This window comes from Gossypium raimondii, chromosome 3 (genome assembly GCF_025698545.1).
Source record: "Gossypium raimondii isolate GPD5lz chromosome 3, ASM2569854v1, whole genome shotgun sequence".
NCBI classification, from domain to species: Eukaryota; Viridiplantae; Streptophyta; class Magnoliopsida; order Malvales; family Malvaceae; genus Gossypium; species Gossypium raimondii.
The window spans coordinates 38,434,677-38,506,765 of NC_068567.1; the positions used below are offsets into that span (position 1 = coordinate 38,434,677).

Consider the following 72,089-nt stretch of genomic DNA (forward strand, 5'->3'; position numbering starts at 1 on the left):
TTATATATATAAGCCTAGGTACATGCCATTTACATCAACTATAAAATAATCTCTTCACCAACATTGTTTGAACTGAACTTCGGTTCTTCAGATGCTGCTGGAACGATCTAACGAATCTAACTACCTGCGCATGGAAAAATAGACAAACCGTACATTGAGCAATTTTTATGGTCAGTGGTGCTAATATCATATAAATCATTACATAAGTATTGGACACAAATTAATTGATAGAAATAAACTAAAACATGATTAAAAATATCATTACTAACATCACAATAAAAGAAAATTCTAATATAAATAAGCTTTAATATTTTGATATTGACAAATTGAACAAAGAAAATAAGCTTTTTAATTAAATTCAAAATTGCGTAATTAATTTAATTTGCACAATATGGAAATTCAAATAAATTCAAGTTTTGTTTTTGCTTTTCTTTCAATTTAGACCCGGTACTAAAGTTTAGACTCATAACCAGATACACGAATCCACCACCCCGAGTTGTTCGGCAACGATGGCTATCAGAGTAGTCCACGACCCTCTGGGAATTGGGGCTAACAATAATAACAACTGACTGACTTGGCCTATACTCCCTCGACCTTCTAGGAATTGGGGAGATCTAAATTCTCTGACATAAAGACTCTATGCCATGCCAACTATATCTGATTTAATCTAACTTAGTGAAACGGGGTAAAAACCAAATTTCATGATTCATTTCAATTATATTTTCATATAATTCTCATTTCAATTCTGTTTCATATTCAAATCACCTATTGCCTAATGTAAAATAGGCTTTCAATTTGAAACATATTAAATATTTTCTTGCTCAATCATTTAAAATTATAATACTCAAATCCAAATGATAACCATGAATTCACTAATTTAGTCTTATGAAAATATAGTATTCATCTCAAACATAATTTTATAAATATTAACTAAATTATTCAAGCTCATCCAAAACTCATAAAAATAAAATAAAATAAAATAAATATAAATAGTCATATTAAATTAAATATTCTAAAGCTTTATGTAATGAAAATAAGATATTAACACAAACCAAGTTTTAATCAGAAAAATAGAATATCGGTAATGACAATATATCACAAAGAAAATAGAAATAAAAATAAAGAACACAGATTTTACGTGGAAACCCTTTCAGGAAAAAACCACGGGCAAAGGAGAAGAAAATTCACTATGTCGAATTCGAATTAATTACAAGAGGAGTAGACTATGTCTATTTATAAGCTTGTAAAACCATATTCTAATAGGAGTGAAACACCTTATTCTAATCAATATCAAATAGATGGACTTTAATAAGGTTTAAAAGATTTTATTCTAAAATAAAATAAAAGAAGTATAATTCTATAGGGATTTTACTTTTATTTTATTTTACCACAGTATTTTATTTAAATAAGGATTCGGGTCACTTAATTCTAACAATCTTTACCTTGACACGAATTCTTAATGAACAAATTCTTCATCGCAAACTCTCAACGAACAAGTTCTCCACCCCTTCTATAAAACCCCTTAAAGGTTTATCTTCAACAATGAACACCAACCAAGTCTAAGCAATGCTCAAACTTGGTTATAGGAAGTGACTTAGTCATCATTTCTGCAGGATTTTCATGAGTACTAATTTTGCTCACAACAATATCACTACGAGCAATAATATCACGAACAAAATGATACCGAACATCAATGTGTTTTGTTCTCTCATGAAACATTTAATCTTTTCTAAGGAAGATGGCACTCTGACTGTCACGAAATACTGTATTGATTTGAAGGTATTCATTAAGTTCACTAAAGAGTCCATTCAACCAAATAGCTTCGTTACAAGCCTCAGTAATCACCATGTACTCAGCTTCAATGGTAAACAAAGCAATTGTAATTTGCAAAGTGGCTTTCTAACTGATTGCACAACCTCCGATTGTAAAGACATAACCTGTGAGAGATCTTCTTCTATCGATGTCTCCAGCAAAATCAGCATCAACATACCCAATGACTCCATCTCTAGTTCTTCCAAATTGTAAGCAAACATCGGTAGTACCTCGTAAGTATCTTAAAACCCACTGAACTGTCTTCCAATGTTCTTTACCGGGATTCGCCATGTATCTGCTAATTGCACTAACTGCATATGATAAATCTGGACGTGAACAAACCATAGCATATATAAGAGATTCCACTGCACTAGAGTATGGAACATGTGACATGTACTCAATCTCATCATCTGATTATGGAGACAAAGCCGATGAAAGTCTGAAATGGGCTGCTAAAGGAGTACTAACAGTCTTAGCATTCTGCATATTGAATCTGCAAAGAACTTTCTTAATGTACCCCTTCTGACTTAGGTACAATTTACTTGTTTTTCTATCTCTGAGAATCTCTATACCAAGTATCTTCTTTGCTGGTCCCAAATCTTTCATCTCAAATTCTTCACTTAGTTGGGCTTTGACCTTTCTTATCTCTCCTTTATCTTTCGCTGCTATCAACATGTCATCAACATAAAGGAGTAGATATACAAGAGAACAATTACTGTTTTTCTTAAAGTAAACACAACTATCAAAGTTACTTCTTTTAAAATCATGAGAAGTCATGAAGGGATCAAACCTCTTGTACCACTGTCTTGGTGACTGTTTCAAATCGTAAAGGGACTTTTTCAGCAAGCAAACATAGTCCTCTTTTTCTAATACTGTAAAACCCTCCAGTTGTTGCATGCAAATATCCTCCTCATGTTCTCCATGCAAAAATACAAATTTTACATCTAACTGTTCAAGCTCCAAATCATGCATGGCCAGAATATCAAGCAAAGCTCGAATCGAACTATGCTTCACAACTGGAGAGAACACATCTGTGAAGTCCATTCCTGGAATTTCACTGTAACCCTTTGCAACAAGCCTTGCTTTATATCTAGGTTCTTCAACTCTTGGAGTCCCTTCTTTCTTCTTAAACACCCATTTACAACGAACAACCTTTTTACCTTTAGAAAGTTTCACAAGATCCTATGTTTTATTTTTGTGGAGTGATTCCATCTCCTCTTGCATAGCAAACATCCACTTTTCTGAGTCTTCACAACTAAACGCCTCAGAATAATTAGATAGCTCTTGGTTTGCATCTATATCTTCAGCCATATTTAAAGCATAAGCAACTAGATCAGCCTCGACATACTTCTTTGGAGGTTTAATTTCTCTTATAGTTTTGTTTTTAGCGATAGAGTATTGTGGTGAAGAAGTAACTTTATTTTGAATTTTTGTATTGGCTTCAGTAGTCGACTCTGTTGTAGATTCTGTATTTATCTGATGCTCCTCCTGCTTTTGATTTTCTTTATTGGAAGAGTCTTTAAGAGATAAGTTAGGTAGCATAGCAGTTTCATAAAAAACATCTCTACTAATCACAACTTTTCTATTTTCAAGACACCATAACTTATACCCTTTTACACCAACTTTATAACCAAGAAAAACACATTTAATGGATATTGGTTCCAATTTTCCACTATCAACATGAGCATACGTAGGACAACCAAAAATTTTTAAATCAGAATAGTCAGCAGGATTACCAAACCATACCTCTTGTGGAGTATTTTTCTCAATGGTAATGGATGGAGATCGGTTGATCAAAAAACATGTAGTAGATGCTACTTCGGCCCAAAACTACTTTGGTAAGTTGGCATTTGACAACATACATCGAACCTTCTCCATGATCATTCTGTTCATTCGTTCTGTAACGTCATTTTACTGTGGAGTATGACGAACTGTCAAGTGTCTCACGATCCCTTCTGACTTGTACAGTTTACTAAATTCATCAGAACAGAACTCTAAGCCATTGTCTGTGCGGAGGTATTTTATTTGCTTTCCCGTCTGTTTTTCAATCATGGTTTTTCAAGAATTAAATACTGAAAACACATCACTTTTCTGGAAAAATCATCAATAAAAGTTAGCATATAATTAGCTCCACCTCTCGAAGGCACTCTGGATGGCCCCCATAGATCAGAATGAATATACTCTAACGTTCCTTTTATGTTATGGATTCCTCTGGTGAATCGAACTCTCTTTTACTTTCCAAAAATGTAGTGCTCACAGAACTTCAGTTTGCAAATTCCTTACCCATCAAGAAGTCCTCTTTTGCTCAATTCTGCCATGCCATTCTCACTCATATGCCCTAGGCGTATATGCCAAAGTTTAGTAATATCATTATCTAACAAGGAAGAGAATGCGACAACTACATCACCAATAACAGTAGAACCCTGCAAAATATATATAACTTAGCAGTCTTTCTCTACCCTTTCATCACAATGAGGGAACCTTTGGAAATCTTCAAAACCCCACTTTCAGCTGTATATTTGTACCCTTTTGAATCAAGAGTACTCAAATAAATTAAATTTCTCTTTAATTCTGGAACATGTCATACGTCACTAAATGTTCTGACAACTTCATCAAACATCTTAACTTTAATTGTTCCAACACCTGCAATTTTACATGAAGTACTATTTCCCATCAAAACAATACCTTCAGACACTATTTCGTAAGTTGTAAACCAATCTCGATTGGGACTCATGTGGAAGGTGCAACCCGAATCAAGGATCCACTCCTCACTCTTTTTAGAATTGTTGACAGAAGCAACTAGAAGTTCACCATCGCTGTTGTCTTCTACAACATCAGCTTTACTAGAATTTTCTAGTTGTTTTCCATTTTGATTCGCAGCCTTCTTTTTGATCTTGTTCTGTAGCTTATAGCACTCAGATTTAATGTGCTCTTTCTTCTTGCAGAAGTTACAAGTTTTACCTCTGTTTGAAAACTTCGATCTACCCTTAGATTTACTGCGAGGATTCCGTTCCTGTGTCCTTCCACGGTCATCATCAGCATTTCAATCTTATCTCCCATGAACAATAAGACCCTCTCTCTGAAAGTCAGTTTTAACCACAAGATGCTTCATCTTATCATACGAGGTTAAAGAATCATAAACCTCATCAACTGTGAGAGACTCGCGGCTATATAAAATCGTATCTCTAAAGGTTGAATAAGACGAGGGCAACGAACAAAGTAGAACCAACCCTAGATCTTCATTATCATACTAAACCTCCATGGGCTCCAAATTTGAGAGAATTTCTTTAAACACTGTCAAGTGTTAGTGCACAGACGCACATTCCTCCAAACGATGAGCATAAAGACGCTGCTTCATATGCAACTTACTAGTTAGAGTTTTCGACATACATATTTGTTCCAACCTCTTCCATAATCCAGTGGCGGTCTTCTCCTTCATCACATCCTGCAAAATTTCGTTAGACAAATGTAGATGTAACTGTGTTAACGCCTTTCGATCCTTGCGCTTCTTCTCTTCCTCCGTTAATGTTGAAGGCATCTTATCTACCCCTAGCAGGGCTTCCTCTAAGTCCATCTGTGCAATAATTGTCTGTATTTTTATCTGCCACAACGTGAATCTGGTGTTGCGATCCAAGAGCAGAATTTCATACTTCAAATACGTCATTACCGTAATTGAGATGAACAACCCAGAAGCTCGGATACCAATTTGTAAAAATAGAATATCGGTAATGACAATATATCACAAAGAAAATAGAAATTGAAATAAAAATAAAAATAAATAACACACAGATTTTACGTGGAAACTCTTTTGGGAAAAAACCACGGGTAGAGGAGAAGAAAATTCACTATGTCGAATTCGAATTAATTACAAGAGGAGTAGACTATGTCTATTTATAAGCTTGTAAAACCATATTCTAATCAATATCAAATAGATGGAATTTAATAAGGTTTAAAAAATCTTATTCTAAAATAAAATAAAAGAAGTATAATTCTATAGGGATTTTACTTTTTTTTTTTACCACAGTATTTTATTTAAATAAGGATTTGGGTCACTTAATTCTAACATAATCGCTTTACTCCTTTTCTTCTCCTTTCTCCTTCAAGATGTTCGCTTCGTTTTTAGCTTAAGTTTGAAATTTAAAAAAAATGATGAAAGGGGTTTTCTTTTTCCCAATCTTTCGTGAACTTATCTTTCTCTCTTTATATATATATTATAATATTTAATAAATTACTATTATTTTAAATAAAATGTTAAATAATAATTATTTAATGAAAATATCATTTAAAGCCATCATGAAACTTTTGATTTTTTAAGTAATGGAAAAATTGCTATTAAGTCCTTTCCATCAAAATAAAAATAGGATAATTGCATTTTAGTCTCTATACTTTTCTAGCTTATTCAATTTAATCTCTAAACTTGATACTTGAATTTTAACTTAACCATATACTCCTACTAATAATCCTCTGTGTTTTCATGTCCGATAGTTTTCTCTAAAAGCGATCACAATTTCTTATACTACTATTTATTTATAGATCACTTATTCAAGGACTTCTACCATAAATATTCTTCTTCTCTTTTTTTTTTAAAGTGAGGATGTTACAAATTCCATGGTCACTAACTTCAAAAACCACCGCTTAGGGGTCGAGCCAGAAAATTTTTTAAAGGGGGCTGAAATAAAGTTGTATATTTTTATTATAGCAAAAGTGAAATTTCACTATTTTAATAGTCTATATCTTTATAAGTTTTAAAGGATTAAATCATTTTTTTCTTATTTTTAGGGAAGCAAAGTGTAATTTTACCATATACTATTTTAAAATTTTTAAAATTATAGAAGGACTAAAGGTGAAAATTTTCATTTTAGGGGGGGTCGGGGCCCCTATCAGCCCCTATTGGCTCTGCCCCTGCCACCACTCATTACAAAAGATGAAAATAAAATCATAAATAGACATTATTTTTGAAAGTTTTTTGGTACCTCAGAACAAAGGAGAAGGACGATGGTGGAAGGAAAGGGAAGGAGTATTTTTTATTTTATTTAATATTAATATTATGTTTATACATGGTATCAAGGATGATGGAGAAAGAAAAGAAAGGGTGGTGTTGAGGAAAATCGGTTTACCCATGCCGAAGTCGAGAGTTGAAAAAGTCAAAGAATAGAGAGAAGAATGGAAAGCTAGGGCTATTAAGATTTGTAAAGAATGAAGGAAAGAGTCCCTTCTATGTTGTGTTTTGAGATATTTATAAGTAGGTCATAGCTAGTGGAAAGAGTCCAATAGGGCGGCTAAAGATGGATGGCCCCTCCTGTAGATGGTATGAAGCATGCGGAAGGTTGGTCACTGTGCAACCATCCAAAAAGTATAAAGCGGGGGATATCTGTGGTCTTTCGGTTGGTTATCGTATTTCCACGTGTTCCAATTAGGGCAAAGGTATAACAATTAATATAAAAATTTTATTTTATTATATTTTAATGATGTGGTAATGTGATGCTTTTTAATTGGGTCGAGGAAGTATTTCTTTTTACGAAAAGCAATACATTTTGTAACAATCAAACAATATTATATAGAAAAATTGAGTTAATCACAAAAGATATCCTTTCCTTGTCTACAATACCAAACAAAACATCATTACCCCATATTGCACCAATTCACCATTCATCATTAATCCAAACATCTTTCAATCTTCTAATCTTCATGCCATTTCCGAAATATCACCTCATGTCTTCTTTGTCTTAAAAGACTCTTCAAAATAAAGAAGGGATTGGACCCCTCTTATGCAGCCTCATGCAAGTGTTTAGCTTTAAAATTCCTACCTTGTTTTATGTTATGGGTAAACTATCAAAGTAATTACACTTTTATTTTCCTCAGATTACATTTTAGTCATTAATGTTAACGTGTCGTAATATTTTAGTCATTGAGCTGTTAATTATCGTTAACGATGTAACAGTAAGCTGATGTGGCACGTTAAATTATCATTTTAAACAAAAAAAAAATTATGTTAAATCATACAATCGATCCCCATATTTTTTCGTTTTGAGCAATTTAATTTTTTTCTTTTATGTTCTTTTAACTTTCCTTTTTTTTTCTTTCTCTTTTGCTTTTCCCTCCCTTCTCCATCTCTTTTAACGTAAAAAAAAATTGCTCAAAACGAAAAAAATATAGGGATCAATTGTATAATTTAACCTAAAATTTTCGTTTGAAATGATAATTTAACGTTTCACATCAGCTTACAGTTACACCATTAATGGCTATTAACGGCTGACTAAAAAATGTTACAACACGATAACATAAGTGACTAAAACGTAACATTTCAAACATAAATGACTAAAATGTAACCTGAGACAAACAAAAGTGACTATTTTGATAGTTTACCCTTATTTTATTTATTTATATATATAATATATGATTAGATAATATGTAAAAGATAACAAAAATAAATTATTAGGAGGAAATTTAAGGATGACAAAAGGTTAATTTTAAATGTCAAAACTACATTTTTAAGTAGTTAATCATAATATAATGAATATCAAGGTTTAAATTTTGGTTCATGGGTGAACCTTACTCACTTCTTCAAGAGGATACTGAATTATTTTAAAAAAATCAAATCATAATCAAATATTATTTTTTTAAAAATATTTTACTCCTTCATAGAAATCTTTTAGTAGAAGTTAAAATCTAGATAAACAACTCAAATTTAAAATTTAAATAGGTATAATCTTGTAAATTTAAAATAAGAAATAAATAAATTATTTAATTTATAGCTTTTTGATAAAAAATTAAGAATTATCTAATATAGGTGATATGGTTTCATTTTATTTTTCCTTAAAAAAAAACACCTAAGAAACTCGGTGCATAATTGTGAGTACCGTAGTTGGAGTTGAGGCGTTGGCTATGATGATGATAGGATGGATGGTATTGGTAGTGGGGGTGTTGTTGGTCCCTTCATCCCAATCATTACGGTTCGACATACAATCGGGAAAGATTAAATGCATCTCGGAAGACATGAAAAGCAATTCAATGACGGTGGGGAAGTACCAAGTTATCAATCCCAACCAGGACCGTCATCAACTATTGCCTGATTCTCACAAGTTGAACGTCAAGGTAACGTCGTCGCATGGCCATATTTTTCAGTGGGCGGAGAAAGTAGAGAAAGGGCAGTTTGTATTTACGGCGATGGAGCAGGGAAATTACATGGCTTGCTTTTCGGCACCGGAGCATTGGCCTCTGATTAACTTGACCATTGATTTTGATTGGAGGACAGGTGTTCAGTTTAAGGACTGGTTTAATGTTGCCAAGAAAGGCCATGTCGATGTAAGTCTCTTCATTTATTCATGATATTAGGAAACAACAAAACCGGCACAAACATAAGCCTGCGTGCTATATATATTTGTTCATGCTTTTTATAATGCACCCAAGGCTTTGTGGTTGTTTTGTGAATAGCAGGCCATGAAAGTGGAGCTGGAGCAGTTGTACCACACTATTAATTCCATTCATGAAGAAATGTTTTATTTCCGGGCAAGGTAGGGTAACGTCTTTCTCACTTTTTTCCCCTCTTTAATGAATCTTAATTTCTTTGCCCACCCTATTTGGCTTCCCTTCAGAGAAAAAGAAATGCAGCAGCTAAATCAAGAGACTATCTCCAAAATGATGTGGTTGTCCTTCGTCTCACTTTGTTTTGGCTTCTCAGTTGCAGGATTACAATTTTGGTACCTAAAATCCTTCTTCCAAGAAAATAAGCTTATTTGATTTGACTGTGTTACCCAACATCCCTATTTTTTCCTTCTAATTATTATTAGCTACTTTGTTTGACAATGTAATTTCTAGGTCTCATGTTAATAATCTAAAATGCTCTCCCTCGATGATAACTTTGGGACAGGGTACTGAAACACGCAATCTAATACTTATACAAGTAATATATGTATCATGCTCATAGTTGACACCTAAGAGCTATAAAAGAAGTGGCAATGATTCAAAAGTTATCCCTTGCAAAACAAGTAATGAAATTCACCATATACAAAGAATAAAACAATATCAGTAAAAAGACTAAAAGGGATGCAATTGAAGGATGCAAAATACAACCCTGTTAAGATGATGAAACATTTTATGTACTGTCAATGCTGGAGACCTCCTTGGTTCACTTGCTTCACAGACCTACTTTCGTGATTGAATTGGAAAGGACAGAGGTAATCCAGTCATGGAAAAATCTACTTTATAATACCATTATCTACACAAATGGGCGAGCTGGAAAGGGGATTTTATCATGAACCGAATATATTCCAATGACTATCGCTGGGTGCATTTCCCTTTATCTTTTCAAGCCTCTTGAGAATTTCCAAGAAAGAAGGTCTTTGGTTCATGTCAGAAGCCCAGCACTTACCTGTTAAGCTATAACAAATGTTCAACAATCAACAACCACCCCATTCTCCAAGCCCATCACTCCAATTGTTTGTTTTTATATAAAATCAAATTCAGTTAAGAAACTTTATTAACATTAACTAATAAACATCTTTGAAAATAGATGGCTTACTCTCTCAGCTCAGGGAGAAATGACTTTGAACGAAAATTAGGCCGGTGACCCTCTGCCACTAACTTTGCTGCTTCATAAGGCTCATGATTTGAGAATGGTGGTTCTCCTTCAATCATCTGCTCCAAGTAGGAATTATCATGTATCGGAAGTAGACTCGAACATTGCATTGCATGATCAACACCATTTTGAGAGAGGAAGAAGATTACCTCATAAAGTATCATCGCAAAAGAGAAAACATCAACCTTTTTGTCATATTTCCGGTGCTTGAAAACTTCAGGAGCCATATAACGATCTATTCCAGTTCCAAGTCAAGAAAGTTAAGTATCTGAGAATCATATTATATCCAAAGGAAATCTTTAAGAGACTCACAACTCCCTGTTTCGCCTGTCATTTTGTAGACATCATGAGAATTTTGAACCTTGATGAGCTTGCTCAGTCCAAAGTCTCCAACTTTCAAATGGTCTGCGCTGGAGTTTACCAGAAGCACGTTCCTGATAAAAAGAAGTAAATTTTAACACGAAAAAAAGAACGTATTTTAAACATTAATCGTGGAAGCGAAAAGGAAACAAAGCAACTAGAGAATTAGGGAAAATAGTTTGTGCTTTCAGAAAAAGGGCCAAACTTCTTTAAGCATTCAAAATTCGAAAAGGAATTTCCACAACATAAGCTCGCAGTCAATCAAATCTTAGATATTTGAACCAATAGGTAGTCATAGTAGAACAAAAACAGAAGAGTTCCAGAGCAGAACTGAAAGAGAAACCGACTCACCTTGGTTTTAGATCTCGATGAATTATGACATTTGGCTCATTGTGAAGATAAGCCATACCCCTTCAGAAAAAAAATTATAAATCCAGATTAGTAAAGTAGGCATACAAATGTGAGAAAATTAATCCAGCCAGTCACATAGCAAACACATATTCTGTACATCAAAAGGAAGGGAAGTCGTTCAAAACCAAAGAAAATAAATGATTTTATCTTAATTAAGAAATGAAACAAGATTTATGCTACGCTATTACATATTATCTCATTTTTTCCCTCAAGTTTTACTTAGATGTCAAGAACATCACATATAGAGCTGCACGGACCATATATCTTCACAAGCTTTCCTACAAACCTAGCAATGTCCAATGCGAAGTTGATGGCTGCTGATGAATTGAGTCCATTCTTTTCCTTGAGATACTGATGAAGATCACCCTGTAATAGCATGGAATATGATAAGTAATTAAAGTAAAACTTAGATTTCTATTTAGAATTTCTACAGAGAGAACTAAACTATTTAGAACGAGAACATAAATGCATTCGCGTACCCCTCTTAAATATTCAGTAATTAACATAAGAGGCTTCTTGTCAGTGACAGCTCCGAGGAATTGAACTACATTTGGATGGCGGAGCTTTACGAGCAAATTCACTTCATGCCGGAAATCCTGACTGCACTAGCACAGCAGAAACACACAACGAGTTGCAGAATCAATAAAAGAATAAAGGATAGAGAGGGAATTGATCACAGCAATAACAAGCATCAGATAAACCAGTAGAAATGTGGAAGCAGCTTTCAAAATTGAAGCTAATTACCACGAGGAGAGGCATGAATCATTAAAGAAAATGTTTCATGACATTTTGGGTGAATTCATGTCAGTTCTGTTTTTTCTCTTAGGTCAACATTCATTGTCAGTCAATAAGCACATAATTTTCTGCATATGACAACATCAAAGAAAGAAAACATTCGTGGGAAAGATCCTTGGAAGAAAACTATAGAGATACATTCAAAACATTGTGGGCTTACATCACCAGTCTGTCATCTGAAAGTGATGGAAGAATGCGTTTGACAGCTACAGGTGTTCCTCGCCAACTGGCCCTTAAAATCTCACCAAATGACCCCTGAAAGTGTGAGATATAATTAGTGAAAGCACACATTGTATTAGGAAAATAGACGAGGTACTTGCATGCTGAATTGCTGATAACCAGAACTTGAGCAGCTTATATATGAATTCAAGTTCAAAACTGATAGATTGAAAGTTAGAAATGTTTAAAAATTGAGATCACACCTTCCCTATGATATTTGAATTTGAAAAGTCCAGCTCAGAAGGGTCAACTTCCCAGTCACACTTGTTAGGTAGAGGAGGTGGAACTGGCTTTGGCTCAAAATGGCTTCCATTTTGTCCCTGAAACAAAGAGAACTTCAACTTTTAACCCAAAAGCAGTTAAAATACAAGTTAACATGTCTAAAAGGTTTTCCATCAATTAAACTTGTTTATCTAGCTCCCGCGTCAATCAGATCACATGAGATGATGAGCAAGCCATAAGAGCCTATAATTAGTGAGCATTTGACATCTTAAGGAAATTGTTCATGAATTACTGCACGAGAGAGAGAGAGGGACGCATAGTTACATCATCAATGCGTATGGAAAGGGAAACACACAACATTCGGATCAAGCAGCCATCTCTAATATGATAAAGCTTTGACAACATTAGCAAAATGAAATCAATGGAAAATTATAGGCCATCCACAGTTTTGACTTTTGAGTCAGCATATCCAAGCATGAAAAAGGAAAACACATTACTTGTTTATGTTAGTAATCTGTAGAGGTCTGGCCTAGGGATGGTAATAAAAACCAAAAACCAACGAATTCCGAGCCGATCAGACTCAATAGGGTCGGGTTTTTTTTTTCTCTTGAAATCAGGTTTTGAGGCAAGGCAGGTAAAGTTAGCTTTAGAGGATGGTCAGACTGTGATCAGGTTTAGCGTGAATTCGTCTGACTCGATATATTTACGAAATTACCTTATATATATTTAATATTAATTAAGTTAAAAAAACTTTAAATTTGATCACTACCAACATCATTTTATCACCTTTACTTCCATTTCACACTAATTTTTTTTCTTCTCATTTTAGTTTATTTTTTCAAGTCTCCGTCTCCTTTTCGGTTTTTTTCTATGATGTAATATATATATATCTTTTTACTTATTCATCCTAAGCATAATTTTTAAAAATATATATTTTTTAATTTAATTAATAACAATTTTAAATTAAAAAATTTAAACTTAAGTATGATTGGATCGAGTTGGAGTCAGATATACAATTAATTATCGGGGTTCGAATTTGGGACGGATTGAATTTTTATAAGTCAGCATTGAGTCGTAACCGGAGCATGACGATAGAGTATCGGGTCAGAGTCGGGCTGGGGGAAAAAATCCAACTCGCCCAGCCCGTTGCATCACTAGTCTGGCCAAATATGATCACGGAAAGCTTGCATTCAAGTTCCATTTCCCACAACTATGTATACATCGTACTGTTATAGCTGACTATTATTACAAAGAAGAAAAGCAATTAAAAGAATAGGCATTTTAAGAATTCCTCTCATTTTAGATCAACTATTGAAAGCATAGTTAAAAACACCTCGAACAAAGGAAAAATGTGGCAAGTAAAAGGCTAAACTTACATAAGATAATCCACCATATGATTTTAATAGTTCGATCATTTTATGTTTCTTAGCTCCTTCTGCATCGGCTAATGGCTTCAATCACCAAAAAGAAAAACAAATTTAAAGTTAAATCCAAAGAAAGAAAAAGAAAGAGTGAAAGCGAAGACGAAAGAAGAGGCAGGCACCGTATTCCTCCACCGATCTTGGGAGTTGACGTCGGCGCCAAACTCGAGGAGGCAAGTGGCGACGTCGATCCAACCATGGAGCGAAGCGACGTGGAGAGGCGTACGGTTGTCGTAGTCCCTAGCATTGACCAAAGACCGATCCTCCTGGAGAAGCTTGCGTACAGCGGAGGCGTCATTCTGATGAGCATGCCATAAGATCTGCGAAGTCCGGCTCAGTCTGGCCTTCTCCTTTTGCCTGTCCGAAGAGGTCGATCCCCGCGCCGACGGTTCTCCGCCGGATTTGCTTGAGCTCATCGCTTTTGTTTCTTCTTTTTCTGTATGAAGGGAGGAGTGTTCGTCGGATTCCAAATGAAATGCAAAATTAAAATATTTGTTTCATCCGTTATTCCGTTTTACTTTTTCAACCGAAAAGATTCTTTCTCTCTCCATATTCTCTCCTTCAATTTATTCCGAAGAACATGTATTTCCAGTCCTTTTTTATTTTAGAAAATAAAGTAAGAAGTAACGTTTTCGCGCATTTTCAGTAAAGGTAAATTATAAAAGCATCAATTTTATTTGCTTTAAATTATATTTTAGTTATTTATGTTTAAAATATTTCGTTTTAGTCACTTACGTTATCGTTTTGTTACGAAATGGTCATTTTACCATTAAGTTCCATTACCTTCCTAACGGCGGTCCTACGTGTCAATTCAAATTAAATTTATTTAATTAAAACTTATTTTCATTCTAGCAACTGGACATCCAAGTTAGTATTTAAAACCTATTTGAACTGCCATGTAAGACTGCCGTTAGAGAGGTAACAGAGTTTAACGGTAGAGTTACCACTTCGTAACAAAATAATAACATAATTGACTAAAACCTAACATTACTATTTTTATAGTTTACATGCTGAAATGCAACTTTATCTTTAGCCCTCGTTATTGATTGGTTGCAGCGACAAATACTTAAGAGAAAAGATATTTATAACATCAACAAAAAGTAGGAGTGTTGTCTAACTGTATACATAAGGTGTAGTAAATTGGTATGTTGCTCATACATATGTATAAACTTTATCTGGTATTCATAAGCTGACAAAATACAGCACAACTAAAACTGATTCCCTGAAGATCAGCAGCTGAGTCGAACCACTGGAACCCTGCGTCTTCCTGCTGATAATAATATCTCATTCATTTCACCGATCTGAAACAACAGCTGCTTCATCTTCTGCAACATCAAATTAATATCATAAGCATCATATATATGTAGTTTAAGCCAATTTGAGAAACTTTTGAGTTTTGAAGAAGAAATTAAGCAGATGTAATCAAGACCTGGTCTTTCTCTTGAATCATACGTATCAATGGATCCTTCTTCACCTCCTTCACTCTGCCACCCCACACCCTAGCTTTGGCATACAAAAATGACAGCAACATAGTTGCCACGACTATATTACCTGACCAAACCCCCCATCCGAATCCCACATAATATCCAACTCTAGCAGCAAGTTTTAAAGCCCCATTAGTCAGGATTTTACCGATGGCACTTGTATTCTTCAAAGGCCATGAATTTTCTCCATCCCCTTGGATCATCGACCAAGAGGTCGCCGAAGAATTCACTTCTTCTTCTTCTTCTTCTTCTTCTTCTTCTTCTTCTTCTAAGCCATCATGGCGACTTGGGGGTAAGACAGATAAGTGATGTTGATGTTGGGGGCTGTTGTCTTTGGTGGTAGCAGTAGCTACCATGTGTTGTTCCGCTAATGGTGTGATGAGAGGAGTTGAATATGGTGGGGCCTGGATTAGCTCCCACTCACTTAACCCATCCGATGACTCGCCTTCATCCATGTTATCTCTCGGGATTGGTATCAAAGGGAGCACAACTTTAGGTTCTCTTCGTATATTCACACATGGTCTGTAGCGTTGAGCTATGGGTAAATATCTGGCTTTGCGAAGGAGTAGATGTAAGTTAGAAACTTAAAAAAGAAAGAAATATCTGGAGGTTTGACAATGTCAGAATGGATTGGATTATTGTATTTCATGTCCACTCCACTTCAATCAATGTATAAAGGAGGTGCGTTTTGGGTCTTTCATTTGCTTCGAGTTTCAGGATATTGTGGGCCAAATCTCCTTTCATCAATCACCCTTTATGAATCTGATCATTTTAACATGATTATAACCAAATATATGTATTACCGGATTATTATACTCTAGAGAGCTACTTTTTGGTATAAAAAACACATCTCCAATATCATCTCACAAACTACGCGTTTAATATTTTGATTACTATAATAATAAATTTTAACTTTAGATGTCACATATTTTGTCTTAAGTCCTAATTTTAAAAATTCAATAAATTTAACCTCACCATTTATACAATCTGTTAATTTTGTAGAGAGTAAATCTTTGTTTATTAAAATTCAAAAATATCATATTTACATAGCTTGAGTACTATACTGTTGGGTTTAAGCATGCATTTAAAAATGTGGAGATCTGACATCTACTTTGATGAATCTATTACTTTTACAATCAATGAAAATAAAAATGTGGTTGAGATATGAAAGCCACACCAACTTCATTGATCTTTTATGACCATATATTGTTTTGCTTTTTCTTGCTCAAATAATTGATTTTTGGTTTTGGGTAGGAAAGGAGAAGTAAAAAATGAAAGATTTGAATCGACAATTGAAACTTTGAAAAGAAATAAACTATTTCAGAAATGAATTTAATAAAATATTGGTTGTAAAATGAAGAAATTGAGATTTGAATTGAAAGGACTTTTGAGTTCTTGAAAATGGGGAGCAAAAATAAATCAATGAAATGAAAATTTGGAAAAAAATTTAAATTGAATTTAAACGATAGTCTTTCGTATCAATTTTCTAAATTTTTATAGTTATATATGTGTTTGAGCTTAATTTATATATATATATTTAATATTTAATAATTTTTAGAATTAGGACTAAATTGACATGTATAAATCTTGTGAGCTAAATTTGTTAAATCAAGATTAAATTGATAAAGTACGTAAACATTGAGGGTTAAATTTCTTAATATCATAACTGTATATGTAGCTAAGGATGACTGGGGGGGGGAGGAGTTTTGGCCTATTGTGCACAATTCACTGATATTTTCTCTTGTTCTTATGCATGCTGTTGCAGTGGCACTCTTTACACTGAAGAAGCTCTAAGCTCTATCCACCATTCGTTTTCCTGCAAATGCGGGTATTAATAGCCCTTCTATTACCTGTTGAATTCCAGATTAAGGCGTGATTGTTTTCAGACATTGGTTCTTTTCGCATGTGTGCTGGGGATATACATGTTATTTGTGTATACTAGGATGTAAATGAAGTAATGAACCATGATCAAGCCTGAAACCCACTAAGCTTGCTTCAAAAACAAGTGCCAGCCTCCTTATGTCATTAAACATTTCTTTGAATTTTAGTGAAAGGTCACACAATTCCAGGAAATAACAACAGGATTTGTGGAGGTTAAGAGTTGGAATCTAATGTTGACTAGATTGGTTAAGTGCAATTATCAATGACAGATTCATAAGTATGATTCTGGATTCATATGATTCTTCTGCAAACAAAAGAATTAAAAACACCATATGTTAATGCTTTCCTCATCAGTCAACAAACATGCTTTTCCACACCATTTCATTCTCAAGATCAATTAATATTTCTCATCATGCTACGACTATAGGAGTGATCTTCATCAATACCCCAATTTATCAACAGCCAAGAGCTTAAGCCTTGCTTAGTAGAGTGATAAAAAATTAGAAAGATGGAAAGCATAATGTTTTTTTCATAGGTATACTTGGTAAGAGAGATGGAACATTTTCTTTCCATCAATTGCTTGGTAGAGTTAAAAATTGAAAGGAAAGAAAATAAAATATTTGAAAAATACATAATTTTGAACTAGCATACAGACTTTTCTTATTTTCTCTCCTTTCATCGTTCCAATTTGAAAGAAATGATTTTTATGCATTAGGATGAAAATTGGTCATCCCTTCTATTTTCTTTACTCTCACTTGTTTTCTCAATCAAGCATGCTCAAAATTTATTTTCTTTTCACTTTTTCACTCCCTCTTCTCATCTCTCCAATTTTTCACCCAACCAAGCACACCCTTAATGAATACAAAAGGAATACAAAAGGAAGTACGAGGATAGAATCAAATTGTTTCATGTCTGTTCTTAGAATACAAGAAACTTTATGCACCTGAGCCATGAATGTCTTTGGAAGGGTTGAGAGGATCATCTTTAGCACTCATGAGCTGAAAACCCTGCTTGTTGGAGTTCTACCGAACCAACCACAACAACTCTCCTTTAGTACTCCAAGAATGGAACTGGCAACCATATCCGAATCTACACGTAGCAATGTACATGATATCATTTAACACCCATAAATTCAGAACAACATTGATTGATGGTCATCGGAAGTGTACGATTTGCAACTGAAATAGAAAACTGTATTCATCATGGAATGAACAAGCACCACAAACGAATACATTATCACCAACAAAGGCCCCTCCCAGATCCTAGAAGACCCGTCTCCATAACTCAACGTCTGTACCCTATGTTTAAACAACCCCTCCACAAATGTCAATCCAATTGTAGATACAAGAAATATCAACAGACCAACCTGAGTCTGCCCCTTGATTAGGACACCGGCTCGAACCAATGCTTGTACTCCCCAAACTTCCTCCAAAACACACATTACAATCCCCATATCGCAGACAACAACAACGTTGGCGAAAACAATTGCAAAAACGAGCCCAACCATTATCATCGCAAAGACAATTATATCAGGTGAAAACCCAAGAACAGAGAGTACACTACATGCCACAAGAAGAAAAATGATGAAAGTTGTCACACAACCAACAATTACCATACACATCCACAAATAGGAAGAAACAAGCTGCCTCCAAAGCGTTCGAATTATCACAAAGAATTTGGAAACATCAGCTGATTCCTTCAAATAAGTAGAATGTACACAATAAACCACAGCAGCCTTTGATAACAAACTAAATGTAATGAGCAAAGGGAAGCATGTTACTGAGGAAACAGCCGTCTCAACTAAATGTTGGCACGACTGTTTGATGAAAGGTCTGAATGGAACTCCACTAGTTTTAGCAACTAACAAAAGTCTAACAGTTAGAGTGTTCACAATGGATTCACCAACTAACAAATTAGAAGACATAAGGACTGCAGATACAGGGCAAATTAACAAAGCTAAAATGATCATAAAACCAGAACAATTGTACCGTAAAATCCTAACAGTTTCTCTTAAGATCTCTAAAACACTCGTCGAATGGAATCGGTGGTTAGGATGAGTAGCATCATGGGATGATTGTAGCTCAAAACTTTGACCATGATGGGTTTCCTTCAATCGTTCCTTTTCTAGATGATCTGACCTCATTCGTGGAGAAGTAACGGTAGAAATTTCCATTATATCCAATACCCAGAAAATATCAAACCGAGAAGCTACATGAACATTGGAAATGATAGACAAGCGCAGATCAAATCTGAAAGAGCTAGATCCAACTCTTTCACTGCTGAGCAGTCCCCAAAACACAAAATTGAAGGTAAAAGCTTGAATATTAGATTGTGAAATAGGAGGGAGATCCTCGAGTGTCAAATAAAAGAAGAGAAGGATTATACAAAATTAGCTACCATTTTTCGCATGCAATGGCGCCGAAGATCCTTAGTCTGTAACAGCTTGTAATGAGCCTTTCTGATTTTTCAAGATTTGGAAATATTTGTCGACAGGATTTGGATTTGGACGGTTACAGCCAGGAAGGGACCTCAGTTTGGCAAGCGACAAAAGGCACAAGATAGGCATTAATTAATTTTAAATTGACTGTAAATTTCTAAAAGCACCGTCAAAGAAACAATATTATATCAGGCTGTGATGCCAACCGGACGGATTCTTTTTTAATCAAAGCCGACAGGAAGCACTAAAACTTTTTTTAAAAATATAAATAAATAAATCACTCCCTTATTAAAATAATTTTCAAAAAAATTAAGTTTTTAATTATTTTTTTATTCAATTAGGTATTTCAACTTTTAAAATATATAAAAAAGATTCTTAAAATTTTCAAAAAGCAATTAAGCCCTGCACTTATTAAAAATTATAGAAAAACAATAAATTTAGAAAATGTATTAAATTTTAATAAAATATAAAAATTAAAATTTATTAAAAATCAAATATTTTTATAAAATTGTAAAATTTTATAAAAATCATACAAATTTTAATGACCTCTAATTTTTTCCATTAAAGTCATCACATATCACAACACAAAGATGACATATGGTGAAAAATGATAAAGAATAAAATCAATAAAAGTTATAGAAAAATTATAAAATGCTTCTTTTGGTACGATAATTTTTATAAAATTTTTTATGAAATTTATGTTTCTTTACATTTTGTATAATTTTCTTACGACTTTATAAAATTTTATAAATTTTTTATATTTCTATATATTTTATAATTTTTTAAGATTTTATAAAATTTTATAACTTTTTTTATATTTTTACGATTTTATATTTTTCTAATTTTTAATTTTTAATATTTTATTTTTTATTAAAATTTAATAAAATTTATAGATTTTATAGATTTTTTTTAATTTTTTTTCTAATTTTTAATAAAAGCAGGGGCTTAATTGTTTTTCTTAAAAAAGTTTGAGGGTCTTTTTGAGGCATTTTGATAGTTCAAGTTAGAGGTGCTCATGGGCCGGGCCCAGAAAAAATTTTTGACCCGCGTCCTAGGCCTGGGCCCGGCCAGGCCTGAAATATGGGCCTGAAATTTTGTCCAGGCTCGGCCCGAGAAAAATTCCTAAGCCCGAGCCCGGCCCGGTCCATTTTTTTAATAAACACCAAAAATTTATTTTAAAAATAAAAAAATAAAAAAAGTATTTTAAAAATATTTTAAAATTTAAAAATTTAAAATATATATTTATTATATTCGGGCCGGGCCGGGCCCGGGACAAAAAAGTGGTGTCCGAGGCCCGGCCCGTTCTCTAAACGGGCTTCGTTTTTTGCCCAAACTCATATTTCGGGCCTATATTTTTACCTGAACCCTCCCATATTTCGGGCGGGCCGTCGGGCCGGGCCTTTTGTCGCTTGCCAAACTTGAGTGCAACAAAATTAAACCCAATTTTTTTTGAAAAGGTTTGAGGGCCTTTTTGATGCATTTTGAAAGTTCAAGTACCCAAATGAGTGCAAAAAAAAAAAGCAAGGGCCAAATAAGTTCAAGAACCTTATCCTCAGTCTCCCTGACCAACAATCTTCCTCTCATTAAGTTTTGTCCAACACAAAGGAGTAATGCACTTACGACCATATAATGCCTCAAAAGGAGCCATCTGAATGCTAGACTGATAACTATTGTTGTATGCGAACTCGACCAAGGGAAGGTGCTCCTTCCAACCTCCATGAAACTCAATGATACAACAATGAAGCATATCCTCGAAAATTTGAATGACTCGCTCTAACTGACCATCAGTTTGCGGATGAAAAGCTGTATTGAAGTGCAAGCAGGTACCCAATGCCTCATGAAGGGCTCTCCAAAATCTTGAAGTGAAACGCAGATATCTGTTTGAAATAATCGAAGCCAGCACCTCGTGAAGCCTCACTATCTCACCAATATACAATTTGGCCAACTTCTCGAGAGTGAAGTCCATGCGCACTGGTAGGAAATGTGCAGTCTTCATCAATCTGTCCACGATTACCCAAATTGCGTTGTCTGCACCAAGACATAGGTAGCCTAGTCACAAAATCCATAGCGACTCTGTCTCATTTCCACTGCGAAATCTGGATAGGTTGAAGAAGACCTGAGGAACTTGATGCTCTGCCTTCACCTGCTGACAAGCTAATCATCGAGTCACAAACTCTGAAACATCTCTCTTCATCCTTGGCCACCAATAAAATGGACGAAGCTCCTGATACATCTTGTTACTACCTGGGTGCATAGTAAATGGACTACTATGTGCCTCACGAAGGATCTTATCCCTTAGTTCACTTGTTGGAACACAAAGTCGCCCTCTAAAATACAATACATTACCATCTTGTAATTTGAAGCCTGATGCTTCTCCTAGCCTCACCCTATCTGCTCTAGCAACCAAACTATCATCGGACTTCTGCGCCCCTTTTACCTCTAGCACCAACATCGGTTCAACTTGAAGCTCAACTAATAAACCACCGTGCTCTAACAAGCTCAAATTCGCAAACATCTCTCGCAACACTGCCACTAATTTACGACTCAATGCATCTGCCACCACATTAGCTTTACTCGGATGGTAGTCAATAACGCAATCATAGTCCTTAAGCAGCTCGATCCATCTACGTTGCCTCAAATTTAGCTCCTTTTGGGTGAGAAGATACTTAAGACTCTTGTGGTCGGTATAGATATAACACTTCTCCCCAAAGAGATAGTTCCTCCAAATCTTCAATGCGAAAACCACTACTGCTAACTCCAAATCATGGGTAGAGTAGTTATGCTCATGCGACTTAAGCTGCCTAAATGCATAAGCGACTACTTTACCTTCCTGCATGAGAATGCAACCAAGTCCATTCAAGGACGCATCATTGAACACTAGATAGTCCTTACCTGACTCTAGCTTGGTCAAAATGGTGCCTCTATCAGAATTGTCTTAAGCTGATCAAAACTCTATCGGTGCTTTGCATTCCACTCAAATGGAACTCTCTTATGCAACAACTTGGTCGACGGAGCAGCGATCATCTAAATATGTTTTTGCCTAGTTTTAAGTATGCCCTGTTTCATTGCAAATTCTATTAGGAAAGCACTATATTTAAATTTTATATAATATTTAAATTATCAATATTATATAAAATCTTATGGTAAAATTTTCTAGTTTTCAAATATTATAAATGGTAAGGTCTCAATTTTTAAGGAAAAAATATTATAATTAAAATATAAATAAATTATTTAATATTATAATATGAAAATATAGAATTATGTTTGTGATACCTAAATTTTACCCGGCCCTTAATAAGCAAAAATAATAATGAAAAGTCTAGTGTTCTTTACAAGTCCAGAACAAAACAAGTTGGCCCAGAATACAAGTCCCAAAATACAAAAACAGAGGCCCAAATCCAGTAGCCCAAAGCAGTGGCAGAAACCCTAGGGTTTCTGAGGTAAGCTTCAGCCGCCGCAACCCAAATCTTCCACACAAGCAGAATCTCCACGCGATCTTCACCTGCACAGCAAGAAACAACAAAAAATGGCAAGAAAATCAAGATTGCAAATCAAATAGATATCAAGTGAGATATTAGAAGATTTCTTAACTTTTCTTATTTCATGTTTGCTATAAAAGCAAACTCGAAACATTGTAACCGGGGGATTTGAAGTCAATAAGAAAAACAATTATTTTCACAGCAAATAAAAAACAGAGAGCTCAATACTGAGAAAGCAGAAAATCGATCCAAAGGTCTATATTTTTTCTTTCTGTTTTACTTTAGTTTACTGTTTTTTTTTGTTTTTTTATTTGCATATAAATAAATATAAATACAAAAGGAAGTAAAACAACCTGTATTCGAGTCCCAACCACCGCGGACGGGCGAAGAAGTCATCTCTTAGGATAGACGGTCGGAAACCGAAAGGTTTCTTGAGATTTGGGCCCTTTCCATCAATATTTTGGCAATTTCGGGACTAGATAGGTTTTAGAGGTTTTGAAAGGGCCGGATCTGAGGTTTTCGGCTTTTCGGCCACCGCATACGGCGGCGCCGTCGCCGGTGGCCGGCGCGATGGTTCCCTCGCCGGATTTTGGACCGGCGTCCGGAGGAAAAGGGGAAGGGTTGAGAGTGTTTTGGTTTTTTTAAAAAAGAGGAGAAAAATGAAATTTTGAAGGTTTTTTTGGCTTAAATAAGCCTAGTGAAATGACGCCGTTTCACTTGGCCTCCCCAGGTGCCAAAACGGCGTCGTTTTGGGGAGGCTGACCCGACCCAGCCTAGGGTCCGCGTGTTTTTGAGCGGAGGGGTAAATTGAGCTTTTAGCCCCTCCTTTACCCCTCCGCCTTTTAATATTTTTACAATCAAGTTTATTTTATTTTAAAATTCACCTTTAATCTATTTTTAATTTCAATTTGGTCCCTATGGAACGACGTCGTTTAGAGGAAAAGGGGAAATTGCCCTTGCAGTCCCTCCATGATTATTCGCGCATTTGATACGGTCCTTTAGGCTTTATTTATTTACGGATTTACCCCAGATTTTTTTAATTGCAGTTCAATTTAGGTTTTTTTATATATTTTTTCTTAAAATTAATTAATTCTAATAATGTAATTATTTTTATTTTTATTTTTGTAACTTTTATATGTAATTATTTTTTAAAAATCTATATATATGTATTTTTTATGTACATTTTATTTTTTTAAAACTAATATTTTCTCATATTTATATATATACTCATATTTTTTAAATTAATTTTGATAATGTAGTTATTATTTAATTATTTTAATATATTTTATGTGTATATGCATATATATTTTTGAATATTCCATTATATTTATATATATACATACGTATACATCTATGGTTTTTATTTTATTTTCAAAATGATTAACTACCTACTTATATTTTTAACACATATTTTATAATTTATGTATATATGCATATGCATATATTTATATTTTTTTGTTTTCATAAATGCATATATAAGTTTTATAACCCAAAATTTTATTTGTAAATCATATGTATATTTTTAATCTTCATAATTTCTATGTGAATATTATATACCTTCTTTTCTTTATTTATTTTGCTTGCTTTCTTTATTCGCTACTTAATTGTGTTTACATTTATATTTTTTATTCATTTGATATTTTGCATGTCATGGATTATTGTTTTTTTATATATTCATTTCATTTATTTATTTGTTTATATTATTTCTATGCCATTGTTGTATTTGTTATTGTGACATTTATACATACATTCAATATAACATTACGTCATCTTTTTACTCGAATTTAAAAATAAAACTTTTCAAAATAGAGATAATACTCGTATTTAAAATTTTCAAGAAAATTGAGCCCTAAAGTATTAGGTTCCAATTTTCTTCGTTAAATCTAACAATCGAGAATTGCTCTTTGATCAAAAATAAAATGAAAAAGCTTGTTGTTGGGAATTTAATATGTTGTGTCCTAACACATTGATGTGACGTATTGATTTCTCAAGACAAAGATTTTAAAAAAATATATATATATATATTAATAAAGGAAATATTCAATGTTTGGGATGTTGAGAAATTGTGCCCTAACGTATTGGGCTGCGGTTTCGTCATAAATCTTAAACAATTGAATATTCTTTTAAATTTTATCACACAAATCTTTGGGACAAACTCATCTTGAAGAAATAAAATATTGTGCCCTAACGCATTGGGTGTGATGTTTTCTGTTTCAAAATGAGAGAATCTTAATAAATAATTTAATTTAATTAAGGATCGTATTTTTTAACTCTCGACGTTAAGATATTAATTAATCAATTTAGTACCAATTTTTGGGCGTTACGAGGGTGCTAATCCTTTCTCGAACGTAACTGACTCCCGAACCCGTTTTTCTAAAAACTCGTAGGCCAAAGTCGTTTTAGGTGATCCAATCACACCTTAATAAAAGATTGGTGGCGACTCCAAAATTTCATCGACAACTAATTTTTGTTTTTTAAAAAAAAAAATGGTTTCGACAATATTAATATAGAAGATGGAAACCAAGTATTAGAATACATAAAAAGTAAATATTTTAACACAAATTCAATAGTATTAAAATACAAGTTTATTACCACTCCACCTATATTCATTTATGAATAAACTTTAAATGTAAATATTTTTACATAAAATATTTTCTTGATAATGTCATCAATTGAGTTTGTGCCAAGTCAACTCAACATTGAGTTTTTATAATTATTTTTTATATTGAATTTTCTTGTCACCATTATAACATTTTAACTTGATATAGTAAAATGGCAATATCATGATAAACTATTGAGGTGCATTAATTTAATACATTTACCTATTTAAATTTCCTTTTACTCCTAATTGAAATTGTTTTTATTTTAATTTCGTAGCTATTATTATTAGTTTCAAACCCCACATTTCATTATTTATTATATGTTACTTTTAACGTACACTTGTGTTCTAAATACACAATCATGTGATAAAATTTTTAATATGAGTTTATTAACAATTAATTTAAATAGGAAAATCTAATTAACACAGAGAACTCAATTAATCTATACTATTATTAAATTTCTGTTTGAGTTGGTGTCACGAGTCAATCGGGCACCAACTCGATCAGAAAAACTACTAAAATATCCTTTTATATTTTAAATAAGTTATATTATTTGAAGACACTTTAATGTTTTCAAATTTAGAACAAAACATGAATATTTTGGGATTTAGGTCCATACTAATTATATTAATAAAACTTTAAATTTATCTTTTAATCAAAACTTTATTTTATTTTTTATTATATACACATTATTATTGAGTAATTAATTTTAAATCTTATTTCTTGATAAAATTTGTGGTTTATAAGAAAATAAATTAGATAGTTACAACTTACAATATGCAATTTAACACAAATTATATTTAAATAATGGATGCATTGATATGATAATTTGTAACGTAATAGTAGCATTGGCTTTTGAATAATGTCCACTTGCAATATCCGTTGTTATATCCTTCACGGCGTTACCCCTTGTGGATCAAAACCTTCCATCTTTATCCTCTCCTCCTCCTTCCGCCATGACAACGCGGCCAACACCTCCGCCCGTCCACATCGACCTCTGGCCCATCCTTTCCGAATCTAAACGCATAATCAACGCCCACTCCCGCCACTTCCTTGCTCTCTCCGTCCTCTTCCTCCTCCCTCTTTCCTTCTCCTTCTCCGCCTTCCCCTTCATCAATCAACTCTTTTCCCAATCCTCCACCCCCACCATCGAAACCCACCTCAGTTTCCTCCACACCCCTTTTCAACTGCAAAAACCCCCAACAATTCCCATCAAATACCTGCTCTTCACTCTCCTTTACACCCTCTTCATCTTCATCTTCTCTCTCTTCGCCTCCGGTTCCATCACTTACAGCGTTTTCCACGGCTTTTATGGCCGACCCGTCAAGCTCCTATCCGCTATCAAGTCAGCTTTCACTTCCTTCTTCCCCCTCGTCTCCACTTGCCTTGTAACGGAGCTTATCATTTCTGGGATCCTTTTAATTCTTGCTTTGATCTTCCTTGGATTACTCCAACTAACCCAACTGTTAGGCTTCCATGTTGATTACACTTCGCCTTATTTCATTTCCCTCTGTCTTGTTTTCGTAATTACTTTCTTGTTTATTGTACTCTATTTGCAAGTTAAGTGGGTATTTGCTTATGTTGTTGTTGTAGTTGAATCAAGCTGGGGGCTTGAACCATTAAAACGAAGTAAAAATTTAGTTCACGGACTGAAAAGAATTGCTTTCTCTATGCTTCTGTTTTACGGGTTCTTCAGTGGGATTTTAATCTGGGTCTCAGCTGCAGATTGGGGTTATGCAGCTGCTGATAAATGGAAAAGTTGGGCATTTGTTATACATATTGTGAGCACTTCCACTTTGTTCATGTTGATTATGCTTTCTTATTTGGCTGCAACTACAGTTTTTTATATGTATTCCAAGGCTATACATGGAGAGCTTGCTGGGGAGATTGCTGAAGAGTTTGCAAGAGAGTATGTCAGTTTGCCTTTTGATGATGGGAAAGTTCCTCATGTTGTATCTGTTGTTTATGGTTGATGAAAGTAAGACTAGGGTCCTTTTACTTGTTTACGGTTTGTTTACTTTAACTTGTATATATGAAAACAAAGATGTCTGAACAATGTTATAAAAGAATAGCTTCATATATGTTAGCATAATGAATGTTAAATCTTTTCGTGTTTGTTGGGAATGCTTGCCCTTGAATTTTGGAGAAAAGTGTTTAATCTTATTAGTTTTGTTTAGATTCTTCCTTGTGTTTCAGTGTTTAAACTGTTGAGAAAAGTGCTGGTACTGGAAATGTGATATGTTGCTTGAATGGGATATTAGAGCATAGTATGATTTCTGTATGTTGTTTATCTTTCTTTGGTTGAACATTTGTTGACTGATTCATTTACTTCCTCGGTAATTTCGGTTGTTGGACTGCCAGATCTTCATGCTTGAAGGCTTTGAAAGTATCTAGGATTATGGAACCAATCCACAAATGAAGCTTATAAAACTGACAATGTTCCCACCGAAATAAGCCTTAAACATTATTGCCCTAATCTTTTTAACTTTAAATCTTGAGGCTGAAACATTGAGCAGATTTGTAGTGAAAGGGGAAATATTAGGCTACAAGATTGCTAAAAGCGAAGATGAGCTAGAAAACTCATTGTGCAGGATCTGTGTAAAAGAAGCTTTTGTTTCACTAACAGTTTCATGCTTTGAATCTTGTTTCCTCTGGATTTTGCTATTCGCCTTCTAGTCAAGGAAATTAGGATGAGAGGCCTTATTGGTGAAGTGCATCTGAAGACTAACGGATGCCTTGCTGAGTTCCATTATCAAATGGCTCAGCAGCATCCAGGGCATGGTTGAGTAGTGATTCTTTCGAGCCTTCAAGGTAGCATGGCTATGGGGATGGGAGATTGTGTGCATGAATGTAATCCCACTCTGCTTTCTGAAGATGGCTGGTCTCTGCTTAATTCAATTGTCGTAATTGAACTAGTTGATTAATTCAGTTTCTTCATAGGAACTTAACCATATAGTTTTAGGGAAGATAATATTGGGATGTAAAAACTGGCACACTGTCATGGTCTTAGACAGGACTTATGAATATCACATGACTTCAGCTGTATATTAGAGTTCAACTAGGTATCCAAGTGTTTTCGCTAACACAATTGAGCAGAAGCAGATAATATAGGTTACAGATTTTGTTGCACTGTGACAGAACTTGATTTCTAAATGAAGTGAAGCCTATGCTAGCTGACCCATTTGCATCAACTCTTAATCGTTCTGGAACAATGCATAAGAAAGAACAAGAAGCAGATTAACATGAGAAAGCAATGTAAACAAGCCCTTGAAGGGTTATCTTCTTGTCTCATTTCATTTGCTGCATATTCATAGCTTAGCAGCAATGACCTCACAGCTTCATATGTTCAAAACCCTTATTTTTCAACTTGAAATGAATCAAATCTCAGCGTATGAAGGGAGATAAGAAGATTGCCGAATGGAGCACAGATTGTGAAGGGTAAGAGAGGACATTCAACATGCACTACCTGAAATATTTTCACTTGTTTTTAGAAACGTTCAAGGGAAACCCATGAGGAATCGTCCTCATCCTGTTGAAAACCAAAGAGTACATTGCTTAAGGGACTCCATTATTATCTTCCCCACCAGATGCTTCCTGGAGGATGGAAATCTCTTTTGACCAACTAACCCCAAATGGATGGATGAATATCTGGTAGTAGGGGTGAGCAAAACTCAATTCGACTCGAAAAAATCGAAAAAAATTCGAATTTCGAGTTAAACGAATCGAGTTATTCGAATCAACTCGATTTTTTTTTTCGAATTTCGAGTTCGAATCGAGTTGAGTTTTCGAATTCGAATAATTCGAATATCAAACTATAATATTTTACATTTTACCCTAAACTCCCAAACCTTTTTATTTTTCCCTCAAAACTTTTACTTCTTCTCACTTCCCCCCAAAACTTTTACCCCCCTCCCCTCCCAACCCCCCAATCTACCCAAAATCCATTTCCCACCAAAATTTTACTCTCCCATTTACTTTTTTTCAAAATTTTACTCCCAAAAACCCTCAAAACCTTTTATTTTCCCCCAAAATTTTTACTCCCTCCCACATTTCTCCTAAAACTTTTATTCTCTTCCCATCCCACCTCCTATCTACCCCAAACCCTTCCCCCTCCAATTTTTTTTAAATATTTTCCCTCCAAAATTTTACTCTCCCTATTGACTTTCCCTCAAACTTTTATTCCCTCAAACTTTTATTCCCTAAAACTTTTTATTTAACTTTTACTTCTCACCCTTTACTCTCAAAGAAAAAATCAAAATTATCCAAAAAAAATCACTAAGCATAAATAGTAATAATTTTATTTATATCTACTATTTATATTATTAAATTAAATTTCACATTTTATATTATTTATATTATTGAATTGTTTAGTCATATTGAATATTTATATTAAAATTGAATTATTAATTATGCCATAAAATATTCATGTTAAAATTTTATGGTATCAATTTCACATTTTATTTTTAAAATAAATTTTATTAAAAAATCATATTTTTACATTTAATATATTTTTAATTCCAAAATACATAGTGACAAGAATCAAGATAATTGAAACAACTAAGCAAGCAAAGAAGCTAACCAGTATATAAAAATTAATAAATAAATTATGAGGTGATGAAAGTTAATAAAAAATTTGATTAATGTGGTCAAATTTTATTACGATGGGTGACAATGGTTACAATGACCCAAAATTATTTTTTAAAATTTAACTCGAACAAATATATTCGATTCGATTCAAATTCCATCTCACTCGACTCGATTCGAGAAAACTTCAAATAAAGTTTGGATGATAAAACGAGATTCGAAAACTCGATTAACTCGAAAATTTTCTATTCGATTCGATTCGATTCGATTGAATGCTCACCCCTATCTGGTAGAGCTGCTCTCAAGTGAGGAGGCAGTTTTCCCAACTGAACTTCACATAGCTCCTCGGCACTTTGAGCTACTTGTGTGTGAGATTATTGGTTCCAGTGACAGTTCAGTATTGTAAGAAGAAAATTAAAATCAATGTGGTTTTTATAATGTTCATTCATTATAACATTTTGCTATAATAATCAAGTTTTTAGTATAATTGATTTTTATATTTTATTTTAACATTTTATAATAGCTTTTCACTATTAAAAGCAACATCCATAGTTATGAAGTATAACATATTCTCTAAAATTTAAAGTAAAATTATAACTATTCTATATAAGCAAACCTATTAATTATAATTTATTAAATAAAATATTATTAATTAAAATATTGTTTCGATAAAATTTTAAATCTCACATAAAAATCTATGAATCACATTTTATTAAATGAAAATAAGCTTCAATGAGCGAAACTAAATATTCTACTATGAATTTGGAACATCTTAAACTTATAAATTGATTATTTGAATTTAATAACTCATGATAAATTAATTAATTAAATTTGATAACTCATCTTGATTAACTGAACTTGTTAGATTTATAGATTTCATAATTAATCATTTGAAAAATGTAAAATAAAATATGCATAAAAGCAATAATGCATGTACATGTTATACGTCTTTTAATATTGTAAAATAAAATATGCTTTCTTTTTTGAACATAATTCTTACTTTCTTTATTTGGCTTACAACAATTATCTCTCTATAATAATACGCTATTGTAGATGTATAACAATAACCTCTCTATAACGGTAAAATATTGACAAACAAATTAAAGAAAGTTGACTATATATTTTTTAGATTAAAAGAAAGAAACAAGTAGGTGATACTGAGAACTAATCAACTTCTATATCCAGAGCAGCAAAGCACACATCAGACGTCTGATTTAATAGAACTAAATGGATTTATTAAACTTCAACAAATTGTGACACTCTAGGAGAATTTTTTTTATAAATAAATTTTATATTTCGAGAAAATAATTGTAATAGGCCCAATTTGCCTGGGGCCCATTCAGAATAAGTAGAAGAAAAAAAAACCAAAAATAATTAAATGTCCACAGTCTAAATACATGGGCCCAACGTGGACCAAACCGTTTTAACCTAAACTACCCAAATTTAACCTAACCCCAAGCCCAATCACCAAACCCAATTACAATAACCGCATAACCCACTATCTAAAAAGCCCAATCAGCCCAAAGCTAAGAAAACAAGAAACCCTAGGGTTTCTGCAGCATCCAGCGCCGCAACAATCAGGGCCCCCTCCCGCGCGTGCTATGCCTCCGCGCGTACGTGCTTCTTCTCCTCCAGGTCGTACCTGCACACAAGCAAACAAGAAAAGACGAATAGAAAACAGTAACAAACAAAAAAAGGAGCAAAAACGTGGCTATATAAAAGCCAAAAATGCATTGTAAATTTTTACAAAAACACGCAAGATCAATACGCAAAAAAAACAGAAATAAAATACCAGTTTTGCTCGAAGGTAGTCTCTGATTTATTTTAGATAATTTCTTTTTTTTTCTCCTCTTTTCTTTTTGATTCAAAAGAAAAAGCGAAATAAAGGAGGGAAAGTTTCAAAAGCTTACCTTTTTTGCCATCGCGAGACCGAGGTTCACCGATTCCCATGAAAATCGGCTCCTTTTTGCCTTAGAATCAAAAAACGAGGGAAAACAAAAATTTTCTGGGTTTCTGACCATCGCGTACGGCGGCACCGTCGCCGGCGACCGACGGCCGACGCGGTGGTGTGGCGAGCTGGCCGGCTGGATTCTGGGTTTTGAAGGAGAATGGGAGAGAGGTTTCTCCTATTTTTTTTGGAAAATAAAGGAAGAAATGAATTTTTTAAGAAAAAATTGGTTTTATAGAAACCCTAAACGGCGCCGTTTTGAGCCTCAACCTCAATGGCCAAAAACGACACCGTTTGCCCATAGTGACCTGCGCGGTGACTCGACCCGGGGAAGGATCCGCGTGTTTCTGTAATTCGGGTTATTTGCGCAAATGGTCCTCTCTCTTTCGTGCCGAGTCCAAATCAGTTCTTTACCTTTCTTAAATTTCACCCTTTAATTTGTTTTCGTTTTATTTTAGTCCATGTTGAAACACGACATTTTGGAGCTGAGGATATTTTCTTCTTTAGCCCCCAAGTTATTCGCGCGTGCCCTTTTTAGTCCTCAATTCTGCTTTATTTTCATTTTTTTTCTTTTTATTCCGAATTTAATACAATTTGGTCCATACTTATTTAATTTAATGTACTTGATTTTTTTATGCTGTTACATTTTTTATTTTTTTGATATATTTATTTTAAAATTTAACTCTTTTTTGTTTAAGTTTAATATATTTTAATTTTATTAATACTATTTCAATATTATAATATATTATTATTTTGAATCTATCATTACTATATTATAAATTTACCATGTTTTATTGTTCAAAATTTATTATATATCTTTATTTAAAATTCCACATTTTATATATATTTTCATGTAAATTCAATATGTTTTATATACATATTTTTATATTTTATTCTATAATATATTTCCTCTAAATTCACTCATTACATATTTTTAGATTTGTAAATATTTTTATAATGCTATTATATAATAATATTATATGCGTACATATTTCATATTAAATTATTTTCATTATCCATACATACATAATCTATTGTTAATTTCATATTATTATATAGATATTTTATCTCTTTCAAATATTTTAACATTTTTAATTTATTTCAACTTATTTCAATATTGTTAATTTATTTAAATTTATTTTAACATTTTAATTCATATATTATACTTATTTCTTAAATTATGTTTAAATTTGTATATTTCATTAGTGTTTATGTAAATTTACTTGGTTTCAATTAGTCTTCTATTTACTTGCCAATGTTGGTATTTGTATGATATATGGTTGAGATAATTATTTCTATGCTTGTTTAAATTTATTTATTAATTATTCATTATTCATTAATGTACATTCTAATTTACGAATCACCATTTCACGTTGTACGCTATTATTTTATTGTTTTATTTGTTCAAAAGATTACGTTCAATATCATTCCAATACCAATAGTATTTTTATTCAAGAAGTTTTTAAGATAACGCAAAGTTCGGTATTTGGAATCTTCAAAGAATGGAGCCCTAATGTATTGGGTTTCAATTCTCCTCGTTGAATCTAAATAATCGAGAATATCCCTTTTAATGAAGACATAAATAAAAAGCTTATTCTCGGGAATTCGACACGTTGTGTCCTCAAGTATTGGATATGACATGTTCTCTCGAGACAAGAATTTTTCTAAATAAAAATAAAGGCAATCTTCGATGTTTAGGAATTTTGTGAAATCAAACCCTAACTTACTGGGTTCTGATTTTCTCATTTGACCCAAATAATCAGATATCCTTCTTAAAATGTAAGTTTTTAAAAAATCGAAAGATAAACTTAATTTTGAGGATTTAAAATGTTGCACTCTAACTTATTTATTTCTTCAAAATAAGTGAGTCTCATCATCCAATTCATTTTATTTTTAAAGGATCGTATTTTAAAATCTTTTCAAAGTTTCGACACTAAGACATTAAACAATCGATTCGGTACCAATTTTGGGCGTTACGAGGGTGCTAACCCTTCCTCGTACGTAACCGACTCTCGGACCTATTTTCTCAAATCTCGCAGACCTAAAATTTATTTTTAATGGTGAACCGATCACACCTTAATAAAAGATCGGTGGTGACTCCCATTTTCATTTTTAATAAGTCGATAACAAAATTTTTGATTTTTCAAAAATAGTTTCGACAATAATTATAGTTAAAAGAAAAGTAGAATATTGACAATATTTTGGAACGAGATTAGTGATTGAGTTGGTAAAACCTCCTATTTTTAGTTCAATTAGTTCAAAACAAATAGATGATTAAAAATTTATAAAATTTAAAAGATATATATTTTAGAAAATTATAAAATCTAGTTCCATCGGCTAGTACTGTTTTAAAGGTTAATTGGTTCTTTTGCGTCTTTTTACAATAGTACTCGGATTAGTTTCCAATTCAACAAATTCGATTCAATTCAAAAATTGATTGTTGCTAAAAGTTAAAGAATAATAAATGCGTGTATTTTCAGAAACAAATTATTTTATAAAAAATACATTGTTACAAAATAATAGAATTTTATAATTGTTGGTTTTTAAAAGAAATTGCAATTGAATTGGAAAGAATTAAAATGTAATATAAACTTAGTTAGGGATTTAATATTTGAAATTAAAATTAAAATCTTAACCATCCCAATTTTTTGGAATATGAGGAGACGCCTCTGGGTTTGATTCGGCTATCTCTACATAAAAAATGGGCCAAGAGACCAAACTACTGTTGTTGCGATGGTCAGTTCATACATCACACTTGGTGGCCTTCGCGACTTCTCTCTTTCCACGCTCACTCTCTCGCTTCTGCAATGACCACCCTTTACATGCCATTATTCAGATCATGCACCAATCTCAGATCACTAGCACAACTCCATGCCCACCTCTTAGTTACTGGGTTTCACCATGACCCACTCCCTTCCACCAAGCTCATTGAATCCTATTCCCAAATGGGTTCCTTTCAATCTTCCAAACTTGTTTTCAGATGCTTCCCTAACCCAGATTCTTTCATGTGGGGTGTTCTAATTAAATGCTCTGTTTGGAGCAACTTGTTTCAAGATGCCATTTTTCTCTACCTCACTATGATAAAGAATGACCAACTCCACATCAGTAACTTCATATTTCCTTCTCTTTTGAGGGCTTGTTCTGGTTTTGGTGATCTGGGTATTGGCGAAATGGTCCATGGGACCATTATAAAAAGTGGGTTTGGGAAAGATACTGTTATTCAGTCTTCACTTCTTTCAATGTACGGCGAAATGGGATGTTTAAGTTATGCTAAGAAAATGTTTGATGAAATGACAATGAGAGACTTGGTTTCCTGGAGTTCGATTATTTTGAGTTATGTTGAGAATGGGAAGGCAAATGAAGGCTTGGAGATGTTCCGTTTAATGGTATTGGAAGGTATTAGACCGGACTCCATAACAATGCTTAGTGTAGCTGAGGCTTTTGGTGACTTGGGATTTCTGAAATTAGCAAGGCTAATTCATGGTTATATAGTGAGGAGGAGGATTGAAATTGATGGTTCATTGGCTAGTTCCCTTGTTGCAATGTATAGCAAATGTGGTGACTTGGATAGTGCAGAGAGGATCTTTCTAAATGTAACGAACCGTAGTACTGCATTGTGGACTGCAATGATATCTAGCTATTATAGAACAGGTAGGTTTGCAGAAGCGTTAAAGTCTTTCTTTGATATGTTAGATTCTCGTGTGGAACCGAATTCAGTGACCATGATGAGTGTTTTAGGGTCTTTTGCAGGGCTAGGCTGGCTTAGAGAAGGGAAGTCGGTTCACTGTTACATTATTAGGAAAGAAATGGATCTTGAGTATGATGTTTTAGGGCCTGTTTTCATAGAACTATATATGCAATGTGGAAAGTTGAACTATTGTGATAAGGTTCTTCACGTTGTTGGAGGAAGAAATATCGTGGCATGGAATATGATCATATCAATTTGTACTGAGAAAGGGTTGTTAAAAGAGGCATTGGCACACCTTGTGCAGATGCAGACCTTGGGATTAATGCCTGATTCATTCAGCCTAGCAAGTTCTATCTCAGCTTGTGCTGATGGAGGTTTATTGCTGTTTGGAGATCAGCTGCATGGTCATATCATCAAAAGAGGCCTTTCGGATGAGTTTGTCCAGAATTCACTAATTGATATGTACTCAAAATGTGGCTTAACGGAATTAGCATACACTATCTTTGATGATATCAACGAGAAAAGTGTTGTAACATGGAATTCTATGATTTGCGGATTCCATCAAAATGGAAATTCTGTAGAGGCAATTAGGCTTTTTGATCAAATGTACTTGAACGGTCTTGAGATGAATGATGTTACTTTCTTAAGTGTGCTTCAAGCATGCTCCAATTTGGGTTATCTTGAGAAAGGAAAATGGTTTCACCACAAGCTTCTTACCTATGGTGTAAAGACAGATCTCTATATCGATACAGCTTTAACTGACATGTATGCCAAGTGTGGAGACCTTGTAACAGCCCAAAGGGTTTTTGATAGCATGTCAGAGAAAAGTGTGGTGTCATGGACTGTCATGATTGCTGGATATGGAGCACATGGTAGGGTGAATGCTGCCATCTCACTTTTCAATCAAATGGTAGAGTCAGGCATAAGACCTAATCAAGTTACCTTCATGAACATTCTTTCGGCTTGCAGTCATGCAGGATCTGTGGAAGATGGAAAATCTTATTTTAAGTCGATGAGGGATTTCGGTGTTGAGCCCAACTCAGAACATTACGCCTGTATGGTTGACCTTCTAAGTCGCGGTGGTGATCTCAATGAAGCATATAGAAACATCAAATCGATGCCATATCCTGCAGATGCAAGCATTTGGAGCGCGCTGCTTAATGGTTGTCGAATCCACCAGAGGATGGACATGATCAAATCCATTGAAGAAGACCTTGTAGATATTCATACAGATGACACTGGATACTATACCTTGTTATCTAATATATATGGTGAGGAAGGAAACTGGAAGGAATTTGAGAAGGTGAGATCATTAATGAAAGGCATAGGTCTTAGGAAGGTTCCTGGATATAGCTTAATTGAGCTTGATAAGAGAATTTATAGATTTGGAGTTGGATTTACTTCTCTTTTGCAAACTGAGGAAACTTTTAGTTTTTTGGAAAATTTCCAAATTTTGGCTCAAGAACATGTTTTTTATTTAGAAAACCAATAATTTGATGATTGTTAGTGCCATAACTTCCAACTTCCAAGGATGTTCTATCTGAAATTATAAAATTATAGCATAACAACCAACATAAAAATTATACAAATTTCCAGTGATTTCTATTTTAAAATTATAAAATAATAGTATGATTTTTTTGATAAAAACATGTAATTTATTGAAATAACATATATGTTGTAATTATAATTTATTGTTAAACTATAATTACATTTATTGGTTATTAATAATTGATTGGAAGCTATTGTATCTAATCTCATCATAAAATTAATAATTGGAACTTCTTTTATACAAATAATTGATTGTTTTATGAATATCTTATTAAGTGGATGTCCATCATGATCAAGATAAAGTTTTAATGTACTTTAAATTCTAATAGTTATTAGAATTAGATCTCTACTTCTTTTATCCTTCTTATGCCTATAAATAGAGACTCTCATGAAGCATTGTAATCACTCCTTTTGATCAATAAAGTACATTCTCTATTGCTTTCATATTTTCTTTGTTCTTTATTCTCTCCATCTTTTTTTATTTTATAACACGTTATCAGCACGATGATTCTCTATTTTTTTCAAAATCTTTCGAAGTCGTCCCACAGATGAAATTCTTTTTTACCTTAAACTTTCACCCTTACAATTTCATCTTTGAGATGTTGAAAGATTCAATCTCAGAATGAATTATGATTCTTATTCCCGGTCTTTGATTTATTGTACAAGCATGGGTAAAGTATAGATTTGGCAAGAAACTTTTATATTTTGACCATATTTTCTTTTTCAATTAAGGTATGACTACTATACATTTTTATTTGACATAAATTTCACATTCGATGGTATTTGGTTTTTCCTTTCTAGGTTAATTTTTTATATGTAAAAGACATAATTGTTGAATAGATATGTTTGCTATTAATATGATTTGTTTTCTCTATTATTATTTTTGGTAAATCATTATTTTTGAAGTTTTTTTAATTAAATTATATTATGCATAATATTTAGATGTTTTGATTATTAAATTCTTGTTATTAAATATTCTTGCAATTTTAATTATGGTGGAAAGTGTTAGGTTAAAGGAAATTTAATAGGATCTATTGAGTCTTATTAACTTGCTAATGTTGAATGATTGTATTATATTTTTAAATTGAATTTATAAATATTTTATTAGAGCAATATAAGATTTTATAATATATATGTGGTATTGAAATTTGGTACAATGTGTATCGGATAATTTTCAAGCATCGTACATGAAAATTTTGATTATTTATTAAATGATTTTTACTATTAGATTATAAATGTTATTACGAAAACAAAATTGTTTTACTACTTGTAATAATGCTCGTGATAATAGTCAATGTGATGACGATGATGTTAAAAATCTTCAAGTATATTTTACTATGTTTTATTTATTATATCATGTTTATTATAATTGGAGACTAATCATGACAACATGAATAGATAGATTTTGATTTGAAATCTCACGCATGTTTACGATGGTGATTATGAAATAAAGAATCTATTGGGATGTTTATAAGTCCGTCCTACTATATTTGTTGCATTCCTCAAGTGAATGTAAACATAAAGAAAATAAAAGATATACTTATGGTCCACTAAAAGTGAGAACATAGTAATAAATAAGAGAACAATGAGATTTCTCGAGATAACTTTTCAAAGGGTAAAGATAACTTATGTTATCAATGTGATATGAAAGATTATTGGTCACGTATATGGCATATGCCCAAATATTTTATCTTTGTTAATATTATCTAAGGAATGACATGAGAATGTAGTAATGAATTTTATCATTACAAATATAAAATATTTATCTTATTTGGTACTGAAACAAATAAATATTAGTCCAATATTTGATAGTACAAAATTAGTTGAAAGCTCCGAAGAGCTAATATATAATATCTAAAAAGTATGAAATTTGTGATGGTTAATGCATTACTTTTAAAAGATATTTCTGATGGATCTCATATTGAGATTGTGAATGAGGAAAATATTATATTTTATATGAATAAAAAAAAGGATTGGTGTAGCAACCCATTTTCAGTGAAATCGGAACAGTGGTTTCGGGACCACAAATCCGATTACATGTTTAATTTAATAGAAAGGACCAATTTGCATAAAGTGAAAAGTTGGATTCTAGTAGCTATAAGTATCAAATAGCTATGGAATTCAAAATTTAAGGTCCTTATATGGTAAATAGACCAATCAGTGGAGTTAGTAGATAAGTGTGATGATTCATCATTGAAAATTTAAGAAAAGAAAAAGATTAAATTGGAAAGAGAAATAATTAAAGATGATAAAAATCTAATATAATCTTATTTCATCATCTTTCCCAAATCAAAATATATGAAAACCCTAGCTACGGAATTTGGGTTTTTAGCAAACTTATTTGGCTCAATTAGGTATGTTTTCTTGTCCCGTTTTTAGTAATTTTTATATTTCTGAGATCGTAATAACTTAATCTAGCTATCTCGAGGATTAATTTGTAAAGTTATCAAGTGTTAAGGTTTTTCCATGGATGAGTATGTATGAATTATGATGTTTTACGGTAGAAAATGAAAGGTTGTTGATAGATAAACAACTTTTGTAAAGGAAATTTTGATAAAATTGTGATTTAGGGGCTAAATTGAAAAGATGTAAAATTCATGGAAAAATTTTGAATTTTATGAAATACATGGGCTGCTATTGTTACAAGTAAAAATCGACTAGGCTTGGAATAAGGATTAAATTACATGAATTTCATTTTCCGAGCCTAGGGATTAAATCGTAATTAAATAAAAGTATAGGGGTAAAATGGTAATTTTTTAAAAATATATGACCAAATACGGAGTTAGAACGAAGAAAAGGGAAGGTATCGGATTAGTAGATTACAAATACATGAACACTTGTCGAGGTAAATTCGTGTAACTAAATTGTATAATTATATGTTTGAATTGAATGTTATGTATGTGCATTGTGTAATTGACATGTATGATAATCAGTTACATATCCGACAATGTTCGACAAATATTAAGTCCTGTTTAAATAAACGAAATTTGATGTATACAGAGTTTCTGAATTGGTTGTGGTCCTGCATGTGTTGCGGACACACCATAGCTTGAAAGAGCGTCCCATTAATAGCTCTCATAAGCATCCCGATATTTGGCTCTCACGAGCTTCCCGTTATATGGTTTTTACTAGCTTCCCGTTAATAGCTCTTTGGAGCATCTCGATTAGTTGTGATCCTACCTGTGTTGTGGATACATTGCAGCTCTTGTGGGCATTCTGATATATGGCTCTTCGGAGGTTGCCAACTAAAGGCTCTTTCATGAGCTCCTTGATATTGGCTCGCTTGAACCTTTCCAATATTGGCTCGTATAAGCTTCCCGTTAATGGCTCTCTGAAGCTTCCCATTACATGACTCACATGAACTTCCCGTTATATAGCTTAAAAGAGAGCTTCCCGTTTATGTGCTCATATAAGCATTCCCGAAAATGAATTGACGGAATATAGATTTTGTACACCTAGTGTGTACTACCCGTGTATCCATCAATATTTTAAATGATTCAACGGGTAAAGTTTTAATATGTAATAATATGAATCTGAGATGAATTGTTACGAGTATATACTTGAAATACAAGGATATGATTTGTACATGTTTCATGAATACTTGGTGTGAAAAGTATAAGTATATGGAAATAGATTATTGATGAGCTCATATATATTTCTTGATATTCATGTGAATTACATGACTAACATGCTTGATGAGGATATGTGTTTAGGCAATTGGCCAAATTGCTTTGGATGTATTTTATATGCTTACCCTAAATGTAAACGAATAGTAAGTAATTTCCCATTATACGAACTTACTAAGCTTTAAAGTTTACTCTATTTATTTTCCCTATTTTATAGTAACTCGGAGGCTCTTTAAGGTTGGAAGCTGGTCAAAGACACATCACACTATCCATCGGCCCATTTCGGTACATATAGAAAACTAATTTTTGGTTATAATGGCATGTATAAGGTAAATTGGCCAATATTGGCTTAATAACATTTTTTTGTAAATAGCCATTGGAATGGCTTATGTTGAACATACTTTGGTGGTTATATAAGAGGCTATATCATGTTTGATATATGTTTGAAATGGATGAATGATGAAAAATCATATAGGCATACTGTGATTGATTTGTGATGGAATAATGGTAAAAATATGCCTATATGTATGTATGGTTAATTTTGATAAGTTAGGATAGTTAAACATATGTATAAATATGTCATGCATAAGACTTAGTTTTGACTTGATTTGAATGTTTGTATTACCTTGTGAATGTGTTTAAGTGATTATGTAGGTGGAAGAGACATTGGGTGAGAAATGTGGCTTGGAAAATAGCCTATTTCGTTCACACGGGCAGAGACACCAGTGTGCATCTCAGCCGTGTGTGACACACGACCTAGCACATGGGCGTGTGGTTTGGCCGTGTGTCCCCTGCATTTTTAAAATTTAAAACAGAATGCTCAGAATTGATCACACGGCCTGGCACATGGGCGTGTGGCTTGGCTGTGTGACACCTGCACCTATTTAATGCAAGTTATTATGTTCACAAGGCCTAGCACATGGGCGTGTGACTTGGCCGTGTGACCTAAATCAGAGAGTTACATGCGTAAGGACATAGGTTAGGACACAGTCGTATGCCCTATTTCGAATGCCCACACGGCCTAAGACACGGATGTGTCTTTTGGTCTTGTGAGCCACATGGCCTGACCACACGGGTGTGTGTCCCCTGCATCTTGGAAAAATTTTGAAATTTTGCGAAAAATTCTCTGAGTACCCGGTTTAGTCTCGACTTGTTTCTAATGCATATTTTGGGCTTCGAGGGATCATATAAGGGACAATATGATTGAATATGATTGATTTATGATATAAATGTTAAATGGTATGAAATATCTGTATTTGATTTGTAAATTTTGGTAATGCTCTGTAACCCTGTTTCGACGGCAGATATGGGTTAGGGGTGTTACGATTGGGTTATTAATTTATATTTATTTTATAATCTTTGTGATATTCTTTTGTTATCATCCCTATTAAAGGATTGAAAACAAAATATTTGACTGTGAAAGATCTACTTATGAGTAATAGAATATGATAATTCTATCTAAAGCTTATTATGGTTGGATGCACCTAAAGTTGAAAGTTTTTTAAAAACTGTGAGTATAGCTCTACAGTATTCAGAATAAGTTCTCAATTAAAATTATGTAGTAAAATATTACTGATGAGAACTTGCAAGAGAGAAAACCTATGTATGAAAAGTCATTGGTTATGTACCTGTTGTACACCTAGAAAATAAGATCCACTCTCAAAATTTGCCATTAATATATTTTTGGGCATTTGAAGATTTTGGCATATTCCCTGAAGTGAATACTGCATATAATTATTTGAAATTATATTTATTTATTGACTTAGTGGCATTATAGACTTCACTTTGATTTAGACATTTCCAGTAGTAAATGCCACAATAGTATTTATATGTGGATACAAAATAAAAGAATGACAAAAAATTATCAATTGTCAAAATTTATATTTACATTATTAGTACAATTGAAAAACATGTTAAAGTAAACCGAAGTTTACTAATACAAATATATTTACTATTTGGCATGACCAGTTAGACCATCCTGGATCATATATAATGTGAAAATTAATTAAGAATTTATATGGGCATTCATTAAAGAACCGTAAGATTATTTAATTTAAAGAATTATCATTTGTTGTTTGTTCTCAATGAAAATTGATTCTTAGAAACTCACTAGCTAAAGTTGAGATTTAATGTCTTGCATTTCTGAAATGAATATGGACTCATTCATCAACCATGTGGATATTATATGATTTTGGTAGATGCATCTACAAAATAATCACATATGTGTTATCAATTTGCAACCTGTCGTTTGCAAGATTGCTTGTTTAAATAATTAATTTCAGATCATGCAATTAAGACAATTCATCTTGCTAATACTGATGTGTTTATATCTCAATCTTTTATTGATTGAGTTTGAAAAACTTTTGTAAAGTTTATGCATAATGGTTTAGAGAAATTATTGATTAAACACCTCTAATTAATGTCTAAACCATTACTTATTAGAACTAAACTTTCTATTTTAATATGAGATTATGTTGATTTAAGTGTTGTATGCATCAAGCTATTAAGTTATAAATACTCCCCATTGCGATTAGTTTTTGATCAAGATCTAAATATTTCTCATCTTTGAATTTTTGTATGTGCGTATATGTTCCAATTGCTCCACCACAACACACAAAGACGAATGAATCCTCAAAGAAATTTGGGAATATATATTAACTACAAGTTTCTTTATATTATTAGATGTTTTGAATGTATTCGAGATTCAATTATGACATGATTTGTGATTACAATTTTGATTCGATAGTTTTCCTGACATTATGGGGAGAGAAATAATAACTTGTAATGAGTTAGGGGAAAAATAATTTGAACCAAAAGTTCAATAAGGACAACTCATTACAAGTTAATTGCTACATGTATTTACAAACTTAATGAGAATAACCAAGTGTTATATACCATCTAATATTTTAATTAGAATCATAGTCCCAGTAGGACAATCAATTGGAATAAATAATAGATTGATCGGTTCCAAATATGAAAATTCTTCTAGATGGTCATATAGTGTAGGCGGGTGCTCCAGAAGAGACCTAAGACATAACTAATAAGTAAAACTTCAGAAGAGATTCAGGTACCTTAAATTAAATTTTAAAATAATGAAAATAAGAGATCTCGATAAGTTTTGTCAATTCGAGAAAATGTGGAACCAAATAATAAAAGTGGTCAACAATGATTTTGCATGCAATATTATTATTGAAATAATGAAATAAAAGGAGGATCTTTAATAAATCTATTGAGAAATATAGATATGGAATCAATTAATCAAAATAAAAAGGCACAACTCAAGTACAATTAAATTCGTGGAGTTTTTGGACCAATAGTGCAAATATCTAAAAGTATAAAGTCAGTGAGGGTGCAAATGAAGTAGTTTTGCAAAAGAGGAATAAAAATATGAAGTTTTTCGCTAAGTCCTCGCATTGATTATGAAAATATATAATATTTTTTTGTGGTGGATGCAATAACCTTTAGATATATTATTAAATTGAAAATTCATAAAAGATTTAACTTGCGTCTAATGGTTATTGTTACAACCTTTATGAATCACTATATAGTAAAGTTTATATTAAAATCCTTGAAGGATTTAGGATGCTAGAAGCATATTGAAATTCTTGAGAAATTGTTCATTTATATGAATTGAGATAATTTGAACATATGTAGTAAATTTGACTTAGTGAATAGTAGTTGAAGGGGATTATAAAATGATGCAAAATACCTATTTGTGTTTTTATAAAAGAATCATGATTAAAGTTTGTTATGATTATTGTTGAATCTCTGAAGAGATCAAAATATATTTCTCCAAATTCCCCTCACTCATGACTTTTAAAAGAATGGTAATATAATTGCTTAGCAAATACATTCAAATAGTCATTTGAAAAACTAGTATTCAAGATTGAATACGTAGATTATGAGAAAATATGTGATGTTTTTATAAGGGGGAGTAAATACGCGTTGCACTCTTTTTCTCTTAATCGAGGTTTTGTCCCGTTGAGTTTTCCTGGTAAGGTTTTTAATGAGACAACATATTATGCGTATTATAGATTGTGTTTCCTTCATTAGGTTTTTATCCCATAAGGTTTTTCCTAATAAGGTTTTAACGAGGCACATTATCTACCAATGGACATTCAAGGGGGAGTGTTATGAATATCTTATTAAGTGGATGTCCATGATGATCAAGATAAAGTTTTAATGTACTTTAAATTTTAATAGTTATTAGAATTAGATATCTACTTCTTTTATACTTATTATGCCTATAAATAGAGACTCTCATGAAGTATTGTAATCACCCTTTTGATCAATAAAATACATTCTCTATTGCTTTCATATTTTCTTTGTTCCTTATTCTCTCCATCTTTCTTTATTTTATAATGATTGGAAATTATTGATGGATATGTACATTAACAATTTTATTTAACAAGAAACTTTATTTCCTTAATAAAATATTTTAAAATGATTTAAAAAACTTTTGAATGAAATATACATTTTATTTTAAATATAATATTATTTTTATTTGATATATTTTTCAAAATGAAATGAAATCAATCGTGTTTATCACAACTCTCTATAACAACATTTGGTTATAACAATCAAGTTTATTGTAAAACCAACCTTTTATGTTTTATTTTTTTATCTTTTATAACAAATTTTAATCTATAACATCAATAGCTATAAAATGTAAAGTACGCTCTTTACTAAATTGGTTCTCTATAATAACTTTTATTTTAAATTTGAGTAAAATTAGTTGTATTCTTAAGTGAAATAAAATAATAAATTTCAGTTAAGATATTATTTCAATAAAAATTTAAATTTTATATAAAAATATATTAATCATATTTTTAAATAATAATAATAAATTGAATTACATTAGTAAATTTTATTAAAGATATGATCCGTTTTCAATCTACACTCACCACCGTGATTTCTTCCACAGTGTCCAGAAACTAGTCTATTTGAATTATGAACACTACCTACACTGGCTACTGAGGTAGTCTGAGGTCTCAAATTACTCGCTATTGGTTCGTCTCTCCTAGAAATCCCTGATGGCGTAGAGAATCGAGTATGAACATCCCTCGACCTTTTTGGTGGAGGAGTCGGGAAAGATCTAAACATACTCCGTTTATTGGAATCCCAAAGATTAGATTTAGCTTGCTTCTTTTCACTGTGCATATATTCAATCTTTTGAGCCCGCTCTGATAGACTAACAAATTCTTTAATTTCTAAGGCTCCCACCAGTATTTGAATTTTTTTTATTCAAACCCCATTCAAAATGAGTGCACATCTCAGCCTTAGTGGATACAAGTTCTCGAGCATACCTGCTAAGTTGGGCAAATTCACACTCGTATTCAGCGACAATTATATCACCTTGTTTTAGTGACATAAATTCTCTATTTTTCTTTTCGAGATGCAACTGGTTAACATATTTATTTTTGAAATCGATTTGGAAAAATTTCCAGTTTACCCAGTCTTTAGGAAAACTGATATTAGCATCGTCCAACACTAGTATGCCTCTTCTTTCAGTAATGATACAACACATCTCAAACTATCTTTTAGTGGACACATCATTTCATCAAGCACTCTAATCAATATTCAGCTTTTGCCACATTGTTATCCTTTTTACCTCTGAACTCTTCTGCCCACACTTTCAAATTTTATCAATCGAGGGTCGATGAACATTTACCATATTTTAAGGAAAATGGGGTGCCACAGGAGGCACAATCAGGGGTGGAGGTTGCATTTGGGGTTGCAGAGTTTAAATGGTAGCTCTTATAATCTGGGTGAACTACTAGTTCATCATTTGGAAGAAGACATTTTTCGCCTCACTCTCAGTCCCTTGCGGAATAGGCACACTATTTGCAACTCCCTGATTGGAAGCATGAATGTTACTATCAACTTCGTCTTGTACGACACGATTTGATTCAACCGACATGCTTATATGAAAAAAAAGTCAATTCAGATAAAAATGTATCTCACCATCACAGGTTATTGTGGTATATATTTCTAGACTCAACAAGTGCTACATTTCAGATCTAGAATCGACTAAACCATAGCTTTGATACCATTAAATGTAACACCCTCATTAGACCTGATCGTCAAGTTTGAACTACAGGGTGGTACATCCGTTGCCGGAGGAACTAATGTTGAATAAACAGTAAATAAACCTTTCAAACATAAAATTACTTCATAAACACAATCACCTTATGGTATACAAAATTTTTTGAGTCTCAATCAAGCTTATGAATGTTCTTTTATAGACCCGAGCATGAAATAGGATCAAATTGTAAAGTTTTAAAATTTTATACTGTTGTTGTGTCGTCACCTCCTCAATGTTGCGATGTCGCCAAATAGTTCCTCATGTCACGACGTTAGGCCACTTGACGTCACGACGTCACCTACTATTGATGATCAGTCGTATTTTGATATGTCAAATTAGGCTTCCCGTTATACTTAAGGAGCTTGTTTTTGGGTAATTTCATGTCTTTTACGTAGTTTTAGTAGTTTTTAGGTTGTCAATTGAATAAGTTTAAATTCCTCGTACTCGTTTTTTAGACCCAAATTGGCCAATTGTGCCACTAGGGGCTCTAATGTTCAGTTGAGTGTTGTAGGTACTTGTTGGAATCCCGAAATCGTGCAAAAACATCACCAAAGAAAGAGGTATCATGACAGTGAAGTATGAAAATCATGATATCCCCAATAGGTCCAGAATTAAGGCAACCTACAATGGTATTGTGATATCCTCCTTCGGTATCACGATATCCATGTGGCAAGGAACACTCCATTTCAAAATTGATGATGGTATCGCGATATCCAACCTTGGGTATCACAATATCATTATCGTGATGGGACAAAAAGTGACGTTAGGGGTAATGTTTGTCCAATCGAAGTACCAACCAAAGGAGGCTCGTTCAAGGGCATTTTGGTCAACAAATTGGGTCAAAAATTGTTGCTAAATCAGCCAAAATTGGCTGAGAAGAGAAGATGCCACATTAGTTTTAGTTTTTTTTCGTTAGTTTCTTTAGTTTTCTCTTAGGGTTTTCATTTTCATTTTCTAGGGTTTCTTCTTTTCATCTTCATCTTTAGTGTAGTGTTTATTTTTCCTGCACTTTGTTCTTATTCTTGCCGTTCTTCTTGTTAGTTAAGTTAGTTATTACTATAACTAGGATTTATTTACAGTTTTAGTCCATTTCTTTTCTTGTAATGAAATTTCAACCTTTAGCTTAATGTATTTCAGTTTCTTTTAGTTTAATTTGTTAAAGGTTTTACCTTTTATGTTTCTTAGTCTTCATTTTACCATTGAATGCTCATCATTACTCTTCTTTCAAGTTTTATAGCTTAAAAATCCAATCATTCATCTTTTTCTTAAAGCTTTATGTTCATGGTTGTTATGTTTCTTTCTTTTATGTTGGTTAGCTTAGTTTTTAACATGAGTAACTAAACACTAATTTTTGGTTAATGGGCTAAATTGTAACAAATTGGACTAAATTTAGTGAACATAAAAACATAGGATTGATGCCGTTAAGAGAATATTTAGGCGAGTGAGGCCGAGAGGTAATCTTGTTGAGCACCAATTCTTTAGTCTCGGGTTAGCCTGTAACACCTTTATCCCGTCTCCGTTGTCGAATTAATGTTATAGAGTATTATCGATCAAAACAAAAAATTTCACTTTATTTCAGAACAGCTAAACCATTAATTTATAAACATATAACAACAATATCTATTCATGGTATGAATACAATTATGGGCCCTAAAAATAGATTAGAAACACTTCGAGATTAAATCGAAACAAAACAAAAAATTTGTAAAAGCAGGTGTCACACAACCGTGTGACATAGCTCAGATCATGTGAGCATTTGCAATAGGACACACGGACGTGTCCTAGCCTGTGTGTCTGACCGTGTAACACACTGACTTGACACACACGGTCATGTTGTAGGTCGTGTGTTAGCCCGTGTAACTCACTGACTTGAGACACACGGCTATGTCACAGGCCGTGTGAACCTGCACCTAAACTAATAGAATACACTCGACTGTGTGAGGTGACTATGTGAGGCACAGGCCGTGTGATAGCTCGTATACTCACCATTTAACCCCTAATTCAAGTCAATTCAATACCAAATCTTGCCTAAAAAGGTAAACCAATAGCACATAAATTCCTATGATCAAAACAATCTTAATATAGTCTTAAATGTGTCAAAAAAATCAACTTAAAGTTCTAACCAATGTATCATTTATAGGCACCTCATTTCATAACTAAATATTCAAATAACCTAACAAGATTTTTCTAATACCATTTTCCAATTTAAGCTCCCAAAACAAACTATATTATTATTACCTTATGAACATTCTACAAAGTTTACCAATAAACGTTAGGATTTCATATTCCACCATTACAAAACATATACCAAAGAAGCTAACAAATCTTCTTAACTATCCATTACCATTAACATTAATAACTTACAAACAAAACCTATATACACATGCCACAACCCAAAAAGAGATACAAAAGCTACCAAAAATGACTGGATAGTTTGATCTTTGTGGACGATCCTTCCAAACGGTCAGCAAAGATTATCTACAAAATAACACAAGAAAAACATAAGCTTACATAGCGTAGTAAGGTCATAGTATAACTTTTACTTTAAATTAATTAAACTTAGTTTATACAATAGGTCAGTACTCCATTTTCATGGGCATCAATGATACAACACTGAGGTACTAAAGTGCATTCAGAGCATGAATGTGCACAGGGGCATGTATGTGTATTCAAGGGTATCAAAGTGCAAACAGGTGCACGCATGTGCATTCAGGGGTATCGAAGTACAAACAGGGGCATGTATGTACATTCAGGAGTACCGAAGTACAAACAGGGGCAAATATGCACATTTAGGGACACTAGAGTGCAATGAAAACACTTCGCATTTCCATATTCATATTAGAACTCATTACAATCTCATACAATTCATTTCATATCCAAGGAACACTACTAATAACAACTTCTCAATATAATGTATATGTATATGATACTTGCTTTACTAACAATTATACTCACATGTACATTCAAAGAAGTCGAATAAGAAAGTAATAACCACATAAATTGCAAGTAAAACACATTAAATAGCAAATAACTATGAACTTACCTCTAAAGCACTTCCGGTTTAAACACAGGGACTTCTCTGTAATTTTTCCTTTTTCTCAGTTATTATCTTTTTGAATAAAATCTTGATCTATACATTAATTAAATACAGTATATTAAATTCACATTCAATTCAATACATGTGACTCTTAACTTTTCATTAATTACACATTTTCCTTAAACTTTCACATTTTTTACAATTTAGTCCCTAAACATAAAATCTCAAATTTTAGCAAAATTTGCTATTCAATCATGCTAGTTGAATATCTATCCCCTTGTTCCTAGCCCAAATATATTCTAAATTTAGCACATTTCCCCATGAATTCTAGCATTTACCCAATTTAACCCTTTAATCAAAATCTAACAAAAATCACTTTACAAAACAATCCAAAATCACAAGCAAGACTTCAAACTCGTCATTATCATCAAGAATAATCAATATTAATCAGTGGAAACATTAAAAATTTTTAACATTTTCAAAAACGAAGGTTTAGGTTGGCTGGACCTAGTTGCAACGAGCTCAAAAACATTAAAATTACAAGAAATGGACTAAAAAATTCATACCATGCATGCACCCAATGTTTGGCCGAACTCAAGCACAAAAAATGGTGTTATTTCCTCTCTTACAATTGGTGATGAAGAAACAATAAAGATGATAACATATTTTTGTTATCTTTTGTTTTTAATTTATTTACTAAATTACCATATTACCCTTTAATTAAACACATATTTTAGCTAACTTAAATCCCTAAGCCATCCATATCAAATTAAAATGGAAATATTTCCAATTAAGCCATTCCACTTATAAGATTTACACCATTTAATCATTGTAATTCCATTATTACTAGACTTTTACATCTATTACAATTTAGTCCTTTTTGGTTTGTTAAACAATCAAACATTAAAATTTCTTCACCAAAATTTAATATGACCTAGAGTAACTCTAGAAATGTTAGTTAACTAATAAAACACAATCTCACATATCGAAATTGTGGTCTCGAAACCACTAAAAAATAGGATATTACATATCCGGTGAGATCGAGAGATAAATTAGACTAATTTGTCTAATTTGGAAAAGTTGAGATCGAGAAGTAAAACGGTTCCACTTTAAGAGTTTAAGAAATTTAGATCCTTAATTAAATGATTAGTGAACCACATCAAAGTCAACCAACCACCGTTTTCAGTTATTTGTGAATTTCATAACCTTACACTATTTAGATTTAGTCCTTCAAGTAGTTAATAGATAATTAGATTAATCACTCTTCACTTTATGATTTTTCGTAATATAGATTTTAGCGACTAGTTATTTAGACTCCTTTTACATGCTCGTAGCTAGGAATTGCTAAATCGCCTCCTCTCTTGGGTTCAACCCCTTGGAATACCTCGTATTCCATCAGAGTTATAAATATTACAATTGACACTGCACCTTTGCAGTTAAAACCACTCCTTAAAATATTCTTTTGCAAAATTGTTTATTTTTACGCGCATGCTTAATAGTGATCAAGTTGTTGGCGTAGTTTCCGGAGAGGCCGGTGTTAGATTGAGCGATTTTTTTTTGTTTAGTTGCATGTTTTCTAGGAGATAAGTGAAAGAAGTTAAATCTATAGATACAGATTCTTGCTGTTTTATTTTTATTTTGTTTGAAAGTCTTGTAATTTGTTTACTTTCTTGAGTTTGTAGGGGGTGGTGTATGACTCGAACTGGTAACAGTGTTTTACCGTTTGAGCTGGAACCAGAACGTATCATTACACACACGAGAAGGGCTCAACATCTAAGGGATGCCCAACCTCTACAGAGAGACCAGCTGTTGGAAAACCAAGTAGTAGAAAGACAACCACCATCGATGGAACAAAGAACCTTGCGTGACTATGCTATGCCCAACTTGGAGGCTATTCAGGGAAGCATTAATTGCCCCACAATTAATGCGAAAAATTTTGTAATCATACTGGAAATGATCCAGATGATACGAGCAAATCTCTAATTTTAGGGTTCGATGAATGAGGATCCTAACTAGCATCTCAAGTGATTTTTAACTATTTGCTATACCTTTAAGTACAATGGGTTATCTGATGGCATTATTCGTCTCCAGTTATGTCCTTTCTCTAACTGACGATGCATTTATGTGGTTAGATTCACAACCGGTAGATTCAATCAATATGTGGGATGAGCTAGCAAACAAGTTCTTGGCTAAGTACTTCCCCTTATCAAAATGATGAAGCTCCGTATGGACATAAAGAATTTTCAAAAACCAGAAGGGGAGCCACTTTATGAGGCATGAAAGTCCTTCAAACTCATACTCCATAAGTTTAAGTTTTTTTATATAATAGCCTATCGGATTGGTTACAACTTTAAGTTTTTTTTTATATAATGGGCTAGACGGAAACTTACATTCTAGTCTTGATGGGGTGTCTGCAAGGGCGTTCATCTCAAAGACATTTGCTGAAGTGTGCCAACTTACCAAAGAGATGGAAATGAACTCGTATATCTAGCTAGTTAAGCAATTTACATATAGAGCCAAGCAATTGAACGCGAATGCGGTCGATAGTGAGGACAAGTACCAACAAGTCCTCGGAAGGCTTAATCAACTTGAGATGAGTTCGACAAGAATGCATGCTCTTAATCAACCCCTTTAACCAATTCTCATGTAGGTAATGAAGGTGAAAACAAAAATTGGGGAGGCATGAACGAAAATAACGAGGTTAGCTATATGGGAAATCGAGGGTATAACCCATACTCCAGCACCTACAAATCGAGATGGTGTAACCATCTTAGCCTTAGTTGGGGAGGGAACAAAGGGGGTCCCTCCAATAAAAGAGTCTAGAACTTTAATGCCCTTCGACCTAATCCTCCATACCAAACTCAACAATTTTATAGGCCATCGCAAGAGGCTGAGAGGAAGCCAACTTTTAATGGCAACCTTCTTCTACACATCCGAGTGAATATGTTAGAGGAGAATGTGCACACTTTGCAAGTTGATGTGCATAAAATACATAGTTGACTAGACCAAATGTTCCAATGGATGCAAACCCACACCCCTTCTAGCATTTTGAGTAATACCAAGCCGAATCCAAAATGGAAGGGAAAAAAATATGCCAAGACGATAACCTTTAGGTCGGGTATGTTAGTTAAAGATTTGATTAGGTTGGTGAGTGGTAAAGAAAAATGTAAGAAGGAAGACGGTACCCACAGTCCTAATGTTTGAGATATGGTACAAGAGGAAGTGCAAGAGGAAGTGGAGCCCGAGCCAACCAAAAGTCAGGATAAGCCAATTAGACCCTCTAGTCAAGAATCGATTCCCTTTCCATCTCATTTAGAAGAGCGAAAAAAAGAAAGAAAGTGAGGAGTTTTAGACTTCTTCAAAATGTTTAAAGCCTTGAACATCAACCTCCCTTTACTTGAAGTCCTAGAAAAGATGCCCAAGTATGAAAAATTTCCTAGAGATGTGATATTTGTTGGAAAAAATCCAGTTTGAAAATGGTTTTCTTGTACAACAAAAAATTAAAATTCTAAAAATCGACTTGGTTTGTGATATTTATAGCAATAAACCTTAATTGAATTCATACCTATTTTTCAAATAACGGGTCCTTAATGTTTTTTTACTTTCAACTAAACGATCTTTTCTGCTATTCTCATACCATGAACTGCTTCGAGTAAGCTCGAACCAATTGAATCAAAACAAAGAACTAGAAAATTTTTTCCTTTTGGGGGTGAAAATAGACATTCTCTCTCCTTTAATAGAAACTAGTAATATTATTATTTTGAAAAATATATTTATGAGTTGAGAATAAATTCTTTCTATTTTTGGCAGAATAACACTATCAAAATTTGTGTAAATTGCTCTACTAGTGTCATCTATTTATAGGAAGAAAATGTAAAACCCTTGTAGAGTTGTAGAAGTTTACTTCCACTAGAAAAACAACATCCTACTCAGAGTAAGAGAGGGGTGAACGTCCCACCCTTGTATTTTTACTAGGGTTGCCGCCCCTTTCATGTTATATGAGGGGTTTTGGGTTTCTTTCACATTGAGTCCAATTATGAGTACTTCTTAGTCCCTTTTTGACCCAGTACTCTGTAATGTGATCCAACGCGATTCAAGTTTTCTATTTCCAAAAATGAACTTTAGTATATACATATGAAATAATTTTCTCATCCCAATTTTACTCTAGTAAAATTTTAATGAGTTTACCCCCGATAAAATTTCAAAAAAATTTGTTCAATATGTCACAACTCAACATGTTCACTATGACTGAATGGTTTAGTTTTATTTTCAGGATTCGAAACAATCCAAAAACATAAACTCTTTCTTCCATCATTTTTAAGTAATCTTATATAGGATTGCAAGTTTCCATTTCCATTTTCATTTTTGGAAACCTACATTCATTTCCGAATGATTCTATTTCTCCATTTTAGAGAAAACCATAATCATTCATGAATGTTTCCCATTTCTCTTTTTCTATTTATTCCGTTTATTTCTATTCAAACACGCAATTGATTTTTGGTTTCAATGAGCTAGTGGAGGGATAGATTCGACATATGTAGTTGAGGCTCAAATGATTAATAATTAAGTTCTGGCTTTTTGCCTATTAATTATAAACTCATTTAGTCATGAAGTTATTCCACTATAGTATTGTGACTAAGCTCTCCTCAATGACATACCATTACGAAAGCAACTACTCAGTGCTAGTCCAATGACCTTGTCATAAGTGTGTTACCCTCATAGGATATCTTTGATTTCTTTGGGATAATATCCGTTCTCCCAATATGATCCTATTTTATCTCATAGTAATCATTACATCTTCCTTCATGAAAAGTCAATCACTATCAAATAACGACCAAGTCATCCATCACAAAGACGGACGACCCATGGTCACGTTTACTTTTCATCAACCATGTAATGCCAATGTGAGGATATGATTTACTCATGTTTTGGGCTATGAATTCTACTGTTGTGAATGACGCTACATACTACAGAAGTCGTACACCCAACACACCAGCTTTTGGTTCCTTATCTATTTGAACTAAGTCTTTTACTTATATTAAAGTGCACAAGTCACACATACATAGTTTGCCATCCACTCAAGATTTAGGTATGTTACACTATAAACATTACAAGTGAATAAATCCATAAACGAATTCAGGATCTATTCTGTTTGGGTCTTGTCTAATGTACTGTCAATCCAATTAGTCATATCTATGTCTCTATCTTCTGGGAATCTTTTGCTCCGATGCCCAAGATAGGGCATCTCCCTAATTAGACTGGATAAATGAAATATTTGTCTTTCAATCAATTTTCTCATTTTTGATTAGACTAAGGACATGTTTAGGTTTATCTACTAATACAAGCAGTCTTTTTGTACTATAATCCGACCACGTAATACCGCGTAGTTTTAGTTAAACATTTAGACATCCAATGAGCAACATTTTCTTTCATTTTTCTTTGTGTGCAAAAACCATGTGAGGACAATTACACAAAGTATATTAATGTAATCAATAAATTTGTTTTATTAACCAATCTGTTCGAAAAAAATTACAAGTGTGTATTGACGAAAATACTACACTTAGGGCATCGAATCCAACAATATCTCGAAAGAAGAAAATGGGGAGAGGAGAGAAAATAACTCTCAATGCTTAATATAGTGCAGTGGTGTCCTGTAAGGTACCCTTGGAACTTAAGGATCTCGGTAGCTTCACCATTCCCATATAAATAGGTGGAGTTAACTTCGGAAGAGTCTTTTGCGACTTAGGAGCCAACATCAACCTTATGTCGCTATCTATCTATTTTAGGTTAGGCTTAGGTGACCTTAGGGAGACTTTGGTAACCCTTCAACTTGCTGATAGGTATTTAGTTCACCCTAAAGGAGTCTTAGAGGATGTCTTCGTAAGAGTTCGATAGTTTATCCTCTCCATGAAGTTTTTTGTTTTAAATTTTACGGAGGATTTAGAAATCCCGATTCTCTTAGAAAGACCGTTCCTAGCCTTGTCTAAGGCCATGATAGATGTATGCAAGGGAGAATTTATTATGGAAGTAAGTGGGGGGTAGAAATCTTCAGCTTGTCTGGGTCAATGTCAAGGCATTTGTATGTCGTCTGATAATGCTACTTATGAGAGAAGAGATTTCAAGTGGTGTGTGTTTGCAAGTCCTCGAGCGATGATGCGAGGCACCCAAGTGAAGAAAAAAGTTGTCATAACGAGGCGATCAACGGATCAACTTCTAAGGCTCAAGAAAATGAGGCGCGTGTTGGTGTCCGGAACCTTGTGTAAGTGTCACGGGGCTAGAACTTTTGCTTCGTCTTTTATGCGGCCTTAGGCGATCCTTTTGATGCAAACATGGCTAAGTCAGCCTAGCCACCAAACAATGGATGACTCACAAAGAAATCCTACAAGGCACTAGTTTATATTGTAACAGCCCGATTTTCAGTGATGTCAAAAATAGTGGTTCGAGACCACAAAATCCAAAAAATAAGCTCATAAATTTTTATTATTTAATATTTACGAGCCAAATGTGGTTTTTAAAAGATTTTTGAATTAGTAATTAGTGTTTTATAAGTCTTTATTAGGTTAAGTGATTTAGAAAAGAGGTATCGAGATCTTAGTCCTATAAACCGAGCTGTAAATATTTTTATAAATATTTACGGGTTGTCATTAAGGTCGTATTAAAGTTTCGTTAGAAAATTTTAAAGTTTTGGTAGTTAATTAATTAAAAAGGACTACATTGAAAAAGGTGCAAAACTTGCTAATTAAATAAATAGTGATTAAATAGCCTAAATACTAAATAAAGGAGGACTAAAAGGGCAATTGGACCCACGTGGGATGGCTGAGGCATAAGCATAGCAAAATCAAGGAATTGATGTGAAATAAGGGTAAAATTGTAAATTTTGCCAAATTTAAGTGAAATAAAATGGAAATTGAAATTCTAGACATTTTCATCGTCATTTTTCAGTTCTAAAACAACCATTGAAGACGGTTTAAGCTGGTTTTTCAATATTTGCTTCATGTAAGTTCAATTCTTGCCCTTTCTTTGAAATTTTTATGTTTTGGGACTTTGACAATTAGGTTCAACTAACCATTTCACTAGTTTTTTATTTTATTGAAAGTTTTGGAAGATACCATTGATAAGTTTATACGACTTTAGTTATTAGATGATGGAGTTGAGATGTTGATGGATATTTAAAGGTATTTTATTAAAGGATTTTGGATGAAATCATGATTTAGGGGTTAAGTTGAAAAGTTAATGAATTCAAGGAAAATCCTGAAATTTCATGGAATTAATGGGTTGCTATTGATATATATTAAAATATCTAGGCTTGGAATAAGGATTTAAATTGCATGAATTTCATTTTTCGAGCCTAGGGACGAAATCGTCATTAATTAAAAGTATAGGGGTGAAACGATAATTTTTCCTAAGATGTGACTTGGATTGAATTGAATGTAAATTGTATTAAATTGATGTTAAATTTACTCGTATAGATCTTGATAAAAAAAACGGAGTTAGATAGTGGAAAAGAAAAACTATCGAATTAGGAGTTTACAAGTCACGAACAATTGTCGAAGTAAGTTCATGTAACTTAATTGTGGATATTTATATGCTTGTATTGAGTGTTGAATATGTAAATTGTGTAAATGTCATATATGTGTATGTAATTGATCTCATAACTGAAAATCCTTGATAAATATAGAAGCCCCGTTTGGATAATGAGATTCGATGGATACAAGGTTCTGTTTCCTGAAATGGTAGTGTTCCTGCATATGTTACAGACGTATGTAGCTCGAAGGAGCATCTCGTTACAAGACCTCTCAAGCTTCCCGTTATAGTGTTTTTGCGAACTTCCCGTTAAATGCTCTTCGGAGCATCCCGATCGGTTGTGACCCTACATGTGTTATGGGCATACTGCAGCTCTTATGAGCGTCCCGTTATATGGCTCTTCATGAGCTTCCCGATTAAAGGCTCTTTGTGAGCTTCCCGTTAGTGCTCGCTTGAACTTCCTGTTATATGGCTATCCGGTGCTACCCGTTAATTACTCTTTGGAGCTACTCATTATAGGATATTTGTGAGCTTCCCGTTATATTGCCATGATAAGCTTCCTGTTACAAGGCTCAATAAGCTTCCCATTATAGTGTTTGAGAGAGAGCTTTCTGTTTAAGTGTTCATAAAAGCACTCCCGGATATGAATTGATGGATTTCTATTACTGTACACTTCAGGTGTACTACCCAAGTATCCATCGAGATTTCAAATGATTCAACGGGTGAAATTCTGACATGAGAACATGTGAAATCAAATTGAAACTATTATCTGTATATGCATGAAATAATTGGAAACTCAATACCTGATGAACTCATCCTTGTTCTTGTTATTCACATGAAATACATGGCTAACATGTTTTTTGAGGTTATATGTGTTAGGCTAATTGCCAAATTGCTTTGGATGTATTATGCATGTTTATTATATAAGTAAATGAAGGGTAAGTTAATTTCCCGTTATATTAACTTACTAAGCATGTATAGGTTATATGAACTTTGTCTTATTTCCTCTGTTTTATAGTACTCAGAGGCTTGTAAAGGTTTGAAGTTGGTCGAAGGTACATCACACTATCCCCGGACTTTTCGATATATATAAATAGTAAACTATTTTTGGTAATAATGGCATGTATATGTTAAATGTTACCATTGATGGCAATTTAATGTTGGTTGAAATTAGCCATTGGAATGACTTTTAAATGATATGTTTTGATATGTAAATAGTCTTAATATGCTTGATGAGTACGTTTAAATGGGTGAATGATGAAAATCATGTAAGTATATTTGATATTAGTTTATGATAGTGTATTTGGTAAAACATGTTTATAAGTATTAGGCTATCTTGGTAAGTCGGACATTTGATCATAGGTATTAATATGTCATGCATAAGACTTGAATTTGGCTAGGTTTAAATGTCTTGAATTGGCTCTTAAATGTGTGTAAATGTTTATATAGGTGGAAGGTGAAATTTGGTGAAAAATAAGACTTAGAAATGATCTTATTTTGTCTACACGGGCAGAGACACGGGCGTGTGTCTCAGCCGTGTGTGACACATAGCTTAGCACATCGGCGTGTGTTCTGGCCGTGTGTCCCTTGTATCTTAAAATTTTAAAACAGAATGCTCAGAATTGATCACACGGCCTAGCACACAGACGCGTGGCTTGCTGTGTGACCCCTGCACTTAAATGTATTGCATGTTATAAAGTTACACGGGCTGGGGACACGACCGTGTATCCTACGTCAAATACCATACGGCCTAAGACACGGGTGTGTCACTTAGCCTTATGAGCCACACGGCTTGACCACACGGGTGTGTGTCCCCTGCACCTTGGAAAATATTAAAATTTAGTGAAATTTTTTTTAAGTTTTCGATTTAGTCCCGATTTGATTCTAAAGTGAAATTTGAGCTTCGAGGGCTCTCATAAGAGACTTTATGAATAATATATGACATGAATGTTAAATAATAATATGAAATGTTTGTATTTAATCTATTTATTTCGGTAATACTCTATAAGCCTATTCCAGTGACGGATACAAGTTAGGGGTGTTACATTTATTGGTATCAGAGCTACAGTTTAGCTAATTCTCAGACTAATGTAGCAAGTACGAGTTTGGCTATACATGCCATTATATAATTTGTGATTGTGTGATATCTTCTGACCATTTTAAACATGTTTTTCATATAGTAATGTCGTCCAACCGAGCTGAATCCGAGGAAGCTGAGAGCAATGCTCAAGCTTCAGTTCAAAGAGTTATTTTCAGGAGTAGGAGCCCCGTATCTGAGGGCCGAGGTGAGGAGGCTAAAGAAGCCTTCTTTCAAATAATGAATGAATGCTTCACTGAATTCTTGAGAACAAATCCTACTGTACAATAGCCTCCCCCTCCTGTTCCTCAACCGGTTCTTGATATGCCACAAGGTACAAAACCTGTTAGAATTGGTAAGCCTTCGGTAGATAAAATTCAGAAATATGGGGCAGAATAATTTAGAGCTACTGCTGGAGATGATTCGAAAAGAGCTGAATTCTGGCTAGAAAATACTATCAGGGTTCTGGATGAATTATCTTGCACGCCTGACGAATGTTTGAAATGTGTTGTATCTTTGCTAAAAGATTCGGCTTATTAGTGGTGGGATATTCTGGTTTCTGTTGTATCGAGGGAGAATGTTATATGGGAATTTTTCCAAACGGAATTAAAAAGAGTATATTAGCCAGAGATTCTTGGATCAGAAACGTTATGAATTTTTAGAGCTCAAACAGGGGAATATGACTGTATTTGAATACGAGCTAGAATTTGTCAGATTAAGTAAATATGCCAGAGAGTGTATCTCGACTGAAGTTGCCATGTGTAAATAGTTTGACGAGGGATTAAATGAAGACATTAAGCTATTAGTAGGGATTCTAGGATTAAAAGAATTTTTCGTACTGGTTGATTGGGCACATAAAGCCGAAGAATTACATAAAGAAAAGAGACAAGTAGATATGGAAGCCCGAACCTTGAGTAAAAGATTTATGGGAAAGTCACAACCGTCAGCTTCAAAGAAATCAAAGAAAGATCAAGACCGTTCTGTTACTTCTGCGGGATATTCTGGGAGTGACAGAAGTATTCAACGTTCTAATCCGAGATCTCGGGCTACATCTGTAGCAAGTACATGCAGTGTTGAAAATCCTAAACCCAGGTGTAAACACTATAATAAATTTCATTTTGGTGAGTGCTGTATGAAGAACGGAGCCTACTTTAGATGTGGATCTTATGACCACTATCTCAGAGATTGCCCGGAAAAGCCTGAAAATGACACTATTCAAACGTCGAAGTTGAGTAATCCTGCTACAAAAGGGAGATCGTCTCGTAATCTCGGTATTTTGAGTAGTAGCTGAGGTACAGTAAAAGATTCAACTGTCAAATCTGAATCATGAGCACCGGTAAGAACATATACTATTTGTGCACGTGAGGATGCCTCTGCACCTGATGTGATTACTGATACTTTTTCTCTTCTTGATACTGATATAATTTCTTTAATTGATCCTGATTCAACTCATTCATAAATCTGCATGAATTTAGTGAATAATAAAAATTTATCTGTTGATTCCACTGAATTCGTGGTTAAAGTCTCGAACCCCCTGGGCCAGTATGTAATGGTGGATAAAATCTGGAAAATTTGTTGTTAATGATACGGGGTTATTGTTTTCCAACTGATTTAATCTTATTGCCATTTGATGAATTTGATGTGATTCTGGGTATGGATTGGTTGACTCAGCATGATGCTGTGGTAAATTGTAAACAGAAGTATATTGTATTGAAATGTTAGGATATGAATTACTCTGTATTGAATCTGATAAATTGGATGGTTTGACTAATGTCATATCAGCCATGTCAGCATTGAAAAATATCGAGAAAGGGTGTAATGCTTACCTTGCTTATGTTGTAATGGCCTAAATTCAAGGTTATCGGAACAGTGGTTTTGTAACCACAAATTCGATTTGAAGAGAAATTTATTTTAATATTTTTGCATGAATATTCATATGATAGGAAAATCGTATGAAAATATCGATAGAAAAATTTTACCGATTTAGTGGTTAGTTAGAAAAAGAAATTATTGAAGAAATTAGGTAAAAACAAGGTATCGAGACCTCGATCTTGTAAAACCGAGTCAGAAATATTTTTATAAATATTTATGAAATGTTAGTAATATGGTATTAAAATTTCGTTAGAAAATTTTAATGTTTGGGTAGTCAATTAAGTGAAAAGGACTAAATTGAAAAAGGTGTAAAAGTTACTAGGAGGATTAAATAGCTCAATTGTTAAATGAGGAGGGACATAAATTGTAAATAATCTGAAAAAGAGATTTTTTGGGCGGCATAAGCTGAGAAAAATCAAGAAAATTAGTGAAATGAGGATAAAATTGGAAAATAACAAATTTTTACTAACATAAAAATGAGACCAAATTGGAATATCTAGAATTCTCTTTATTTTTCTGCATTCTCATCAGCCAAAAATGTCCTAAGGGTTTATTCAAGCTGGTTTTTCATAATTTTTGCACCAAGTGAGTTAATCCTTGCCTTTTTCTTGTAATTTTTGTGTTTCTAAGACTTTTACAACTAGGTCTTATTACTAAATTCATTAGTTTTTGATTTTATGAATGAAAGTGAAAGTTGCTATGAATATGTGCTTGAAGTTTATGATGAAATAGCATGAAATTGAAGCTTTAATTTGTTTATGAGATGATTTTATTAGGTAATTTCAATAGAAATTGATTTGTAGGACCTAATTGTGAAAAGGTTTGGAATTAAAGTCTAGTGCTAAAATTCTGATTTCCAAAGGTTATAAAGTAGTTTATAGTGATGTGATAAAGTGTTAATTGAGAAAAATCAGCTCAATTGAGAGGTTAATTGAGCAGGGATGAAATTATCATTTATTGAAAGCTTAGGGAAAAATGGTAATTAACATCATGCACTAAAACAGTTTTGGACAGCAGCAGTAGTCTAACTTTGAAAAATCACCAAAAATTGTAGAGATCAAATTAGAGAATGAATAAAATATAAAATTAAATCTTATTAAGTCTAGTTTCTTATAAAAGAAACGGTGTAAGCAATGAAGTTGTAAATCATGAGATATAATAGATTTTGTGAGATAAGGTCAGAATGAATTCGAGTTCACATGTTCTGACTTTGGAAAATCATTAAAATTGTAAAAAATAATTATGAGTTATAATTTATATTATTAGAATACTTAATGAGTATATCTTCATAAAAAACAAATGGAAACATCATCCAAATTCTGTACAATGAGATAATTAATTTTAGGTAAAAGGGTCAAAACTATCAAATAGTGAAACGAGGGAAACTTTAAAGAATAAACTGTACTTATTGGCTAAACCAAAAATTCTGAAATTTTTATGGTAAGAATATATTTGAGTCTAGTTTTGGGGAAAATTAGCAGATCTTAATTTGGAGTTCTTTAGCTTAATATATAAATAATTTAGTGACTATGACTCGGTGAGACAACTTTGAATGCACTATAAATAATAATGGAATTATTGAGAATGTTACATATGAACATGAAATGTATTAGATTAATGATTAAATTTATTTATTTAGATCCGAAAATTCAAATACAAAGCTAGATCAAGAAAAAGAAAAAGTTTGGGATTAGTGGATTTTTGTTTACGAACAAGTATCGAGGTAAGTTCGTGTAACTTGAATTATATTCTTAAATGCCTGAAATGTTTGTTATTGATGTGAATATGATTTGAATTTTCATTGTATGAAAATTGATGAAACACTGATATATTTGATAAAAAGGGGAAGAAATCCCGGTTGAATGGAAAGAAAATTCGATGGATCTCTGAAAAGGAATTGACGGTAAAAATGATCTAGCCCGAACGAGTGATCCTATCCTGATATAGCCCTCCCGAAGAATATGTGGAAAATGGATTTAGCTCGGACGGGTAATCCGAATTAAGGTTTGAATTTAGCCTGGACTGGTAATTGAAATCCAAGCTCATTAGAGTAATTGTCGTTGCAGGGGATTTAGCCTGGATTGGTAATCCCGACAATACTCTATGAGTTTATATTACAGGGGATTTAGCCTGGACTAGTAATCTCGCTGTAAGGATGAGGTTCCCGGGAGTCTGCTCTCTGAAATGGAAATGTGCGCACATGAATATGAATTGAAGGACTCGGATTTGTACACTTAGGTGTACCCCTGAAAATCCATCAAAATTCCAAGTAGTTCAACGGGAACAAGGAAATGGAGATCATGGAATTGATGAGCTCATCAATCATGGTATAAATTATTGATACATGGAAATTGTTGGACTAATTTGAATGTTGAGTTTGTGCATGATAGGGGAATAATGTATGGAATGGGTGTATGAATGTTTATTGCATTGTATTGAAAATATTAGGTAAGTATAATTCTTGTTACATGAACTTACTAAGCACAAAGTGCTTACCCTGTTTCTTTTTACCCTATTTTGTAGTGTTAAGAGCTCGAAGGTCGGATTCGGTCAAAGATGTATCACACTATCAACCTCAAGATCTCGGTATATAAAGAAAATTTATTTTGGAAATCAGTGGCATGTATAAGCTAGTAAAGTAAATGTTAATGTGAAATGAATGTATGGTTAGCCATTGGTATGGCTAAAAAATTTTGGTTTTGGTATATGATGAGGTTATCTTATGAATACGTTAAATCTATCTTGAAAATATGTTGAAATTGATTGGTTGTGTTGGATTGGTCTCGGTTTAAAATTGAAGGGAAGATTAGATACTTGTAAAAGGGGTTATATTGAATTTAAAAAAAAACTTTGGGATTTTGCGAAAAATTTATTCGGTAAAATTTGGTAATGCCTCATACCCTATTTCGGCGACGAATATGGGTAGGGGGTATTACGTTTGTGTTGGACACTAAAGTATTTGAATCGAAGATTAAATCTGTGTTAGTGGTATGTGAATATCCTGATGTGTTTCTGAAAGAATTACCCGGATTACTACCGGGTAGAGAAGTGGAATTTTCTATAGATCTTGTTCCTGGAACAACACCAATATGAATAGCACCTTATAGAATGGTTCCAACGGAATTGAAAGAGTTGAAAGAACAGTTGTAGGAATTAACTGACAGAGGTTTTGCACGACCTAGTTCTTCACCTTGGGGTGCATCGTTCTATTTGTAAAGAAGAAAGATGGATCGTTGAGATTGTGTGTAGCTTACCGACAGTTAAACAAGGTTACAATCAAGAACAAATATCCATTGCCTCGTATTGATGACTTGTTCGATTAGCTAAAAGGTGTTACAGTGTTTTCGAATATTGATCTTCGTTCTGGTTACTATCAGTTACGAGTGAAAGACTCGGATGTACTAAAAATAGCCTTCAGAACCAGGTACGGGCATTATGAATTTCTTGTAATGCCGTTTGGCTTGACAAATGCACCTGCAGTGTTCATGGATTTGATGAATAGAATTTTCAGACCGTATCTGGATAGATTTGTGGTGGTATTTATTGATGATATTTTGGTATATTCCCAAGATGAAAATGAGCATGCTGATCATTTGAGAATTGTACTGCAAACCCTACGTGAAAAATAGCTGTATGCTAAATTCAGTAAATGTAAATTCTGGCTTTGGGAAGTTGGTTTTCTAGGACATATAGTGTCGGCTGAAGGCATTAGAATTGGTCCAAATAAAATTTCAACAATTGTTAACTGGAAACCTCCAAAAAATGTGTTTGAAGTCAAAAGTTTTCTGGGATCCACGTGTTTTCCACATGTAAAGTAGGATTTTAATTTTTCGTAGTTTAATTTTTGGACTTAGTATAGTAAACTTTTGATAAATGGGAGGAAAGAATGACATTTTTGTGTGTTTTTGGGATGTTTTCCAATGATGTCACGATGTTCAATAGGGGATATCGCGACATTGTCAACAGTTTTTAATTGGGCCAAAAGTCTTTTGGATATTGTGACACCCACCCCTGGATGTGGCAATATCCCTAAAATTTTAAAAAATTAAAAGGTTGGCCAACACATAGTGGTATCGTGGCATCGCCCCATTGGTGTTGCGATATCGTTCACAAACTTGAAAATAGAGGGTATCGCAATATCCACCCATGGGTATCACGATAAGTCGGGTTAGGCAATACCCATTTCGTGTATTGTGATTCACGTGTTTTAAAGGCTTTTATGCCTCTAAACACCTCAAAATACCTTATTTCCCCTTTTTTTTTCAATTTTTATATTTTTCTCTCAATTTCTTCTTAAATCTGTCTCCATTCTTTTCTCAAAATTTGTTATATTTTTCTATTTCGTTTGTTTTCTCTTCATTTTGTAGGTTTTCTCATTTTTTTGGAACAATAGTGCTCCATCAATTGAAACCACTTTATCATTGCCATAAACATACTTTTACGGTTCAAGCTTTCTTTTTCTTTATTTTCATTGCACTTATTATTTTTTTTATATTTTTGTTATTTTTATTTTAGTGTTGATTTGGTTGTGGTTAGTTGGTTAGATTATTTTTGTTGTTAACTGCTTGATTAAATAAGAAGTTAGTAAAATGTCACCCCATCAAAACAAGCGAACTAGGTCCCAACCTGAGGCTCCTTCGCCATCCCCACCGCTAATGGTGGCTAGAAACACAAAAATATATAGACTTTTTCAGCACATTTTGAGCCCGAATTCATGTAGTTTCGTAGTAAATTTGGTCGAAATTCACACTTTAATTATAAAATAATTAATTTGCACTTAACTATTAACATATTAAATTTTAATTATTTTTATAATAAAATTTCACAAATTTGGTTTATTTTCGACAATTTTGCACAAAAGGTGAAAATTTTCTCGACAGACACCTCGAAAGGCTTGAACCGTCAGAGGAACTATTGCATTGAGTGAACCAAGGGCAAGATTAAATATTTTTTCTAGCCAAGTTCAGTCCAAATGATGATCATTTTATATACTTTATATTTAATTTTTCTCTAAAGTTAAATTGGATTAAAAATTAATGTAAAGCCTGAATGAGAAAGTTGCCCAATGTGCTAAGCATTGAAGACTAATCTAATAGTTGTTATGAACATGCCTATGAATATTTGTTGTGTTTTTATTCTAAATTTAATTAACATGGCTTAAATTTAATTCGTGTTAGGTTGATTGAATTTCATCTACTTAAGTTATTAAAATCATGTTTGTGTTGTTATAGGTCTTGGTAAATTGTTTGATTAAGTAAAATCATGATTATGTTATACTTGCATTATAATTGTAAGGTAACGATGGATTAATTATTAATCGTATTTAAATTGTAATTAATTGACACAATACTTAATCGATTGCATGTTTAATCTTCTAAGGTAGTTGATCGTTAAATTAGCAATGGTATTAAACAATACATTAGCCTTGCATAACTTGCTTATTAAAATTGATTAATTGTTTGAATTGGCATAGTAATGTGTTATAGTTAACAAATTACCAAGTTTCCGTGAATTTATTTATAACAACATGAACATTTTTTAGTAATATTAAGTTAAGAAATGTAATTGATCTAGCACAATTATGTCATATTGATTAAACTTATTTTCGAAATCGTGCTTTGAAATTTTTACATTTTAATTTTTCTTAGTTAGTTTACTTAGTCAAAATCTAGTTTAATTACACCCTTTTTCAAAACAAAATATTTTCCTTCACCAAAGTGTTTTTAATTGCATTTCATAAATATTTCTTTACACAGTCCCTGTGGGTACGATAACTCGACATTTTACTTGTCACGTTATTACTTGTTACGATTGTGTACACTTGCACATTTCTATTGTTCCAGTGGCATTGGAGTGTTTTAAAAAAAAAGAGGTGGAAAAATATTTTTTATCCATCCAAGGTTGCACATTCATTCTTGAACATGGGTTTGACCCATCTGCCTCTCTATGCGATGAAGTTTGGGACCTAGTCCGCTATCATAGGTGGTTCATTCTTGAACGTGTATGTGTTCAGGAGCTTCTTTTCGGGTAATTTGTGTCTTTTTCATAGTTTTAGTAGTTTTTAGGTTTTTAATTGAATAAGTGTAAATGTCTCGTTGTACTCGTTTTTGTGATCCAAATTGGCCAATTGTGCCACTAGGGGCCCTAACGTTCGATTGAGTGTTGTAGGTACTTGATGGAGGCCTAAAATCGTACAAAAACATCACCAAAGAAAAATGGCATCACTGAAACACCCCTATACTCAGTCTGACCGTATAGACTAGGTATAAGACTATTACATTTGGTGCCAAAGCGATTTTAGCTAGACACTGTGTAATTTAAAATTTTACCTATAGTGTTTTAACTCATTTAACCCAACAATTATTATTATAAACATCTGGGGTCATTAATGAATGTTCGATTGTGTTTGAAAGTGATTTTAAAATTATTTTTACTCAAAACAGAAGTTAAGTATCGATACTTAAACAAAAAGTATTGATATCTTATAAAAGGTATCTATATCTTTGCACAAAATCGATACCAAAATAACATTATGGAACTCCAAAAATTCAAATTTTGATGAAGGTATCGATACCTTCAACCTAGGTATCGATACCTTGCCTTTGAAATCGATACCAAGTGAGATATCGATATCAAAATTACATTTTTTTTTGAAAATTTAAAGTTTCAAAGCCTAGATATCGATACCTTGGGTAAATTTTGATAAAAATCAGTTGAAAATTTGCTAAAAATCCATGCAAAGTTTTGGATTCTTTACAACACAAAAACCATTGCAAAGTGCTTTAAGGCAATTCAAAACAACTCCAATTCAACCAAATTATCACATTATCAAACAACAATTGCAAGCATGACTATCAATAATTCATTTCATATAGAACCTAAATATTTCAATTTAAAATACCAAAATAGATAAAGTTTTAGGACTTTGCATTTTAGTCCCCAACACTTGGGAACACATTTGGTCCACCTATGTACATGCCATTTTAAATCAAAATATAGTACCTAATCTTGTAGCTCTTGGAGATGTGATAAAACGAGAGATTTCCTAGCTCGACTCTAGCTCTTCAAGTCTAGCAGTACCTACGCGTTGAAATAAATGCGTTAAGCCGATGAATGCTTAGTAAGCACTACAAGGTAATAATTAGGTAAATTAATCATACCATAATGTTTAAATTTATCAATTAATGCATATTTACATACATGCAAATTCTACAACTACACCTTACTTTAACAAAATTTAACTTACCTTTCATAGTTACTAAACTTACCACAACACTTTGATGTCTCACTTTTGTTCACATTTCATATCATTAACCCAAAGTAGACTTTTATAGAACCTACCAGATATATGAAACAAATACAGAGGTGCATTATTATGCACTAATGAACATAGAGCACTAAGGTGCTATACAGAGAGCACAAATATGCTAAATGGAGAGCACGAATATGCTAAATGGAGAGCACGCTAAGGTCCCTTAATGGCATGTCACTAATATCCAAGTAGTTCTAAATTCTGTCTACTTAGGGCATTAAAACAAAATTTAGTACAAATTTCTCATAATAAATATATGTCTCGAAAAATATTTCACATTTTCCCTATTTCACAATTCAGTCCTTAATAAATAAACCACATGTATAATACCTTTTTTCACACATATATTTCTTTCACAACATCATTAGTATTCAAACAATTATATCATCTCACATTCTTCACCTACACTTTTCTTTATATCTTTCATAATTTCACAATTTAATCATTTGTTTAATATTTATATATTTATTTTACATTTCTATCATAAATAATTTCTATACTAAAATTATAAAAATTTAAAGAAAATAAATTTAAATCATTGTAGTACTTACAATAAAATAGTTGAGATGATGTATTTTCTCCTCTTCTCACTCATTGGCCTTTTGTTTCCCTTTTCTTTAATTTGATCTTTTCCTTTTTTTTCTTTTTCTTTTCTTGAATTTCATAACAACATATAAAATTTATAAGTTAAAACTAAAATCAAATAACTTTTCTATGCTAGATTATGAAAATAAACATGTATGACATGATAATTTCTTCATCTCTTACCTTAACTCCTTGAAAACTCAAAACCCTAACTTTTGTTTTTTCTCTCCTTTAACACATATATGGGGGTTCTCTGATGAGATTAAGATGCTCACTAGCATTCTTTATAGTTTTTACAAAAGAAATACCAAAGAAAAAGGAAGGTTTTGAGCTTGGTTTGTTCAACAATGGAGGAAGGATGTAAAGGGAATAAAAACAAAAGATGGGTACAAATAGATATGAAAGTGAAGCTAGGCTTGGTGAAAAGATGATAACTTTTTATTTTTTCTCTCTCACTTTCTACACCATTCCATAAAAATATCTTATCATTTTTTATTAAAAAGGTCAAATTGCTAATAAGTCCTTAAGCCATCCATCTTTTCACTTTTTCCCTAATCATTATGTCTAAAAATACCTACTTGGCTAATTACCATCTTATCATTCTTCATCTTTTATAATTCCTTGGATGACTCATAACTATCTTTAAGAAAAATTTCATCTTAGTCCTCCCTCCCTTTCCACTACTACTATGTGTCTCATAATTTTTTTTTTAGTTTTCCTACTTAAGCCACAACAATTTCTCTACCTTTTCAATTTAGTTAATACATCTATGTAAAATTTTCCTATCTAAGGAGTATTTTCTAATCTAATATCGGGTCTAAATACTTCCTAATTTAATACTCAAAATGTAACACCCCTAACCCGTCTCTGATGTCGGATTAGAGGTACAGAGCATTACTGTATAAATCAAAACAATAATGACAATTAACGATAAATATATAAAAATCATTATGAACTTAACAAAAATATACACTTGGGCCTTAAACAGAGCCTTCGTGGCCCTAAAAATAGTTTAGAAACAAATTAGGACTAATTTGAAATAATTCAGGATATTTGGGAAAGAATTGAAAACTTTGAAAATAAGGGTCACACGGTCGTGTGGCCAGGCCATGTGACATAGCCCAGACTTAATCTAAACAAGGTCATAATGCCACATCTCAAGCATAAAACATACTCAATTTAGCTATTTAATGACATCAATTATACCCATTCACTTTTAATCATAAACATGCCAAGAAGACCATATGTTACAAGTACTTAAAAGAGATCAAAAGACTTAAACTTGCCAAGCACAATATGTCCATCAAACAAAAATATATACCCAAAGGTATATACATACCAAATTGACCATTAACTCATTCAAAAACTACCATAATATAAAATCCTATACATGTCATTTACAACCTTGGCCAAAATAACCCAAAAACTACCGAAGTGACTACTGGATAATGTGATAGATCTCTAACAAGCTTCCAACCAATTGAGCTTCTGATAATCTATAAACAAAACGTCGATCTATTTATATATTCAAGTCAAATTTCAACCAATATAATATAACGAATAATCAATCAAGCTATCAATAATAAAATTATAATTCATATGAACTTACCTTGATAACCATGATCGTGAAAGTAGAGTTGGAGATTGATCAAAGCTTTTGCCTTTCCTCGATTTAAGTCCAGTTGTTGTTTGTCTATCTAAATAGATAATTTCATTTAATTAAGTACTTCAAATAACTTCAAGTATCCAATTCAATCAATAATTCACATTATCATAAAATTACAAATTTACCCCTCATATTTTAACTTTTTCACAAATTAGTCCTTAAGCTCATAACTTGAAATTTAACCATTTTAACCTAAACCCATGTTAATCGATTCTACAAGGGATCTTGCACAGCCCATAATTGCCAACATTTCACATTAAAACCAATGGATTTTGCACTTTCAACAATTTAATCCCTAATCCTAAATTCATCAAAAAGCACTTAACAAAACAAGTTTGTTTAACAACCAAGATTAATAATCCATCAATTTACATCAAAACAAATTCAAACTCAACTAAGTCAAGTCCCTCAACCTTTAACAGTTTTGTAAATTAACCTCTGGGCTAAGTAGATTAAACTAAAACGAGCCAAAAAAACACAAAAATCACTAAAAATAGGACTTGAATACACACCATGCAAGGTAAATCACCATGACCGAAAGCTTCTCCCCTCTCTCTAATGGATAAACGGTTTTGAAGTGGAAAGATGAGGAAGATGATCACATTTACTTAGTTTACTTAGGTTTTAATTATTAATTTACTATTTTATCCCTTTTAAAATTACATAGTTACAATAAAACCTATCCATAAACATCCACTAACGTATAATACGGTATAATTACCATTTAAACCCATTAATTTAGCTTACCATAGCCATTTAACCCTTTTTACAAATAGAAACTGACTTTTGGAAATTTTATGATTTAATCCTTTTTATCTAATTAACCATTTAAACTTCA

General features: G+C 32.9%; 6 protein-coding genes across 8 annotated transcripts; 3 read left to right on the forward strand and 3 right to left on the reverse strand.

The window, feature by feature from the left end:
- The first annotated feature begins 8,451 nt into the window (after positions 1-8,451).
- LOC105794212 (transmembrane emp24 domain-containing protein p24delta9) lies at positions 8,452-9,623 on the forward strand. Of its 2 annotated transcripts, none has more exons than XM_012623264.2 (3): positions 8,452-9,117; positions 9,247-9,326; positions 9,408-9,623. In XM_012623264.2, exons 1-3 carry the CDS (start codon positions 8,698-8,700, stop codon positions 9,550-9,552), a joined length of 645 nt encoding a protein of 214 aa, XP_012478718.1. In that variant the 5' UTR covers positions 8,452-8,697; the 3' UTR covers positions 9,553-9,623. The 2 variants fall into 2 exon arrangements, with proteins under 2 accessions (XP_012478718.1, XP_012478719.1); XM_012623265.2 differs by having other exon boundaries at positions 8,464-9,117; positions 9,250-9,326.
- A 148-nt stretch (positions 9,624-9,771) lies between these two features.
- On the reverse strand, positions 9,772-14,492 carry LOC105794211 (integrin-linked protein kinase 1). Of its 2 annotated transcripts, none has more exons than XM_012623262.2 (11): positions 13,941-14,490; positions 13,774-13,848; positions 12,379-12,495; positions 12,117-12,211; positions 11,641-11,761; positions 11,448-11,527; positions 11,102-11,161; positions 10,703-10,824; positions 10,540-10,625; positions 10,334-10,449; positions 9,772-10,191 (listed from the first exon to the last, which is right to left on the reverse strand). In XM_012623262.2, the coding sequence occupies exons 1-11, from the start codon at positions 14,232-14,234 to the stop codon at positions 10,065-10,067; spliced, it is 1,293 nt and encodes a 430-aa protein (XP_012478716.1). In that variant the 5' UTR covers positions 14,235-14,490; the 3' UTR covers positions 9,772-10,064. The 2 variants fall into 2 exon arrangements, with proteins under 2 accessions (XP_012478716.1, XP_012478717.1); XM_012623263.2 differs by having other exon boundaries at positions 10,048-10,183; positions 13,941-14,492.
- Positions 14,493-14,884: 392 nt separating this feature from the next.
- LOC105794213 (uncharacterized) lies at positions 14,885-15,952 on the reverse strand. Its single transcript, XM_012623266.2, has 2 exons — positions 15,248-15,952; positions 14,885-15,143 (listed from the first exon to the last, which is right to left on the reverse strand). Exons 1-2 carry the CDS (start codon positions 15,755-15,757, stop codon positions 15,048-15,050), a joined length of 606 nt encoding a protein of 201 aa, XP_012478720.1. The 5' UTR covers positions 15,758-15,952; the 3' UTR covers positions 14,885-15,047.
- A 2,059-nt stretch (positions 15,953-18,011) lies between these two features.
- Positions 18,012-19,759, reverse strand: LOC105794214 (uncharacterized). Its single transcript, XM_012623268.2, has 2 exons — positions 19,581-19,759; positions 18,012-19,459 (listed from the first exon to the last, which is right to left on the reverse strand). The coding sequence occupies exon 2, from the start codon at positions 19,354-19,356 to the stop codon at positions 18,316-18,318; it is 1,041 nt and encodes a 346-aa protein (XP_012478722.1). The 5' UTR covers positions 19,357-19,459; positions 19,581-19,759; the 3' UTR covers positions 18,012-18,315.
- A 6,775-nt stretch (positions 19,760-26,534) lies between these two features.
- Positions 26,535-27,802, forward strand: LOC105794215 (uncharacterized). Its single transcript, XM_012623269.2, has one exon. It carries the CDS (start codon positions 26,656-26,658, stop codon positions 27,670-27,672), a length of 1,017 nt encoding a protein of 338 aa, XP_012478723.1. The 5' UTR covers positions 26,535-26,655; the 3' UTR covers positions 27,673-27,802.
- A 7,109-nt stretch (positions 27,803-34,911) lies between these two features.
- On the forward strand, positions 34,912-37,484 carry LOC105794217 (putative pentatricopeptide repeat-containing protein At1g69350, mitochondrial). Its single transcript, XM_012623270.2, has one exon. The coding sequence runs from the start codon at positions 35,039-35,041 to the stop codon at positions 37,409-37,411; it is 2,373 nt and encodes a 790-aa protein (XP_012478724.1). The 5' UTR covers positions 34,912-35,038; the 3' UTR covers positions 37,412-37,484.
- The last annotated feature ends 34,605 nt before the right edge of the window (positions 37,485-72,089 follow it).

Excerpts from the sequence above, each read along its gene's own strand:
- LOC105794212 (XM_012623264.2), top strand. The coding sequence starts at position 8,698 with ATGATGATGATAGGATGGATGGTATTGGTAGTGGGGGTGTTGTTGGTC. Across the intron at positions 9,118-9,246 it reads CCAAGAAAGGCCATGTCGAT|CAGGCCATGAAAGTGGAGCT; the intron begins GTAAGTCTCTTC and ends TTTTGTGAATAG. Across the intron at positions 9,327-9,407 it reads ATGTTTTATTTCCGGGCAAG|AGAAAAAGAAATGCAGCAGC; the intron begins GTAGGGTAACGT and ends GCTTCCCTTCAG.
- LOC105794211 (XM_012623262.2), bottom strand. The coding sequence starts at position 14,234 with ATGAGCTCAAGCAAATCCGGCGGAGAACCGTCGGCGCGGGGATCGACC. Across the intron at positions 10,825-11,101 it reads CATCGAGATCTAAAACCAAG|GAACGTGCTTCTGGTAAACT; the intron begins GTGAGTCGGTTT and ends TCTTTTTATCAG. Across the intron at positions 10,192-10,333 it reads TTTCTCCCTGAGCTGAGAGA|CTTAACAGGTAAGTGCTGGG; the intron begins GTAAGCCATCTA and ends CATTTGTTATAG.
- LOC105794213 (XM_012623266.2), bottom strand. The coding sequence starts at position 15,757 with ATGGATGAAGGCGAGTCATCGGATGGGTTAAGTGAGTGGGAGCTAATC. Across the intron at positions 15,144-15,247 it reads TGATTCAAGAGAAAGACCAG|AAGATGAAGCAGCTGTTGTT; the intron begins GTCTTGATTACA and ends TTGATGTTGCAG.
- LOC105794214 (XM_012623268.2), bottom strand. The coding sequence starts at position 19,356 with ATGGAAATTTCTACCGTTACTTCTCCACGAATGAGGTCAGATCATCTA.
- LOC105794215 (XM_012623269.2), top strand. The coding sequence starts at position 26,656 with ATGACAACGCGGCCAACACCTCCGCCCGTCCACATCGACCTCTGGCCC.
- LOC105794217 (XM_012623270.2), top strand. The coding sequence starts at position 35,039 with ATGACCACCCTTTACATGCCATTATTCAGATCATGCACCAATCTCAGA.